The 62884-nt window shown below is 42.7% G+C and overlaps 2 protein-coding genes across 2 annotated transcripts in view; both read right to left on the bottom strand.

Annotated features, from left to right (window-relative positions):
* Positions 1–16325, bottom strand: part of FAM83C (family with sequence similarity 83, member C) — a 24449-nt gene extending 8124 nt beyond the window's left edge. The window contains exons 1-3 of the mRNA XM_010151910.1: positions 15726–16325; positions 8887–9054; positions 4469–4593 (exon numbers count right to left, since the gene is read on the bottom strand). Of these exons, the coding sequence (XP_010150212.1) occupies positions 4469–4593; positions 8887–9054; positions 15726–16280 (848 nt within the window). The 5' untranslated portion in view covers positions 16281–16325. The remainder of the gene's footprint in view (positions 1–4468; positions 4594–8886; positions 9055–15725) is intronic.
* Positions 16326–25052: 8727 nt separating this feature from the next.
* Positions 25053–60601, bottom strand: LOC104502601 (ubiquinol-cytochrome-c reductase complex assembly factor 1; the record flags this gene model as incomplete). Its single annotated transcript, XM_010151911.1, has 6 exons — positions 25053–25187; positions 27765–27878; positions 29332–29409; positions 48008–48116; positions 54312–54369; positions 60529–60601. Coding segments are annotated over 6 exons (567 nt in total), but the record flags the coding sequence as incomplete, so codon positions are not given.
* Between the last annotated feature and the right edge of the window lie 2283 nt (positions 60602–62884).

A 62884-nucleotide genomic window follows, 5' to 3' on the forward strand; every position in this document is an offset into this window, starting at 1 on the left:
GGAGGCAGCAAGCACACAGATGCATATGATTTCCTTGATGTTGGATATTTGAATTTTCAAAGAGATTTTGACATGGTCAGTCAGCAAGGACTCTTAGAAAAATTAAGTGATCATGGAGTACAAAGGAATGTCTTCCCAAGGAGTAAGAGTTGCTTAAAGATGGGATACAAATGCTAGCAATAGTTTTAATTTGTCCACTACAATCCCAGAAGTTTTGTGCTGGGATCACTGCTGTTCAACATATTCACAAAATTCCTGAAAAATGGTAGAAACAGTCCATGTCAGAGCTCTTGGCAAAATTACCGGGGGTGGTCAAAAGAAAACTGGATAATCAGAAGCTGCAAGAGGATCTTACGGTACGGGGTGAATAAGTGACAAAATGCAATGTCAATAAATGTCAGTAGCCGTTGAAAAACCCTTAAAGTGTCTGTATATTGATGAATTTTCAGATATTAACACCTAGGAAAGAGGACAGGGTTTCCATGGACAGTTAAAAAAAATGATCACTTCAATGTATAGCACTAGTCAAAAAGGCAAACAGCAGACTAGGAACTGCCAGAACCATCAGAAAAGACGGAAGTTGCCATTATACTCCAACGCTAAACTGTAGTGGGTGGAGATATCTTGACCACTTCATGCACTTCTTGTCAATGTGTTTCAGACATTATGATTAAAGGTCTGGAATTTTGAGAAGTGAATGAATGAGAAATGACTGAACAGCTGAGGATACTTCAGCTGGAGATGATTCACATGAGGGATTATAATGGAGAAAGATGAAATCATGGATGCAATCAAGAAAGTAAATAAGGAACAGTGATTCACTGTGCCCAGGACAGGGGAATTTGGGAGCATCAAATATGATTATCTATCAGTACGCCAAATGTAAATACAATGGATCACTTCTTCACACAAAACATAAATTAAACTGCATAACCCACTGCCAGAGGGTATCACGGAAGCCAACCATGCTGGGAAAAAGTCTCCTATGGCACATACAACATATAACCCAGGAGGTTCTGAAACCTCTGATCCTTGCACACAAGATTGTTGAACTGTAAAACCTGCTACTGGGAAAGAACACTCTTACGCTCTTTCCTGTATTATCCCAAGACACCCCTGGAGCTTTGGGTTTACTCAGTAACTATTCTCATCCTTTGAATCTAGCTTTCCCATCTGCAGGAAGAGTAATCTAAACAGCTACTATACCAGGTATAGTACCAGGCTGCAGGATACACAGTAGCAGACTTCCTGATTTTCTCCTGTGAAAGTGTTTCTGACCACTGTCAAACAAATTCCACACAGACAGGCTGCTTTTTTAGTCCAGAACATCACGCGCTTAGTGGGACAGCAGAGAATCAGATATAAGACTCTATTCAACTGAGTAGTTATCTTCCAGAACTCAAGAAACTTCAGCTATACAGAGATCCATAGAAAGAGAGCACGTCACAGACCCAAATCCCTCCCCCAGAGAGCAGAGGGAGGAACTGACCCAAAGAACAGAGTCTGCATTTTAAGCAATACCCTGACTCCGAGCCACAGGGAAATAAGATATGCCTCCAGCTATGGAGTTCAACCCAGCTGACACATGCTCGGTTTTAGCTACTCAAAACTGAGTGGTCTCAGTTACCTAATCCCTGCCCCCTGCAGTCAATGGAGCTGTATGTTTCCAGGTAGCGATTTGCTCCATTGTACTTAGGAACGTGTCTTAGGAAGGTCAAAATGCCACCAGACACTGCTTGCTCTCCATATTGTTTATATAGAGAATATAAGCAGTTTCAACCAGGTACTTCCATTTTTCACTGTCAGAGGTTGATAAGGCGAGACCTCCACTCTCAGAGGTAATGAAGTCAGAAGCAGAGGAGCTGCCGCAGCTTGGAGCTACAGCACTACGGAGGACTCTGGTAGATTGAGGGTCCATCATGCACTGGCTAGGAGATGGGAAGGGGAGAGGGAGAGCAGTGTTCAAGACGACCTGGTGAGTGGAGAATAAAGTATTGCCAAGGCACCAAACACACAGACATATCAGAACAATCTGTCCGGGGGGAGTTGCACTGTTTGTGAAGGATAGTATGATGTGCAACAGTGTGAAAGTTCTGTGGTGAAGATCTATAGGTGGGAAACTCAGAGTCTAGTAATAAAAACACAGTACAAGAACAGTACTCCTGACCCTCTGATCCGAACACGGGTGGTGATCAGACATTGCTAACTGAGATTACAGAGGCTGCAAAACTGGGACAGGTAGTAATAGTGGGAGATTTCATTCACTCATATGCATACTAGGCTAATGCTTCACTGGGATGAGCTGTGGAGAAAAACTTTTTGGAAGCAATAAATGATTACTTCCCAGAATTAACTAGTCTAAATTGTTTTACCCACAGGAAAAGGTGCAATTCAGGATGTGGTCTGCAATGACGCATAAGACATGGTTTCAGAGGTAGAAGTGGCAAAGCCCATTTGTAATAACGCTCACAACACAACGTGAACAACACAATGTGAGCAATCTAAATAAACGCAGCACGTGAAAAGGTAACTGTAAAAATGCAGCAATTAGTCAAAAAGAGCTGAAAAGGAGCAGTCCAAAAAACCCAAGATGACTACGGCTTCTAGGTTGTTCAAAAATGATGCTCTGGCAGTGAAGAAATTGGTGGGCCCATTTGAGACTTAGGAGTCAAAAGGGCCATTCAGTGATGACAAGACCATAGCAGAGAACCTCAATTAATTTTTTGCCGCCCTTGCCAATGCTGGTGACACTGAGACATGTTTCACTTCTGTGTACCAGGGCCACTGCAAAGACTGCTGTGCTGAGGACTGGGAGGTTTTCAGTATGAACAGAGAGGGCTCTGGACATAACCTTGAGGCCCCCCATACTACTGGAGCTTACCTCCCCCCCTGGGACATGGTGTGCTGCGAAGAACAAGATTACCGATGGCACAGAGAAGCACAGCCTCTTGGAAAAAGGTCAACAGGGCTGCTGTAAAGGCAAGCCCTGTCTCACAGACTTTCTGGAGTTTGGTGAGGGAGCCAGTAAGCAAGTCGATAAAGGGACCAGTATATTTTGGGGTTTCAAACAGGTTTTGGCAAGGTTCTACACCAAAGCCTTTTAAGAAACTAAGTTTACATGGGCATGGAGGAAAGGCCTTGTTATGGACTGAGAGCTGGTGAAAGCACAGGATACAAAGGGCAGGGCTTAATGGCCATTTTCAGCATGGGTAAGGGTCAGCATTGCACCCCAGAGACTGGTGCTGGGACTGGTTTTCACCCTATGGGTGACCTCCGGCATGGAGGGGTGCAGTGAAATCCCCAGGTTTGCACAGGATCCTCAATTCCTGCAGGTGGTTGAACACCACACTGAAGGTGAGGAAATCCAGAAGGACCTCATGGAACTGAGCAAGTGGACAAATATGTGGTAGATGAACTTCAGTGCAGGAAAATGTGGTGTACCCATACGGAAAATGATCTGTATCAGGCTGGTATGATGCTGAACCTGGAACAGCTCAGGAAGAAGCTTGGAATCATCATCATCAGTTCTCTGAAATCATCAGCTCAGTATGCAATGGCAGCCAAAAAATTCAATATATGTGGGCCACTGTCAGGAAGGGCAATAACAAAGTAGAGAGCACCATTTTGACTCCCGATAACACCTTTGTGCAGACATATCTTGGGGGCTGCATGCAGTTCTGGTCTCTGCATCTCAAGATGAACAGTGAGATTAGAGAGGGTGCAGAGAAAGATAATTAAAATGACTGAGGGATGCAATGGCTGCCGTATGAGGAGAGTTTGAAAAGGAAGCGATCTTCACTTTAGATAAGCAAATGGCAGGGAAGATGGATAAGTTGGAGGCTTGGAAAATTGTGAAATCAATGTCTTAACTGAATGTAGGACAGTTATTTTAGCAATCTGCAGCACTAGAACTAGGGTCACTACATTAAATTAGTAAGAGATTGGTTTAGAACAGACAATGAGTTAGGGCAACTTCACAAACAATAAGTCCAGAACAGGTACTGAAGGGAATAGGTAGGATGTGCGCAACGATTGCACACACTGTGGGAGGACAAGGGAGATGGACCTCAGATAGCAGTTTGGGCTGCTCTCCCTAAACAGCGTCTGCTGGAGACAGAATTGTGGCTAGGTGAAGCATCTTCTGACCTGGCAGAATACTTTTTGCGTTTTTAAGAAATGAAGCGATACTCATAGACAGACGTGTCCAGGAGGAGTCAGTGTCGGCAGACAAGCACTTAATGCTATTTGAAAGCTAAACAGCAAGGTAAGAGCAAGAGGATGGAGTAGAAGAAGGTAAAGCACCAAAATGAAACCTGACATTTATAAGGGAAAATGGAGAAGAAAAACAGTGTATCATTATAATAGAGAAGAAGATAAAAACCATAAAAGCTACATTATTCAGTATTTTGGTAATGAATATTTTCTCAGTGTCACTGTCTTCATCACAGTAGTTCCTGCTTCTTCTTACCTGTATGTACCAGCAAGAACTTGGTCACAATCAATCAGGATAAACTTCTCCAGAACCTGGCCTGCAAACTTCTTGCCTGCTTTGCTGTAGTATGTGTCTCCACTCAGGCATCTTATGCGCATGTTCTGAAACCAAAGGAAGCAGAGTTGGTAAGGGGACATGCATTGAACTAAACTGAAATGTTCCCTTCTGCATCACTGATGGGCTCCCTCAAGCAGGAGCTCTGCCCAGAGGTAGAATGCAGCAAGGCATTAAGTATTTCTTGGCTTCTACATACCAAATATTTTGTCACATGGTCTGCTGCTATAAAATGAAAATACCAGTAAATATTAACAAGCTGCACTTAGGTACAAATACTGGTTTGAAAAAAATCTAAAGAATCCTATGATCCTACAGATAATTTCTGAAGTATGTAAGATCACACAATTTCTGCCAGATTATTGATAATATTCAACTAACCACACTAGCTGATGGCTCTGCATTTAAGCTAAATTTGCTTAATTTAAGCTAAATTTGTCAGTTAAACTGACAACTAACCAGTTTCTCATCAATCAAATGAGCTGTTCTGATTTTATACAGTGACGGGCTTCTTAAAACCAAATATGTCTCAATAAACAAGATTTACAGAAGGGTATGTTGACATTTTAAAAATTGCGTTTTATCAGTATATTTTAAAATCATATTAAAATTTTTAGCTGCTCTACTCAAGTGACACAGACCTGATCTTCACCTGTTTAAAAGACTGCAAAGAACTGCTCTGATACAACTTTGGCCTGTACAACCAATGCCCAGTACAAAATGGGAAATAAGGCTCTCAGTATCCATCAGGAGCCTTTTTTGTAATGTGGGGTATTTTCCCCATAATAAAAGTTATTTGCACCTCAGCTGGGGAAGGCAGAAGAGAAGAACAATCCCTGGGAACCGTTACTGGCCTGGTCTATATGATACAGTGCCAAATGAAACACCTCATATATAAACAATCAGCCCTAAGGCTGCCCTACGCTGGCCTACCTGATCATCCCTTACAGCCCTGCCAGGCCAGCTCCCTGGCCATCCACAGTGGCTCTGGCACACCAGAAGCTGTCACAAACTGTCACCACCTGTGTTTAGCCTCATCATCCCTGCCCAGCACTAGCCCCATGGCAGCAATGGCTGGCAGCAACTGCACATGACGCCAGGGCCATTTTGCCTCTTGGAGGCAGCGAGTGCTGCCAATGGCGGTGGGTGCTCCTGGGGAGTGGCAGCCACCTCCGCCACGCAGCAGATTTCAGTTTAGACAGACAGTGTGTAACAGCCAGTGCTGCAGGCAAGGGACACATAGTTGGGATTTGCCCGCAGATGTTCTCCACAGGGTGCAGACCCACATTCCCTGCCACCCCTCCAGGAGCTGCTCCTGGGCATGGCTGTGCCACCCTCTCCCCCTCCTCCTCCCAGGCAGGTCAAGCATGTGTGGGCTCCCCAGGCCTCTCATAAGCAGCCAGGGACCGGCTCACCCAGTCACTGGTCTCACGTGGGGTTTGTGGTGCGGAAGTTGTGCCTCAGGGGTGAGGAGCAGGAGGCAGTCACCCTGCGGCCGGTGACTCCATTCCTGACGGCTTTCCTCTTCCATCAAAGTCCCTGTGGGCAGGAGGTGGGCTTCCCGGAAACATCTGCTGGGAAGCTCACCGCAGCAGGGTGGGAAAGGCCTGGCTCTCACGTCACACTGAGGAGATGCCCCCACCCGCCCAAGGAGCACCATTGCCTCAGGGCTTCATAACAGCAGCAAATCTCCAGACTGGGGTCCATTGGACCCAACAGTCTGTCTCTTGCAGAGAGAGGGTAATGGCAGCTGGGGAAGAGGAGGAAGGTGGCAATCATTTATGATGCTGCCATACTCTATTCTGCTCAGGGGACTTCCTGAGCCTCTCGTGGTCTGTCTTAGTGGGAACCCCCCCTGGACCTCTTTTCCAAGTAGTTGTCCAGTCTTCTCTTGAGTTCATGGAGACTTTTAGCAGGGACAGGCCTGAAGCTTCATAGTCTTTGCTGTGAAGCCACTGTGGCTCCCACTTGTTTCCTTCTTGTGTCCCACAGCATGTCACCTATGAGAAGGGATAAACTTTTTCCCCATAAGGACAGTTAGATATTGGAACAAGTTACCCAGAGAGGTTGTGCAGTCTCCGTGCTTGGAGATTTCCAAGACTAGACCAGGTAAGGCCCTCAGCAACTAGTCTGACTTCACAGGCAATGCTGCTTTGAGCGGGAGGTTGGACTTGCTGATGACTTCATGAGGTCCCTGCCAACTTGCATTAACCTGGGATACCCAGAAATGCCACCACTAGTGACTGACATAGAACAAGTTACACTGGATGCTTGGGGAGGTGTTCCCCTAATCCTGTTGCCAAGTAACAGATCCTGTTGCTAATCTACAGATTAGCCCTGAGGTTTACTAGAATACTCGTTCTCACTGGGCTTCCTCTCCACCTCCCAGGGAAGTTAAAAACAGTTTAAGTCAGGGATATCCCATAGATTTGTTGCCATAGTATTTCTTCACTCCCTCTATCCTTTCCAAGGCTGGGTGAGTTTCTGATATCTGACTCATTTTTTCCATCCTCTTCTTCCTCAGGGCCCAGAGTGACAAGAATGGTCCAAACAAATGACAATACTGCAGTCTTGCAGGAAAGCCTTGATTTAAGCAGTAGTTTTAGGCTCAGCAGGTGAGTATTTATAAAAATCTAACAGTTAAGTCTCCTGCTGTGACCACTGCCAATGCTCAACGCACCACTGTGGAATTTGCTGATGTTCAGGACCAGGATTTATTTTACACCAGCAGGCTCACACAATATTCTTAGAACTAAGATGCTGGAGGGGCAATTTTCCCAAAGTCCCCATTAAACCCCAAATTGTCACCAATTATTCCAAATGGAGATTTGCCATCACATCCTGTCTCAACTCAGAGCCAGGAATAAAATATGTACACTCATTCCACTTAGAAGTGAGTATCAAGCATGTATGTTAATGTGCTGTTTGAGATGCATCATCTTAAGAGGCACTTCACATGCAGATGAGTCACTGAAAAAACAATGGCCAGGGTCTTGGATAAGAAGCAAATAAAATAAAGTTTGGAAAGATGGAGTTTATCTGGATTCACCAGGTGACTTCAGAGATACAGCTGTTTATGAAAGCAAACATGCTCCACCATAAAGCAGTTTTCCTTAACAGGTGCCATCTCAAGAGGCAGGTCTCATTTGTGAGAAGCAAGAAAGGTCAGAGCATCACCAATATGGGGGAAGAAGGAGGCATTTCTAAATTAATCTTTGTGTAGACAGGTTCAAAATGAGGGGAAATTAAGACATCTGTAACTGCATCTGTTTCAGATGTTGTAAAACATAATTTTTTGCTTTTTCCCTAGCCTGTTTTTAGTTAAGAATGGTTTTGAGGTAACTGGATAACTTCCAAGTGTTTTCCACCAAGATGAAGGCAAAAACCTCCAAAATTGGTGTCTAGAAGAAATTCAGTCCTCCAGGGAATGCTATACACCCAGTGAAGAAGCACAGCCAGGACTTTCAGCCTGCAGGACTAACAAATGACCACAAAAAAACTTCCATTGATAGGTGGTAGCCAAAAAGGCTATGTGGGGAGCAGCAAGATTCTGGGGTGCATTTCTAAGTCTGCAAGTTCCCAAGAGAGCTTGTTGCACTGACACGTTATTTTTTATTGTTTGCCTGCCCTGGGCACCACACATTATTGCTGAAGGGCTCCCCACTGATGGGGAATCAGGCCCTTCACAAATCCCGCATGAACCTTCAACTGAATTGCAAAGCTTAAAAGCAGTTCTTAACATGAGATTTTTAACACATGGGTTTACACTGAGGTAACACAGCAGGGTTAGGAGGAAATGGTAGGTTTTGCACCAGGACATCTGAAGAGATTCACTGTTTCCCATCCATCCCCAGCTATTGCACTACAGTAATAGTTCTGCACAGTTCTGGCCAGAATCTAAACTGAACTCAGGGATCTGAACTATGAGCAATTTAAGTCTTGCAACTCTGTGTCCTACAGCAGCGGCTGAGAGGGGACAAGGAAAGGAGATGATACAGGTACACATGAACCTGAGCTTTCGGGTCTACCTCTGCCTGTCTGTACCAGCCCAGCAACGCATTCAGTAACGCACTGCATTGGCTTCACGCTTCTGGTGTGTAAAACTGAAATGAGGACCATGAAACATCAAGATATGGGGCTAGATGGCCTCCTCTACTCCTCCCCCTGTGCTTCCAGGCAGACCACAATTTCCGAGACCAAACAGCCATGGTCTCTTAGCCTGAGACTGTGGAAGAAGGGATAGGTCCTAGAGCAAGGCAGAGGGAACAGAATGAATGGTATGTCGTTTTTATCAATTCCAAGACCTGTTTATCATATCCCATGTGTGACTGAAAACTTACTGGAAAGCTGTCCAGAGTAAGAGCCATTTTATTGCACATTTCCACGAAATGCTTCAAGTACTCTTCATCCAGGATCAGGTAAACAGGGACGTGCCGTCTGCTTGAGGCCTCCAGCAGGTCACACAGTATTTCCACGTCTGTAAACAGATCCATCACAATTGCTATCACCTAGCCAGGAGAAAAGAGGGAGCAGGGAAACAGACTGTTGAAATCTTATGCCCAAGTGAATTGTGTTTTAAACTATGATTTAAGTATTCAGCCTCCTGAGTTACTAACCATCTATTGCCACATGAGATGGACCTGGACCTTTGTGCTTAACAGCCCTTACCCCGCCATGGCAGATAAAAGCACTTTCAAGAACTATGACAACTATCCCCATCCAGCTACCTCCTGTGTCATCTGTCCTTCACAGACAGAAATAGCTGAAAGGGTAACACATGTGCACAAACTCTGAATATCACTGGTGCAACAAGTATGTATTGCCTTGAGCAAACACGCCAGAAATACAGCATATAAATGAAAGAGCTGAGACTGACCAAAACTGTTATTCAATCTGTATGAGTGACTCCATAAATGACCAGCATGGTAGTATAAAGAAGTATCATTTCTTTCAGGAAGGGCACATTGCCAGGTATACAGAAAATGGCCATGACCAGTACCTACTACAAGTGACTTGACCCAGAACAAAAAAATTCGAAGTGCAGTATGACTTGCAACCAGTACAATGGATCAATGGAAATCAACCATAAACAGATTAACATGTGACTGGAGAAGGTGTTCCACTTTTCCTCACGGAGTGAGACTGCCAGCAGACAACATCAAGGCAGCCATTACTTGGATCAGGAAAGGACTGCTGGGATCCATCTGTGGCCATCACCATTACTGACAGGAATCAGGGGGACATCTTGGAGAAGGAAGGAGCAGGCAGAAGAGCACTTGCTGAACTGGATGATCTCTCAGGCCTGACGCACCAAGTGTTTGGCATTTGGAACTTGTGTGCTAACTCTGAGTTTGGGTATCTGAGGATGCCCAAATAAAGACAACTCCAAAAAATCACTGAGTTTTGGAGTGAAGCTCCAACAGCCTTCTTTACTCGATATTCATGCCCTGCACTACACCTTGCACACAAAATTCATGACAGAGTTTATTCTGCTGCTCATCATGCACCCCAGAAGGAGGTAGGAATCCTGTTTTCAAACACCACCTCTGCCTGTGACAGATCATGGTCATGAATGCAACTCTCCATAGCCCAAATCACCCTATGGAGCAGACCATGGAGGAAGAGCTTTCCTCTGCCACTTCTGCCCAGCTACTGCTCTTCAAATAAAGAGTTAAATGCAGAGGACAGTAGTGAAGTTGACTTTTACGTGTGCAATGGTTCAAGTTTAAATAGAAACAGGCTGAATCACGTTCATGAGTCTGACCTGGAATAACTTCAGAAAAGAGTGGAGGATCTCCAAGTATTGCTGTCCTTGGATGCTGGGACAGGCTGATGTGTCTGCTCCAGACCAGCATGCTGGCCACAGGTTGCCCCCTGCCCAATAGCTCATCTGCTCTGTTTTCATTAATAAGCTGCCTCATGCCAGGCTCATACTCATGGCCTACGTGCTGAGTGGAGGCAGCTGCCACAGGACTCCATTGGCTTCGCCATGCTCTCTTGTCTTTTGCTTGGCAAGCCGGCTCCTCTCAGCCCCGCTCTGCCTGCACACACCATGAAGAGGCCCTCTGCACCACAGCCTTTGCAGAGAAGGGCAGCAATGCCGAAAGGTTGCTTCCTGCTCCCTTGGGGATTTACCTCTTTTGCAGACAGACAAAATTTCTTGGCTCTAATTTGTCCCCAAAGACCAGCTCTGTCATGATGCCTTACACACTAGCATTGATCCTCAACATCTTGCATGATCCCAGTTCCAGCCCATCACAGCAGGGTTTGTGGAAGAATCTTCCTGAAGGCTGGTGTGATCCCAGACATCCACATGGGACACACAGCAGCGGCTACCAAGAGCTAAAAATCCCTCCTACTGTCCAAGCCAAAACCACATCTCCACCCTCTCACCCTGACCCTGGGAGATACAGACTCCTACTGGCCTGTAGTTTCCCGGTTCCTCTTTTTTCCCCTTTTTAAAGATGGGGGTTATGTTTCCCCTTCTCCAGTCAGTGGGAACTTCACCAGACCGCCACGACTTTCCAAATATGATAAACAGGGGTTTTGCAACCCCATCCATCAGTTCTTTCAGGACCCGTGGATGTATTCCATCAGGTCCCATGTACTTGTGCACCTTCAGGTTCCTCAGGCATGCCCGAATCTGATCCTCACTGACCATGGGTGGCTTTCCATTCTCCCAATCCCTGCCCTTGTCTTCCGTGACTCTTCATTAGGTACGCTGAGACCCACACAGAGATGCAGGACTTCACCATGTCTTTCAACGTTGGCCTTCAGCCAAAGGCAATTTAGCCAAATGACTTTGATGGGCCACCAATCCTCTAATGATGAAGTACAAAGGAAAAAAAACTATAGCCCAAACCTTGTGTAAGGCCTCGGGGAAGTCTCTCTCAGCCACACTTGTCCCACGATATTCCAGCTCATCTCAAGCTTAGGTTTGAGGCAGGTTTGGCCCTGGAGACAACCTCAACTTGGCTTCAGAAGTCAGTATGATGGAGTCAAGAGACTGATGCTCCTTTGTCCACAGACACTCAGAGACACTCCTTGCACCTACCGTGCACAGAAGGTCCATAACATCTCATTTTTCTCTGTCAGTGCTCACAGGCTTCATCAGCACTGTTGTTTGCCCAGAACCAGCACTGCCATTCTGCAGAGCTCACTGTGAAAGGGATGGGGCAGAGCAGGCAGAAGCATGGCTGCGCATGGCAGAATGTGGCACAGAGTGATCCACAGCATCCAGTGCCCTGGGCTGGTTGCAGCTGACTGCCAGGCAGACCTGCATCTCCTGGCAGCCTTGTGGCAGGGCTCCAGCATCAGCACAGGAGCAAATGCCCCAGGCAGCAGGACGCCAGTTTGTGCAAGCTGGGTGGAGCCCTTGCGTGATAGTCAAGACTCATGTTTTCCAAAGCAGGTCTTTACTTGGCATCAGGAGGTGGAACAGGCTATGGCTCCATTCACAGCCCCCTCACATGGAATCCCTTCATGGGAGGGATTTGGGTAGAGTTGCTCCTGGTGGTGCTGGCAACCACCCACAGCTGATGTTAGGCAAGAAGGCAGCCCCATGTGTACTTTGGTTTGCAGCAAGGAGCACTGCAGTGGGGAGAGAGAGATGGGAAGATTGTGCCCTGCCAGACACCCACGGTGGAGCTGCTCATTCTAAGCATGGGTGCCACAGGACAACCGTAAGTGCCACTCAGATCACCGTATTCTCTTGGTAAACAAAGCAGGCAGCTCTTGTAATTACATCAGCTCAACCCCAAAGCCAGGACGTTTTCAGGGGCAAAGACCCTGGAAGTCTTCCTGTTGAAGCCCCCTAAGAATGTATTGTCACGAAAGTGAGGTCTAAAGCCTCAAAGATAATTTCCAACAGCTCTAAAGCAGTGGAAGTTAGGGATCTAAGTACCATTTCCAATTCAGACTCCTTACAACTCATGCCTCACATTGCAAAGCCTTGGAGATTTAAGTCAATCTGGCCTTACAGACCTCAGCAATATATGTCCAGTGCCTCCAGCCCCTCAGTTTCAGTGGTGGGAGCTGCAAGGCTGGGTCTGGCTCAGAGCATCCTTGTTCCTCACCACGCAGATCATGGCCTCCATGCCCATGGCACAGCTGTGGTGGGTCAGGACATTGCAAAGACACAGCTGCCCCATAGGGTCTTGAAAATTCACACCTTGGTATTGTAGGGTTAAATCATTACATTTCTAAATGCACTTCTGGAAATTCACAAATCAGCAATTACTACAGTCATCAGTTTGGGAATTACAGCACTTACCAGCACCCCACTGGGGTTGCCATCAGTCTGGTTTCTAACCAGCATAGCTGGTTTTACTGGTATTTGCCAATAGCAGTGTGGCTTTGGTCATTACTGTAGTGTTGCCATCGAAGCAATACATTACTTCTCTAGGGGACCATCAGGGACCCTTCCACCATCAAACGTAAATGCAGACCCACAGCCAGTGTCAGAGTTGTACAAGAGAGGCAGAAGAAGCATGGACAGTTCAAAATAGACTGGAGCTCATCCAACAAAAGTAACATTGTAATAGCATTATCAAATGAAAGCTAAGGTGTGGCTGCATTGCATCTTCTTATGTCTGCAAAGAAAAAAGCTCAGATCTGAAAATACATCTTCAAAGACACCTGGTTAAATACAGCGAAGTAGAAAGACAAACAGCACCAGCAAAAGGTACCAATAAAACAAATGCCCTTTTTTGCTGATTTGTCAGTACAAATATGCTGTTGCAAAGTATGTCAGCTGATGTCAGTTCTGAATGACTGGACAGGAGAAACCAGCAAACAACATTTCAAGACATTTGCCTTCCTGTCTACAGGACCCAGGAGAAGCATTCAGGGATCTCAACATCTTTCCCACACCCACCAGCACTGTAACCCCCCCGCTAAGTTATCTGTAAGCACACAGGAGCTGAAATACTCTGAAGGAGGAACATATGACAAGAGCTTAATGTCCAGTGGAGACAATATTTGAAATGCAGAAACAGCATTTGAAAATCAAAAAAGCAAGTTGTTCTCTGCACAGTTGCTACTGGCACTTTAAGCAAAAGATGTTTTTACCTCTGGTTGCACTTTTGTCATTAAAAGACATACAGGTAACATCCTTTTGGATGGTTTGGTGAGCAAAATGACTCAGTAACTACTTAAAGCAGTTACACAACTCAGTAACCAGGGCTGTGAATGAGCTGGGACTGCTGTCAATCATAGAGTTAATCATGGGAAGCACTGGCCAGAGCTGCTAAACTAGAAGCCAGTAAAACACCAGTAATAAACCAGTAAGATGGTTGAAAACCCATTCTCACATTTGATGCCACAGTCAAAAATACTGTGTGAAAATCCTCAGCTTGAACATAAAGGGCTGAATATTGTCAATGCTTTTTCAAGCCAAGCAAAAAAAGTAGAAAGCTCAAAATGTACTTAAAGTATAGTAAAGCACCTACTGCCTGGGCAACCTCCCTGCCACAATAGAGAAGTTCCTTTGAACTGAGAAAGCAGCAAGATGTTTTTTCATGTGGTTTAAAGGATCATAATATCATCAGAGATCCAGGACACGTGCTAAGTGACAAGGGGACATTTCTTGGTAGTCATTTACTTTGTGCAGTCTGCCATGACCATGTCTTAATCCCCACTGCTGAAAAGGATGCAGTAAGCGTCACAGGACTTTTCAGGCCGTTCAAGATATCATAAATCAGCTGCCTTGCAAGAACAAACAAGCTTTTTGCCACTTACTTCCTGGACAAAACTTCTGGTATTTGCCTACAGAGGTGCAATTGGAGTTCAGGCATTAAGCAATGGCTGCTTATAATTGAGCAATAGCTTACGTGGCAAAAGAGCCTTCTTTTGGACAAAAGAAAAAAAGAACCCCATTTCCCCATATCACACCCTCATGTCAATGAAACATGGTTCTCAGATGAAGTTACGATGTTGCACAGCAATATCAGCTGCCCTGGCCCCAGTTTCATCTGCCGGGGACAAAGTAACTGATCCGCTCTGCAGATGGTGATAGAAGGGAACACTTTCCCTTTAGCTCAGGTTGGCTGGAAACAGCTTGTGATCTTGACACAACTGAAGTTCAGGGTTAACAATTCTTTATCTCCCACTTTCTGCACTAGGCAGTAATGAATTTAAGGGGTGACTGTACAGTTAAAGAAACTACAGGAGTGATAAGAGAAATTCCCTAGAAGCTGACTGGTTAAAAGTGAACTTTGCATTAAAAGTTTACTCAACGTTGCTACGCTATTGAAATACTACAAAAGAAAATTAACTTGGAACAGATGAAAAGAGCCATAAAGACGACAAGGACAATAAAAGCTGAAAACATGTCTGAGATACAGTTGTCCAAGCTGCTGCTTTAGTACACTGTACAGCGGCAGAATAAAAAAAAAAATAAAAAAAACCCCAACCACCCCAAAGCAAAAAAGCAAAGCAACAAACAAAAAAAACCCCAAACCATGAAACAAAAAACAAGGAGTATAATTTAGTGTCCAAATTCATGCCAGGATTATACTTGTTAGGCAAGTATTGTAGTTGTCCAGTTTTTATTACATCAGAAGGTTAGCAAATGTCTACCCAGTGGAAACTGCAGTGGGGCAAAACGGGCTGATCTTACTCATCCTCAAAGAGACACAGACATCAGTAGAAGATATGATAATGTCCTCTAACCCCCTTCAAACCATGGGCAGGGATTTTCTGTCCAAGTTTGCTCAGGTCCTATATTCTGCCACAGCAACTCACCAGTGGCATCCTGTTGTCCTGCTTAACATGTGGTCCAGCAATTGAGAAAAGTCCTGGCTGTGCAAACTCCCTGGCAGCAGGCAGAAGGGCAGGCTGGTGCACACTTGATGGCTGAGGACAGGTAAGCGTTAAGGCTGCATGCCCTGCCACTCACTCGCTCTAGGCTTTGGTACTGTGCCCTGCATACCCGAAAACATAGACATAGGGTGTCTCAAAGGACTGCCTTTATGTATGAAATCCCAGGCAGAATGAAATTACAGGAAGGGAAAGGAGCAGGAACAGTTACAGGTCTGCTAGAGAAAAAGCAATCACATCATGCCAGACATCCAGAGAGCAGCAACAGCTTGGAGCGTGTGGTGTAGAGGTGTGGGACCAGCCACCAGGATCAGGTGCTGTGACAGAAGATCCCACTCAAGGGGTGCAGCTCTATACGTACCGTCCGTGCCCGGCTGATCAGAGACCGGAGCAAATCCTTGATGCTGTTAACTTTGTTTCTTTGGAAAATCACAGTGGCTTGAGTCTGGCCGGACACCGTGAGGAGCGGTGTCCCTGGCCACCCCAGCTCCAACTCTGGAGGGTGCACATCAGACATGAGTGGAAAGTAGGTGCCAGATGTTAGTTCAGAGTTGAGGGAGGACCTGTCCCCAGTGTCTGCATCGCCATAGTCAGCCTCTTTGTCTTTCATTGCACTGGGATCTGGAAAGCTTTGGTTTCTCTGATGGTTCATATATTCCATGTCCAGGGTGGAAAGAAAAGGCAGCTCCTGTTCCTCGGTGATGGCACTCAGGTAGCCGCGTTCCCCTTGCTCAAGAAAGGCGTCTACAGCAAGCCTGGCTGTTTCGCTGTGCTGGAGCACCAGCGGAGTGGGCTCCCTCCACCACGGCTTCTTCAGCTGCTCCAGGCGGCTCTTCAGTGGCCCAGACACCCCTTGCTGGCCTCCATAGCTGCGGTGGAACGGGGGTCTCACCTCTACTGCTAGATAGTTGAACATGACCAGAGACTTCAGTGCTAAGAAGTGCCGCTCCAGCTGGATTAGTCCTCTGCTCAACTCCAGGTCTTTCCTGACCCTCCTGCACTCCTCTCAACAGGTTCCTTCAGGGCTCTGCATGCACTCCACTGCTGCTTGGGAGTTAATCACCAGGTACAGCCTCCCACTCGGGGGAGGAGCTGGCTTTCCTCAGCTCCCCTACTTGGCTTCCTCAGACACACACCTGATCCCTGGTGCTCAGAGTATCCCTTTTACAAGGGGAGGAAGATCAGCTCTTCAAGGTGGTCCTTCTCTTTCCTTGTAACTGATTCATGTACTGCCCTCCCCTTCCCTACTGAGAGGTCCCCACCCTTGGCCAAGCAGGCTCTAACCTGTTTTGTCCCTCATTGTGCTCACAGTGGAAATGCAGATGCTGAAACTTGTTCCTGCTTGAAATTTGTTCCAAATCAAACACACTTGTCAGTGTCAGTTATAATGAAATACAAATATCCCAAGTGGGTAATCAGACTTGGCCAAGAAACTTACTCATCCCTGAACCATAGCTAATACTCCTCCTTAGCACTTCTGGGAGCTCAGGCTCTGCTAGACTGGCATCTGGCAGAGAAGCCAAAACATCGCCTTTTCGATATGACAGGGTCAGAGTGTTTGTATGAAGCACAGCATGAATCTTATCACAGCTCATGGCATTAGACAGCACAAGCTACAAGAGCAATAGCTCATATGGTATTCTACAATCTCCCTGGAAATCCTTCAAGGAAGGGCCATCCAAACTTTGGAGTTTGGTGCTATGTGAATACTGCTGTCCACAAGTTGTGTATTTTGGAATTAATTAGCTCCAGCTTCCCAAACCCATCATGGAGCTATTTTTGGAGAAACAATACAGGCAGACCTTAACATGTGATTTACAACACTGTGTTAGGAACACACCGCAGTACATGGGAACTTGTGCACAGGAGGCACACAGGAGTCCCCAGATTGCAACGCAGACCTCTTCCACCCCATTCAGCTCACCCTGGAGCTACTAAACTCCAGAGAGGCTAACCAGAGAACGAAGAACTGCCTGGAGAGTTGATCTAATCGGCTAGCCTTTTACCTACAAGTCACAAAGTCCCTGCAGATTAAATTCATCCAGGCTAAATTGTCTAAAATGTCTGCTCTCTATTAATCACCAGGCTATAATCAGTGGAGAGAGACAGTCATGCCCAAGTGTGAACCAGCACCTTCAGACACTAAATTCTAAGCCAGGCGGGATGAATAATGTCCCCAGGGGACTACCACTCTCCATGGACTACAGCTCGAGTGGGATAATTAGTTTGGATTAGCTGTCTAGTCTTTAGACTGCTGAAGCAGAAGGAACTTTTATTGGGACTGTGCAAATTGCAGGACCAGAAGTGAAGGTGTGTTTAATCAGAAGATCTCAGCTGCCTGCCAGAGCTGTGCTGCCATGCAGCAAGCAGGTGAGAGGAAGCAGCTGTGGACAATAGGTAAGGAACCAAATTATAATAAAGTGGCTGGCGTGAAAGTGTTAAAGGTGTAAGTAAGTGTTAGAGCAGTTTAAAGAATCACATTAACTTAAAATGTGAGGTGAACAGCCAAGTGCAATGTCAGGAAATTTGGGGACAAAACAAAGGGAAGGGGCTATAAGACGATGGGAGCTGCTTTGCCAAAGCGATAACGTCACTTTGGTGAAAAAAGGCAATGTCAACCTACTTTTTGCCTTCCTAAGGAGTGGAAAAAAGTGTGTGTGTGTTTTTTTTCTTTTTTTAAAGTCATCAAATGCATGATTTCTGCCAGATAAACAACTACTGCTAATTCTGTAAAGTAAAGGGGTTTCCACTGTCTCCAGCTGGTGTTCGGTAAGGATCCACTCTCCCTCCAGTACTTTCTCAGCCCATGGAAGCACACATGATGTGAACATCTCCAGCCGAGCTGGTCGGGTGGACACGTCGGTGGGGAGAAGTAGAGATTTCTCACCCTGCAGCAGACATCTGAAACAGGTCGTGTGCACCAAAGTGCTTCTCTCTCCTCACTGAGCAGGAGAGCTCAGGCTGCCAATGACTGACGTTTACCATGCAGACACCTAAAATGAGATGAGAGGTATACTGTCCCTTCTGTCTGGCAAAGAGGGAAGTGTCTGTAACTGGCACTCCACAGACTGACTGGCCAACACAGGATGTGGGAACCACATCAGCTAACTTTTGCCAGCTAAAAGCAAGGATCTTATCTGGAAGTGTTGTCTGCACAACTTCTGCAATCAACAAAGACAAGGAAAAGATTCCCTCTGGGTAAACACACACCCCAAGTCCCACTTCCAAGTCAAGGTCCCTAGGCTGCTGTACTCCAGCTGATACCTGAGCTCAGTCAGGATCCAAGCATTAAGCAGGACTTCATCCTTGTGTTCCACTACAGTTGTTCTTGGAGCTCACCAAACACAAACACCTTGAGTTGGTTTTCCACAGTATGTACCTGCTTCTTCCCCTTCTGCACAAATAGAGGAGAGCCTGCCAACTTGTTTTGTGTCAGGACAGTTCTCGGAGAACAGACCTCCGGGAACATGGCAAGCCAGATTTGCTCCTCCCACACACCCCCGCCCTTTAGTTCAGACTGAAATCCACATCTTCCACTACAAAACATCACAGTACTCAAACACACCCATCTGTAGGCATTTCTGGATGGTATCTGCATAGCAACGTTCCGCTGTGCAGAATTCACTGGCCAGATGTAAACAGCAAGTGCAGCTAGATGAGAAGAGCCCAAATTTTAGTTACTGCACCGAGATCTGTGTCAGCATTGAACTCGCAGACAGAGGAGTGCTGAGTCAAGTCTCGCAGCTTTATCTTGGAGGTTCCTGACCACGGCCATTACAGAATCTTCTAAACACAGCGGCAGTATGCAAATCCCTTGTTTCATTTTTTCCATTCGTATGTTAAGACTCTTCCAAACAAGGGGTGAGACAGCTTCTTACCCACTCAGCTGAAGGTGGGTGCTGGACACCAGTTGCCAGCTGAAAGCGAAATGATAGCAGGGCAGGTACACAGCCCTACCTTCTCCAGTGGCTCCCTGCACGGCGGGGCCCAGTGTATAGGTTCTCTCCAGTTGCCGCTCTGAGGTCCCTACCACCCACGTGCTACATTGGGAAGCCAACACGTGGCCATGGAGTTGCTCTGGTTGCCCTTTGGGGTCCAGCCCTGGCCAGCTCAGGGTGCTGATTCACAGCCATCGGCAGAGATGGAAAGACCAGTGTGCCTCTGATCCAGGCTGCTGCCCTGTACTGAACATGTGAAAAAGCACTTTTGAGACACCTCTTCCTTCTTCTAAAGGAAATACACAGAAACAGAACTGGGCATTGTAACATCAAGGGGTCTAGTTACCAGCAGGAAGAGGGTATGAGGGGAAGGATGTGGGACAATGAGCAAATCCTCTTAAGATGCCTGGCTTTGGCAGGATGTGGAGCAGCCCAGGAGGCTGGCAGGTGGGATGAGGAATGAAAGAGCCCAGCTCATGCCTTGAGTCAGTGACGTAACCGTTAATGAAGGCTTTGTATGTGCAAGACTACTTGCCTCCTAATTAAGCATGAAGGAGCTCTTGCCTCCTGGGAGAGCTGCAGTAGCATGCAACACCAACAGGATCCAGCCTCAGCAACATGTTGGGTCCTCCTACATGAACATATCTACACACGACACTAAGAACAGGATAATAGGTATTTCTGGTTCCTGCACTTGCACTCAGGAAATTGTTTATACTAGTATGCCCCAGGTCCCTCAAGCAGATCTATTGCCCCTTGCCCTGAAATCCCTGGTTACTCCCAGCACATCACACCTTGAGCGGTCACCGAAATGTGACAGCAGGTGGAATCATGCTCATGTAAGCTCCTGCTCTGCATTCCCAGTCAGAGGAGGACCAAACATCCCTCTGTCCCACAAACGAGCAGACTGAGCTGCTAAGCAGGTTGAATGACTGTAAGCAAAACAAGTACTCCCTCAACATGTTCAGCAACTTCAGGAAGAACGCATGTAGGATGCACAGGACAGCCCTAAACACCTGAAGAAGGGGCAGCAGTAAAAAAAACCAAACAAACAAAAAACTCCCCAGAAGAGCCTGGGAAGGATCATGAGCCTATTAATATGTAACTGCCCCATCACAGTGCTGGAGGCCAGGCAGCCCACAGCACCAGCGGGTTATACTCAGGCAGAGAAGACAGGTGGATTCTTCACAAGCACAGCACAATTGCCTAAGCAGCAGAGCCTACCATTCACTCATGTTGAGCCTCAGCATCTTTCCTATGTTCCTGCCAAATTTCCCAGTCGCCTGTGTAAGCTTCTGCCCTCCCTCGACCTCTCAGACTTGCAGGAGAAGAGAGACAGCAGCAAGGGCCAGGCTATGTGCACGCAACATGCTCAAAAGATGGAGATACTGCTCCCTAAGGTGTGCCACAGAGTGGAACAAGCACCATCACCCAGACTGCTGGATGACATGTCAATCTAGCGCCAGGACACTGAAGGCCCAGTCAAGCCTGGCGCAGCACTGCTCAGCAGAAAGGACAGGGCACAGTCTCTTCTTGTAGAGAAAAGAGCAGAAAAGCCTTGATTAGTTTATTAAACAAGAAGACAAGAGAGATCAGACAAAATGAGGCAAATGTGAAGAGGCAGATGGGGAGGGCAGGAACCTATACACGGGGGTGTCTCGTAAGAAATTAGCTGCCACCAGCATCATCCAAAAACCCCCATGTTCTAGGCTAAGGCCACAAACAAGCACCTGCACTGGGGCGTGAGGTGGAGAACACCACCACAGATGACCGCTGTATTCGTGGCACAACTCTATTAGCAGAAGAGTTAGAAAGACAGTAATTTCCAGGAATTAACATAAACATTTACGACTCCCAACCCTCGCATTTTCATCTTCCTGGAAGAAAGCACACACAGTCCAGTTTTGGAGCTCAAGATGGGCAGTGACTTTTTCAGCATACCTGTAGAGGGGATCAGCAAACTTCTCCAAATGCTTAAGCAGTACTTCCGCACATCTCTGGGATGCAGATGTTGTCTGCTACATGCTCAGGATTAAACTGCTTCCACAGAAGAGCCACAAATCGACTGCACCAGGTGTAGGTTGATTTGAATTTCTGAAGGAAGATGATCTCTGCAGGGTTTCAGAAGTAGGAGTGTGGAAAAACATGAGAGTGGGTCACAGGGCTCCCACTGTTCCTCAAAGTGGTGTCATGCAGTAGCATGTAAGAAGGGAAGACACTGATGTTGACCCTTCTTTTCTGCTCACAGAAACAAGAAAGCCAAGATCTAGCTGAAATGAGTGCTTCCTAGAGGCTCATGTGTCTTGATTTTTAGACACCTGGGAAAGCTGGAAGAGCAAGTCCTTTCGAATAATAAGTGATGTCCAAATACATACGAGATAGGGTATCAGGTTGGATGATGAACTGCTCAACAAAGCTCCTTCCGAAGAAACGTGCATATGTATATTCACAAAAACACAGTGTCCCCAAGCTGATGCTCTGAAACTACTTTCAAAATACCCATCAGCATAAACATAGAACTGTCCATAAGCAAAATATCTTTATCATTCCCTCTGCTAAACCTCAAAAATGGGAAGAGATGGGCTTCAGAATGTTCAGTTGAAAATAAAAAACAAACCCTGTGTCCTGCTGCGCGTGAAACAGTACTGTACATAGGTGTCACTTCTACCTGCTAATCACTGCTGCTGTAATGCTTCCCAGGTGCAGATTTTGCTGCCAGAAATGTATTCTCTCCCAAGGACTATAAATTCTGGTTGTAAAGATGTCATATGTAAGATACTGGCAATGGCATGTTTCTAGCCTGTTTGTGTGCACCTCGCAAGAGTAAGAGGAATCATACTCTACATCTAAATCCTGTCTCCAGGTAACTAACAGCTGGAAAGCAAAACCTTCCCTTGTCCTGTGTAGCTTCCAGTGTATTTTTCCTCGCTAACAGGTTACCCTTTTAATTCATAGACAGTTTCTGCCTTAATATCTGAACAGGCCCCACACACTCTGACCAAAAGACACCTAACTCAGCTCTGCAACAGAAAGGCGGTTGAAGGCATTTTATGGAACAAGCAAAGAGCCATGATTATAGGTCTTTATACTCATATTAATAAAAAGCGCAAAAGCACATGGCAATGACCACAACCTGGCACCATGATTTCTGGAGCCTCCTGCCTATAAACATAAGAAAGGGTTCAATTTTAACACCACGGCTGGCCCATATTCAGAGCACAAAAGGCACTGTCATCTCCAGACCAGTTGTCCCATGACTTCTACTAGCTTGTTGGCTTCACAGAATCCGCACCATAGATGCTACACGTTACCTGACCTGCGCACAGCACTACGGTGGACGGTGGCATACTCCCAGTCCGATGTTCCCATGACATGGGTAACACAAGTCCAGGTTTAAATTACATAGCAGGAAAGGGGTTAAAGTTTAAATGACTGTTTTGTATATGAATTAATGTATGTAACTTTGAGCCAAAATATCTACCATTAATTTTTCCACCTATTTCAGGAGCAGTAAGATACACAAAGTAAAGTTTATTTTGGTACTTGGTATACTTCACTCTCATTAAAAATAAATTAATCAGCAAATTCCTACACAGCTCAGCCTTCTTTTATGTAAATACAACCCAGATGTAATGAATTACAAGGTGTTATTATCTCACACACACTGTATAATACTTCACACATAAGAGGTTTCTCTGCTTAGCTCAGCTTTCAACAAAAGCATCTTAAATAAACTGCAAGCAAGTTGTTTGGTCTGTAATGTTTTCACAGAGAAGGGATACACCTCACACATAGAGGGTTTCTTTACATGACTCATTTTATAACAAGTTAAACTGAGGAAGTTCGCCTTGGAAAAAAAATAACAAAATGCCTTTTTTATACATAGAAGGCTCCCTAAGAGAAGACTTAAAAAAAAGGCAAGCCAGTGTTTAGGAGCCTATATTCTGCATCCCACTGCTCTTTACACAGAGAAGGGATGTCAAATATTCCCCAAAACACACAATATGAAGAAAGCAACTTCAGAAGAAGTAACAGTCACAGTCAGGCACAGTCACTCTTTCACTAAAGATTCAAAAATTAAGGATTAATTTCACAAATTAAGGGTTATCACCTTTGAATTTTGCTTACTAGTCTTACTAGGAGTAAGTCCTGATGTTATAGGGCTTATTCTTATCAAAATCACGTCACAGAAAACACATACTCATCAATTTTATCCAGACTGACATTTATTATTGATTAGGATCTTAGACAGGAGAGAAATGAAAACTGGTTTTGTCCCTGAACTGGAAATAGCCTGGTGAACCATCCACCTACACAGTACACCTCAGCCTCTGCTGATTTAATCAATGGAGCTCTTGCTCCTGTAATTACTATGTTGGCACAATTTACCTGCGGAGTCATATAAAGTTTTCACTGGGCTTGACAGCCCTTGTTAAAAGAAGCCCTGGACCACTGCTTTGGGACTGGAGGATAGTAGAGTCCTGTCCCAGTAAGAGCCATGGACAGAAAACAGGATGTTCTTTTCACAAAGAAACTCTTAGACCACAACACTAAAATTTCAGCAAGGCAGACTGAAAATACCAAGTACTCAGAGGCAGCTTTAAAGTGACAGCCCAGCCACGTTTCGGACTTCATTCTCATTAAGATGGCTAGAGACATCGAGAATTACTGGGGACTGTGTGTTATCCTTTGCATCCTCCTATCCTCGTGCAAGAGCTGAGTTCCTAAAAAGGATTTTCACAGAAAACCCTTCAGAATCTGTTAAAGCAATTCTTAACTCCACTGAAACAAAAATGAACCATTCCTTCTTGTTAACAGGCTTTTAAAATACGTTAACCTCTAATATGCAAAGTTCAGATTTGCATTCACAACCATTCAGTGAGGAACACTGTTGTGTCTCTATGTAGCAGCTCTCAATGAGGCAAAGGGCTCATTCATGGACCGGGGGTCCATGAATGCAAGGGACTCGCATGAGTCCCTTGCAAGGGGTGTTGTCCTTCAGGAACAGCCTGCTCCAGCACGGGCTGCCCACGGGGTCACAGCCTCGTTCAGGCATCCCCTTGCTCCGGTGCGGGGCCCTCCCTGGGCTGCAGATGGGTCTCTGCCCCACCGTGACCCTCCATGGCTGCAGGGCACAGCCGGCCTCACCATGGGCTGCACCACAGGCTGCCAGGGAACCTCTGCTCCAGTTCCTGGAGCACCTCCTGCCCCTCCTTCTCTATATCCTGGGTGTCTGCAGAGTTGTTGCTCGCTCCCACATATTCTCACTCCTCTCTCAAGCTGAATTTGCTGTTGCCCAGGTTTTTTTTCTTTCTCCTTCTTAACTGTTATCCCAGAGGTGCTACCACTGTCGCCAATGAGCTCAGCCTTGGCCAGCAGTGGGTTCGTCTTGCAACCGGCTGGCATTGGCTCTGTTGGACACAGGGGAATATTCCACCACCTTCTGACAGTGCTACCCCTGTAGCCCCCTGCTACCAAAACCTTACCATGCAAGCCCAATACAGACCATTCGGTGCCATAAAAAGGACAGAGGTTCTCAAACCAACTAGCCTTTATTTGCAGGTGAACATTCAGTAGAGTATGGCTGTCCAATTTGCTACTGAGTCACCACAGACAGGACATCTAATTAAGTATTTTCCTTTCAACAGCAGATTTTCCTTCCTGACCCCACAGCCCCAGTCCAGTTCAAGTTCAGGCCTGCTTGCCAAGCTGACCTGACAAATTGATAGAAACATCAGGTGGTGGTGCTCTCAGAGTCCTTCGTCATTGTACACAGGGGAAAGGGGCTTGAGGATGCTGCGGGCATTGCTCTCCACAAGCGGCCGCCAGCTCACCTCCCCCGTCAGCAGCAGGTCATCCCCGCTCAGCGCATCCAGGTGCTGCACCTGCAAGGACAGGATGTTAGTGCAAGGCGTCCCATCACCCTTCAAGTTCCTCACAAGCTATGCAAACACACAGTTGCTTTCCAGAAAGAAAGCAGAACAGAGATATTTCAGCATACTTTGCTGTTTGTGTGAGGCAGACCTAAAAAGATCATTTTTGACTGCTTAAGTGTCGTGGAAAGGCTAGGAGATAAGTATCTGCAGATCCACTGGTGGTAATTGCATAGTCTTCTACTAACTCCTTAGCTAATGCTTCCTCCAAAAGTTTGGCAACAGGACAAAGAGGAGCCATGAAAAGCTAACATGAGTCACGTTATCTTCCGGCAGTTAATTCAGAGGGCATACTGCTAACACCATCATCTACATGGAGTGCTCTCACAAAGGTGGTTTCACACAGACCAAGGTTTTTCACTACAGAAAAAACAGCACCTGAGATTTATAACACAAAAGCACATGAGCTGGAGGAGATGAACATGGAATGAACACTCATTCTCACAATACAAGAAATACTTGGGATCAAATGAAATGTTAAGGTGCAATATAAGCAAAGTAAAAAAAGTTGTCACATAACACAGGGTTAACTTGCAGCCACAGGCCACTGTAGACAGATTGGGGAGGGGGGTAGTGTGGAGCAGAGAGGACAATCCCACCACCTCTGACTCAGGAAGTCTGTGAATGCCGATTCCTAGGAGAGCTGAGCAGGGAAATAGTACACATGCTTAGCCTCTTACTATATTCTTCTCTGGCATCCACTAATAGCCACTGTTAGAAGACAGGATCAGCAAGAAATTGTGGGAAAGACCTCATACACAATGCATACTGGAAACCAAAGATAATTTGACAAGCTGTTTCTCAACAGAGGAAAAAGCACACCGAGAGCCACAGAGGGTCAGACTGAAGAGCCACCTAAGCATAATCCTGTTTCTGACAGTCATCAACAGCAGATTCCCCAGGAAGAGTTAAGCCCAAGGCATGCATACAATGTTATTCTCTCAAAATTCGTTAGTTCAGGCATTTTGAGCCTGAAGTGGTTGTGGATTTAACAGCCTTGGACAGACTTGTCTTCCAGAAACCTTGCCAGTGGCTTTGGAATCCATGTGCAATTGTAGCATCCCCAAAAACATGTGGCAATGTTATGTCCCCAGGTTCTTGTACAGTGAACAGCCCTTGCTTGCTCACCTTTCACATGCCTTCAAGATTTCACAGTGCTGTCTCATATTCTCTCTCAGCTGTTTTTCAGGCAAAGGATCCTCCTCATTGTTACCAAAGGAGCTGTTCTATGTCATCCTTACCACTATTTTCTGAGCCTTCAGTTTGGTGTTTATCTTTCTTGATGGTCAGAACCCACACCATACACATTATTCAAGATCACAATGGTACCATGGATTTAAAAAGTGGCATGACAACATGATTTTATTCTCTATTCCTTCCTTAGTAGTTATAAGCATTTGTTCTACTTTTTTAAAACACTACAGAGTGCTGCGCTGACGCTGATAATACAATTATAATCCAAAGGACTCATTCCTGTGTTTCTCCAGTGCACCACTTCAGAATTGTCTATGGGAATGAACTGTGCTGATTCTTCCCCAGTGTGCCACATTTATCTGTGTGATCAGTTTCCTCTTCAACTGCTGATAGCTTCTGTCCTATCTCTTGCTTGACTATACAGAAGTGCAAATTCCCCACTTGGTAGCGAACTGTTCCACATTACATTGGTTTTACATGCGTTTGCTCCCTGCCAATCTCCACTTTTAAGTTTTCCTACAGCCTCACTGATGTCAAAGCATCAACCTTAAGCATTAAATTAAATTTGTCCGTCCTGAGAAGCCCTCTAGCATTCCAAAAGTGTCCTCAGTCCCTTACTAAGTTCAGCCCTCTACTTCCCATATCATTTTCTCATACACACACTGAAATATTGTCTCTCTGGTCCTGAATATAGTATTGGAATCATTACAGAGAATGCTGTTGTGTAGTTCTGGTCTTCAGTTCCAACTGCCTACACTGTTCCTCTCTCATCCCTTTTCTGTCTTTGCTACCCATCTGGACTATATGCTACCAACATGTCCTAGAAACCTGGGTCCCAAACCTCCTAGAGGTTAAGAGAGCAAACACTACGTAATAGTTTCCTCCAGGTAATAACTGAAAGAAACAGAAATAATTGTGGAAAGCAAAACCTTTTCTTTTTTTCCCCACAAAGGCCAACCGCAAACTTCAAGCTCCATGTGCTATTTCTTTATGAAGCGGATCTCAACTCCGCAACATCAATTATGGCTCTACACAAGTTGCAGCCCATTTCTGACCCATTTTGTCAAGCTCCTCCATAGCAGAGGTCCAGAAAAAGATCAGCAGGATATCTTTCAATATTCCTGCAGACATTTCTCTGCAGCCATTTATCAAACTGCAATAATTATCAGCCATTTTTTGTATTTTTACCTTTTTTCTCCTTAAAAATAATCAGTCAATATAAAAATCAGTTATATTTATGGGAAGAACTGAGCTACACAGTATTCAAGCAATAAAAATAAATATTTAGTATTCTAAACAAAAGAACAAGAAGTTGCACTATGAGCTGCAGTGTACCTGTTTGCGCACATATTCTACAAGTAATTCCAGATGCCGAGGGTCCTCACAGTTCCTGTTAAAAAGGTTTCTCCAAAGTGCTGCTGCCAGAACATGATCATCAGACAAGATTCCCTAAAGGAAGCACAGAGGGGGATGAAAAACTGCACATGAAGAGGGTCTGAACCCAAGACAACAACATTACTCTACTTGGCAACTGACAACATTAGCTGTCTCAAAGCCCACGGTTGCTATGGACTGTACATAAGAAAAGGCATCAGCATCACTCTTTGCCAGAATAGAAAAACAACCTGGCCTTAAACTAATTTAAAGAGCAGCCTGTAACAAATATTCTGGCAAGTTAATTTGGAAAAAAAAAAAAAAAACCTGGATCAGGGTATTCCTAATTTAGGAGCTGACAATTGCATTTCTATGTTATGAAATCTTTATCATAAAAATCTTTGCCTTACGGAGAAGACAGCACCACCTCACAGCATTGTGTAAAGTCCACGACACTTGGAAAAAAAACCCTGAAGGATATTTAAAACAATGTTGCAGAACTATAGTTAGGACTTTGTTACTTTGCTTTGTTTTTCTACGTTTTGTTCTAAATGAGACAGAACTACTCATCATCAAGATCTATCTAGACTTTTCCAGCTAAATCTATTATTAAATTTGGCTTATACCAGAATCACATCCATAAGTGCTTCTTGTCTAAGTTCCCTTCCACTTTTATTACCTTTTTAGACAATGTAGCGTTATCACTTTAGTCTCATAATTCCTGTCTTCTGCTCACACATTTGCCAGGAACAAGACTTTAAAATACTCAGTTAAACATAAAAAAAGGCAATATTTGTCTTTAATTTAACAAGACATTTTGTTTCCAAAAAGAGTGTCAACAAAAAGAGAACAGAAATAAACAAAGGCAGGCAGAGACATCCTGACTACACTCAAAACTATATTAAAGACTTGCATGCATAACACTGTCCACAACTCACAAAATAAAGTTTGCATTTACAGGTTATTAATAATGCAAATCACCGTGCAAAAAATAGTATCTCCATGTGAATAATGAGCATCTAAAGAGAAACACCCACTAGAACAAAAAAAAAAAAACCTACAAAAAGAGATGACATAATTGTACTGTCTCCTTGACAGTCCTGCAGACCCTTGTGCACAGTGGTGCTTTTGCCCCCCCTCCCCCCCCTTACTATTAGATACTTCCTATATAAACACCCGCTCACACAGACTCTGAATACTCTCTTTGCTTTCAAAGCATAGCTGAATACAATGGGATTCATAGGGAGGAAAGGATTTATTGATGGTCGAGCAGTGATGGTGAAGCAGTACCAAAGAACATCCCTCCTCCCATGTCCCATGGTTTAAATCAACATGCTGTGTGCTTTCTTTTTTCTTAAAGCACTTTAATTTAAGGCATAAGATGATCACGATAACTAAGTCTACTTCCATAATGCAACATTTCTCCGAAGACATGTACGGTAAATGTTTTACCCATCTGGAGTACTCTGTGTTTGTGAATTAAGTGGTCTATTTGTTCTTGCACATTCTCTGAAAACATCCTTCTTACCTCATCATATCCAAACAGAGCTGCATAGAAATTTTCTGCCATACTTCTCAAGTCTTCCTTTAGAACAACAGAATTAATCTGAAAAATAAACCAGAAAACCATCTGTAAAGGCTCTAAAGAGGTGGTGATAAGAAAATATTATCAGCTTCATGCTGAGGAGGCAAAGATAAAACAGCACCTTTGCCCACATAGGTTAGGATTTGGCTGGAAGAACGATGTTAGTGCAGTCAAACATTTTAGAACAACATGCAGGACAGCTCCATTAAGTCTGTACACAAACAGAAGTCAGTGTTACTCAGACCCTATGAATGGCAGAAAAGCCCTCAGTCAACAGCGTTGACATATAGCAGCTACTCGAGTGGAGAAAAAAAATGCAGCTGGGGAAAGAGCAAAGGCAAGGCTGTCCTTTCAGTGGCAGCATAGGCTACAATCATGAAGACTCCTCTGTATTTTCACTATTAAGCAGGTTTTCCAGACCTTCTTTGATTCACACAGGTCTTTTAGAAACTCAGCGATTTTTCAGCTTTTGTTCTAAAGCATGGACTCCAGAGCTGGACATGTTATTACAGTAAAAGTACTGTAATGATAAAGATAGATGCACCATTCCTACCGCTACTCCTTCTTTACTTGTTAATATTGACTTTCTCATTCAGGAAGCACATGAATTCTGTTTCTACTGCCTCTCACTAGAACCTCAGACATACTGTTTTTTCACTATGACTACATTTCTTTCAGAGTTTGTGATGATCCAGCTACCTCCTCCTATGCTGTATGTGTGATTCAGTCCAACTTCCACACTGACTTAGTTATGTTTAACAGTAGCTTAAATATTTGCTGGTTTGGCCTAAGCCACCACTGGCTTGCAGATGACCCCATGTAAGCTTAAGACGGAACCAAAAGAGATCAACTACTAGGACCAGAGCGATGGCTGAAATACCTTGCATGCATCTCCCTCACACAAACCGCCTATTCCTTTTGCATGTACTTTTTAGTTCCATCATCAAAACGATTTAATACATACTGCCTGACCTGAGGGCTAAGCTACACTTCAACTGGTAAAGCTGCTTCTTTGAATTGACTCTCATGAGAGCTCTAAGAGATAATGAGCATTTCTTTCCTACAGACCTTGCATACAATGTAAGCATAAACGACAAGGATCGTTATCTTCATACCTGCACACTAGCGCAACACTTAGCTCTGAGACTGCATCTTGGAGACGGGTTTTACAAAAACAGAAACTGCAAACAGGAAAAGAGGGTAGGACATCAGTTCTAGTACGGAGTAAGCATTGCTGTCTGAGGTACAGCTTATCACAAGGCTGAAGAAAAGCTGTGAAAACTCACACATCTAAAATCTTAATAGTTATGACAGTGTGAACCGCATGTCCTAAACACTTTCTCAGTATCCTTAAGAGCACCTTGGTAATTAGGCAACAGCTTTTCTATCAACACATCAATTAGTTTTTGCCACGCAAGCAAACCTCCAGCTCAAATGTTCTTCCATTAAACCGCTATCTTTTTTCATCTGTTGATTTTTATAGAAATGCATGTAGTGCAAACACAAGGAAAATTCCTTTGATGTCAGTTACTCATATTTTTCCATTAATATAAACTATTAAAATTCATGCAGATATTTTATAGGCTATCAAGATTTGGAAACTGGTTATTACTGAATGTTTAAAAAAAGAACTAAACATAAGAAATCAGAGGGTTAAATGATGACTGCAACTTCTGTAATGACTTAATTAAATTTTTATTGAGTACATAAACTATGATGTCATTTCTACCCAACCATGATCAAACTTTCTATGCATGTCAGAGATCGTGGTTTTTCTCAATAGAACATACTTCTAAATAAGCTGCACTTCTACAGCTCTAATAAGGGGGAGCAGGTCTCATGTAACACACTCAATAAATTATCCTTCCATTTTAAACAAACAAATTCCATGAGTTATTATATATTTGCCACGCACTTTTTATGACATAATAAAAATGTTACCTCAAGGATTACTTAACACATACTACAAATGTTACAGCAGGCAACTGCAAGGGGCAAAGAAAACAAATAGTCCCATTACAGAGACAAGTCCTGGACTATACATCTCTAGGGAAGCAGCTTTCTATACTAAAAACAAAGAGCAGCAGCTTTAAGTTAGCAAGGAATAGATTGATGAAGGAGATAACCAAGTTAAACAAACATGGCAATAAATACATCTTAAAAGGCAAACAGTTTAAAATATGAAATATGACTTTGGGGATGGAGCAGTATCTAGGCAATAAAATTACATTTAAAAGAATATTGCAGTTTCTGAAGAATACAACCGGCATTGGTTAAGTATAAACGTTGTAGGAAAAAAACTCTTGTTTGTAAAACAAGACAAATTATTAAATCCAAACCAGTGTTTGTTGAAAACGCTTCCTCTTTCTAAGCTTGTACATTTTCTTACTACTGGCAAGTTTTGTCATCTGGTTGGTCATGATTCTGCTGACTCTTCCACAGTTTGTTATTAAGAACAAAAATGGCTAGACAATTCCAAGTGAGTAATTGCTAATAACAAGAAACAAATCAGTAACATCTGGAGCTCTTCTAGGGATTTAGTCCCTTTGCCTTCTTTGGAACAATCCATTGCAGAACTGTTACCAGAAAAAAAATCTATATACTGAACTGACACACAGAACTAAATCTTAGTTCAAAACAAGGAATACATTTTTGGTACATCTCTCACATTTACAAGACTTTTGAAAAAAAGGAAACATACAGCTAATGTATGTTCCTACTACATGTCACAATTTTTCATTGAAAGACTCCATAATCCCACATGCTGCCTGCAAGACAACTACAGCATACGACCACTGCATTTTCATTATGATATTGCAGTAAGAAACCTCATCTTCAGCCTCAATGAGTTCAATATGCATCATTCAACAGCCAACTGGTGAGGCTTACTGCTAGAGCAGACAATTTACAGTATCAAGTCTTGGTTAAGGTTTTGTATTCTAAGAGAATTTCTAGGAAAGCAAGAAAGAGCACAGTGCTTTATTGCATACGCTGGACATGTATAAAATATCTTATGTATGAGCACAGTTTTTAAAGTAAACGCTGCTACAGGATTAGTCCATATTAATGTCTTTTGTTGAACTGAGAGCGTCCTTTTGTGATGAATCTCCTCATCCCCACCTCCCACACTTTGGTTTAGGCTGCAGAGATGTCTCAGTGTGCACAAACTGGCAACCGTGCTCTAATGCGCCCTATGTGCTAAGAGGCATTCCACTCATGGGACCAGTCTAGAACCAGGCCAAGGTAAAGATCATCCCCGGGGAGCAGGGACACTGGATCATCAACTGTTCCACTCAACACGTGTTCCTAATGCTGGTACAGACACAGCTGCGATGTCCACGGGCTACACTATTTAAAAGCACTCTAACAGGAGTTTCTTTCTGTTACGGCTTTTGCCAGCATGTGTTACAGCCTTAAGCTACTTTAACACATTAATCCATCCATAGACTATAAAGCCAGAAGGGACACTTCTAACTGCACCTTGTACATGCACTAGTCATTGAATTTCATGCAGCAATTCCCCTCTTTAGGCTATAAGTTACGGTTGAACGAGTTTTTTTTATGAAAAGATTTCAGCCAGAAGAAATGATTAGATCATAGAACCTGAACCTCTACATATCACAGACCATTACATTTCACTGAGTTCCCTCTGTACTAAGTTGTGTTTGGCTAAAGTCTATCACCCTCAGAGTTGAACATGTGTATCTCATTTCATATTTGAATTTTCTGGCTTAAGTTTCCACCCTCTCATTCTCATTATACCATTCCTGAAAACCTGCTAGAATAACAAGTCTCTTCTGTACAATGTATTTGCTCCTGTATCTGTACACAGTAGATGTGTAAGCACAGTCATCTTTTCAAACTAAGATTAGGCTCTTTAAGGTAATATTTACACTAGGCGCACTGATACACTACATCATCAGCACACTCCTGGAGTGGTCAAAGTTGTAATAGCAAAGTAGTGTTTTATGCTGATACAGTAAAAATTAATCCATCTCTTGTGCAAAACATGTTATGCAGGTATGAGTACACTTTCGTTATGACTGAATCCACTCTGGGGACTTCCGTTAGCCACACTGCCATAAACATCAATTGACTCTTACTGACAGTTTTGATTACTGGAGTGTTCAGTATTGGCAGAAGTTCCTGAAGGAGACAGACAACAAATCTTTCATGATAAAAAAAATCGTAATCCCTCAAACATTTAAGCTTTTTCCTGCACCTTCTCTCAAATTGTAATTGGAAAGAATGACTTATAATATATAGTTTACATTAGTTATAAATAATATATAACCACATATAATTATATATGGGCTTTTAAAAGTGTTTGCTGCCCTTTTAATAAATGCACATGACATTAAATGGGAAAACCTGCATACAGCCCTTTTCTTTCCTCCAATAACATAACTATTACTTCTAGGGCAGTAATTTTGAAAATGACTGAGACTGTAGCTAGGATCAAAAAGATTACATTAATAACACAGATTAAAGATATCTCTGTAGCAAGGGGCCAAAATGCCGATTTCCTTTAGGCAATCTCATACAGTTGTACAATGACAGAGATATTGCAGAAATAATTTTTCCAATCTTAATTTTCTGAGTTTTTTATTAACCACTGTTAGTCTGCAAACAAGCTTACTGGCTTGTAGTTATGGCTGCGAGTCCCCGTATCCTTTAAAATATTAACTTTTCTGATAAATTTTCTAATTACAAGTAATTTTGTAATGCACCTCAATAAATAATTAACTTCAGAGAACAGTCCTTAAAGCCTTCTTCAATGCTCAGTGACAACCTGCTTCAATACTGTACTGACCTAGACAAAAGCTAAATGTTAGATTGTATCAGAACCAGTTCCTGCCAAAATCTTCAATCCATAAAGACAACATTAATGGAAAAAGACTTTTGTGTGCTCTGCCACCTTCATAACAATTGCATGACTATTAATAACGCTCCTTAGAGCATGTTTATTTCAAGCAGACATAGAAAAGCAAGTTGTACAACATCAGCTACATATTTCAGAAAAAACAGATGGTCAGCCCTAGCTGTCTAGTATCAAGGCAACGAGGTATGTTTCTACCCTGCGTTATATTAATTTGGAAACTCTGCCATGGTAAGAGTTAAAGACGCAGAGTAGGTCACAGTACAATCCTAGCCGTATTAAATATATGGGGGCTTACTCCGAATTCCTTCTTCTCTGTAGTACACGGCTGGCAGACCTCATTGACAATCTCCCAAGAGAATGATCAGGGAAAAGAGGTCAAATCCCCGTGCCCTCTATCTAGTTATGCTGATTCTCTCTAAGGCCAAGCAGTTGTAGAGGGTCTTTCCTGTAACGTCTCTTTTAAAAAACTACTTGCTAGAAGACTAAAACTGATCATGAACATGCTCCTGAACACACCAGAATCAAGAATTCCATCTGATAAACTGAAAGGAAGTTAGATAACCAAGTTTAAAAGAGGCACTTGGAGAAGACAGGTAGATACAGGTAGACATTTACCATGAGCACCTACAGAGATCCTGCAAACCTCAATCTTTTTACTGAGACAAACCGCAATAACTATCAGAATCACACATAAGGAACACCGTACTGGATCAGACCGAGGGTCCAGCTAGCATGGTGTGTGGCCTTCCACAGCAGCCAGATACTCTGAGAAAAACAAAAAGACTACAAGCTGAAATAAGCTTCCTCCAAGTATTCTCCTAACCAACTTCAGCTCAGGACAATTCTCAACCCTTGATACGTGTTTATACTGTAACCTTCAGGAGGTCTCTACGTCAAGCAACTTGTTCAGTAAACTTTCTGCATTCACAACATGCTGCAAGGCGAAGTACCCTGGTCTACTACCCACAATGAGAACCACCACCTCCTGTTTGTTTCTTCTGAAACTGGCTCATGCTAGTTTCATCTGGTGGCCCAATTTTTTCACTGGATGAGAGAGTGAATACGCATTACTCCATCACCTTCTCACGGCACTCAGGATTCTTAAAGTCCATCATATTCCATGTGATATGATCTGCCCATAGAAAAAGATTAAAGATAACAATAAAAGTCAAGAGCAACAAAATCCCTAAGATCATAAAGTGCTGAACTAAATGAAATGTATTAGATAACATTTACTAGGGCTGCAGAGACATGAAAGGTGGCATCCATTTTAAGAAGTATTTCAGGGGAACGAGATAAGTACAAATAAATAGAAAACACAATAATGAATGAAAATTACAATCACAGATAATTACAACCAGCAACACTCAGTGCTGATACAGGTACGAGTAGTAGCTGTTTAAAAAAAAATTATATAACAAAATGCACATATTTAGCAGCTACAATGACAAAAAAGTATCTTCGCAATTTTGTGGAGAAATCTCAAAAAGAAATTCAATGGTGATGAATCGGGTTTGCATAGTAAGGTTTTGGTAGCAGGGAGGCTACAGGGGTGGTACTGTGAGAAGCTGCTGGAAGCCTCCCACAAGTCTGATGGAGCCAATGCCAGCTGGCTCCAAGATGGACCTGCCGCTGGCCAAGGCTGAGCTCATCATCAACAGTGGTATCACTCAGGGATAATATAGTTAAGAAGGACAAAAACCCCCTGATGGCGGCAGCTGAAGAGGAGTGTGCATATGTGAGTGCAACAGCTCTGCAGACACCAAGGTCAGCGAGGAGGGGCAGGAGGGGCTCCAGGCACTGGAGCAGAGGTTCCCTGGCAGCCCGTGGTGCAGCCTGTGGTGAAGCCGGCTGTGCCCTGCAGCCATGGAGGGTCATGGAGAGCAGAGACCTGCCTGCAGCCCGGGGAGGATCCCACACCAGAGCAGGGGGATCCCCGAAGGGAGCTGTGAGACAGCGTGTGATGGATTGACCCCAACCCCCATTCCCGGCATCCCTGCGATGCTGGGGAGAAGGAGGTAGAGAAAACTGGGAGTAAAGTGAAGCCTGAGAGTGACAATTACTAGAGTCCATACAATTAGTAAGCAATTAACAAGCCTAATCCTTGATTCTAATACCTAGTACTGCTACAACCTTTATTCAGTGACTGAGGCCAGGACAAATGCAAATACTCTTTCTAGCTCACGTTTAAACGTAGTGCCTAGCAGACTAGCTTATTTGTGTTTGTTCCATCAGACTTCCCACTATTTCCTAGCACAGCCCTGTTCATATGTGACCTGTCTGACATTCTCCCATCAGTTCCACATTTGGGTAAAATTCTAAGTTGAAGTCACATTGCTTTCACCTTCTACCAATATTCTGCACCTTCTGGTTTCAATCATAAGCTGAGAAAAACCCAATTTCCCCAAGCACTCCTCCTCCCCAGGGCTTCAAACACACACATGCCACAGAATAGTTAACAGTTAAATATTTTCTTGCCAATATTTTAAGAGTGCAGAAGGTTCCAAATTGCTGGTAAAATAAACAATGCCAGACTGTGAAAACTCCTGCCTGCCATATAGTCTGATGTTAACAAGAGTTTCTTTATTACTGTAACCTTTCAGAAGTGAACAAAAATTATTTCTCTACCCTAGTTCTGCCCTCAAGTTAAAGGCAAAGGAGGAAAGCAAACCATGAAAAAGTTGCATGGTAAGATACTGTGAGTTTTCCATCTTACTTCTGTATTTCATTCAGACTTGTTGCTGTTGGGAATAAATGAACTTCCAGATGATCCTAAAAGCGTGGGCAAGGATTTTAAGAAGCCAAAAGTTTCCTTACACACTGTTTCCTGAATAACAGAGATTAAACCTACATATGGGCCATCTTCCCTCTTGCAATTACATAATAAAACAGGAAATACAAGAGGTCAAATTCAGGATGGTCTCAATGAGACACATTATTTTCAAGCCCCTCAGTACCTAGCTCTGTCCTCTGGGGCTTTAGCCATGGACTTGCATCAATTACAGGGTCCCTGCCATTTCCTCACTTTTTAAAAATGAAGTCTTCAAATACTATCCACAAATAGAAGGAATTGCTAAGGAATAGTTGCTCATTTCACATATATCATGATTGTACTGACCCCATCTTCCATCCATGACATCCCCCACTAGCTGGATCTCCCTTTTTTACATGCAGTCATTCTTGTGGCCACAAGGTCATTTGACTAACTTGAAAAAACACGATCTACATTTGGTTAGCAACAAATGGAGATCTCTAAGGTTAGATACACTGGCATTTGGGTCAAATCTTTTAGCTTTCTGCATTATTTCCTGCCCTTTGGATATGGAAACAACAACATTCAAATTCTTACAGAAGTGTAATGATAATTAACTAATTAATAACAACAGTATACCAATACAGCAAGTGCTGTGCATGACCAGAAAGAGAAGAGGAAGGCAAACATGCAACTGGGATTTAGGATGGGAAAGCAAGCGTTCAGAAAAAGAAATGAAGGAATTGAAGAAGAAAGATCTAGAATTGAAAGATGCAAAGTCATGAAGACACTCCAACATGCAAGGATGGGTTTGAAGCAAGCAGACAAGTGGACAGACCCTGAGCTTCCATTGTGGACCCTGCAGCAGGAAGGTGCTGGGTGAGCATGTTGAATAAAGGCAGCAAGTGACCACTGGATCAGGGAAACAGCATGCCAGAGATGGAGAATAGGCACAACTGGCATCGACGGTTGTAAAAGGATTAGCTGAACATGAAGGAACACAAGGGAAGGGAGAGAGATGATGGTGCCAGACTGACATAGAGAAGAGGGTCCTGCAAGGACACAAAGAGAATTAACATGAGGGGTAAAAAAAGGTAGAGAGATAAACTATAATCTCTACAAGGTAAGAACTAGGAAGGGAGAAGTATGTGGCATACTGACAGAGGGGAAAAGTGTGAACAGGCGCATACCCTGAAAAGGGAATCAGATACAAGTTCCACCGAATTCAAGGCATTAGGGTAACACAAACATGACCTTGTGAGGAGGGGAAAAAAACATTCAGAATGGGTGCAATGAATTATAACCTTAAGTTACTGTTTATATACTGTAAGTAAATGCCAAATTAGTCATACCTGAAAACAGCAAACCAGCCAGTGTACCACAGAGCAAAGCAACCACTGGGGAAGTAAACTTTCACTGCACCTGACACAATGAAAGCATCAACCAAGGAAGGCAACCCAGAGAACAGGGCAATGCTCTTCTAACAGGACAGCAGGACTGAGACAGAACAACCACAGTTGTACAGATATAAGCCTGACAGAGATAATATTAGCCTGAATGCATTGGCTATCACAGAGAAAACAGCTTCTCTTGCATGCTGTGCCTCTTTCTCTCCTGGAAACAATCACTGTAGTCTGTAAAGCTGCATTCACATTTTGCTCTTGGAAACAAAGCAATAAAACGAAGTAACCAATCCAAACACCAAACAGACTTTCTTTGTGCCCTGTGAAGAGAGGTTGAGAATTTATGCAAAATACAGCACTTAACCACTCCTTAGATCAGCCTGACTTAGCAAGCAGAAGTGTTCAGTGGAAGGCGGATGTGAAAACCAGCAGAAAACCAAATAACCTCTCCTTGTCAGCGGCAGTTACCAAACACCATGTGGTACCTGCAGCTAAGCCTCCTGATGCAGGAGGAAGGGAACAACCAGAGACTAGAGAAGGTGGCAGTGGCAACTCGTGAGCTGGGAGAGGCAACAGCAGCTGCGTACTGTTTAAATCAAAGCCACAACACATGGGTGCTGTAAAGACTGCCAGAGACACAACAAGAAGCTGTGAGAGGGGAAGGGAATGAGCAGCCTCTCAAACCCCTGCAGCAACCTTGCACCATATCAGAACTTAAACTGATGCTTATGTTATTGTCTTTCAAGATAGGCAGGCAGCAAAAACATAAGGAAAAGTTAAGTTACTCATTCCTGAAAAGGACGCAGAAGAGAGCAGTGACATTCTACCAGCAGCAAAAACAGAAGCAACAAGCAATATGATTAAAACGTACTGGGAACAACACAGACCCTCTCCATGGTTTGATTACTCTGACTGAGAAGAGACATTGGTCTTGGTAATTTCTGTACTGACAAAGGAGCTTAATTCCAGCTGGATAAGGTTGCAAAACCTCTATCCATCACATCTGAGAAGTCATGGTGGCCTGGTGAAGTTCCCGCTGACTGGAAAAGGGGAAACATAACCCTCATCTTTAAAAAGGGAAAAAAGGAGGATCCAGGGAACTACAGGCCAGTCAGTCTCTACCCTGGTACCCCGCAAGATCATGGTGCAGATTCTCCTGGAAACTACACTGCACCACATGAAAAATGAGGAGGTGATTGGTGACAGCCACCATTGCTTCACCAAGGGCAGATCATGCCTGACGAACATGGTGGCTTCTGGGATGGGTTCACAACCTCAGCAGATAAAGGGAGGGAACCGATGTCATCTACCTGGACTTGTGCAAAGCATTTCACATGATCCTGCACGACATCCTTGTCTCTAAACTGGAGAGACATGGATTTGATGGATGGACCACTCGTTGGGCAAGGAACCGGCTGGATGGTCACACTCAGAGAGTGGTGGTCAACAGCTCAGTGTCTGAGTGGAGACCAGTGACGAGCAGCATTCCTCAGGGGTCGATGTTGGGACTGGTGCTGTTCAACCTGTTTGTCAGTGACATGGACAATGGGATTGAGTGCATCCTCAGCAAGCCTGCCAATGACACCAAGCTGTGTGGTGCAGTCAACATACTGGAAGGAAGAGATGCCATCCAGAGGGACCTGGACAGGCTGGAGAGGTGGGCCTGTGCCAACCAGGTCGAGTGACATGATTCTCCCCCTCTACTCTGCCCTCGTGAGAACCCACCTGCAGTTCTGCATCCAGCTCTGGGGTCCCCAATGTCAGAACGATATCGACTGGTTGGAGCGAGTCCCGAGGAGGCCACAGAGATGATCAGAGGGCTTGGAGCGCCTCTGCTACAATGAAAGGCTGATAAAATTGGGCTTGTTCAACCTGGGTCGAGTGACATGATTCTCCCCCTCTACTCTGCCCTCGTGAGAACCCACCTGCAGTTCTGCATCCAGCTCTGGGGTCCCCAATGTCAGAACGATATCGACTGGTTGGAGCGAGTCCCGAGGAGGCCACAGAGATGATCAGAGGGCTTGGAGCGCCTCTGCTACAATGAAAGGCTGATAAAATTGGGCTTGTTCAACCTGGACAAGAGAAGGGTCCAGGGAAACCTTATTGCACCTTCCAGTACCTGAAGAGGATCTACAAGGAAGCTGGGAGGGGACTTTTTACAAGGGCCTGTAGTGACAGGACAAGGGGTAACGGGTTTAAATTAAACAAGGGTAGATGTAGATTGGACATCAAGAAGACGTTCTTCACGGAGAGGGTGGTGAATCATTGTGACAAGTTGCCCAGAGAAGCTGTGGATGCCCCATCCTTGGCCGTCTTCAAGGCCAGGCTGGATGAGGCTTGGAGCAACCTGGTCTAGCGGAAGCTGTCCATGCCCTTGGCAGGGGAGTTGGACTGGGTGATCTTTACGGTCCCTTCCAACCTAAACCATTCTGTGATTCTCTAATTAAAAGTGCATTAACGTTTCCTCTGCAGCAGCTTAGTTGTTAAAAAAGAATTACAATCACAACATGAGACCCCTTGTTCCCAAGAGTCTCAAAAGGCTTAGCCAAGCAGACTAGATGATCACAGTTGAGGAATTCTGGGGCAAACTAAAAGGACAGGAAGGCGATAATGTAAATGTCCAAGATATGCAGCATACCAATATGTTACTTAACCCAACACTGAATGCAGGCAAATCACAACCTGGATCGTGAGTGAATCACAAAGCACCGGCAGGAGCCAGGCAGCAGTGACAATAGCTGCTACCCCTTCTGCTGAGCCTGGAGACCGTGGCAGGTTCTGTAAGGATCGTTTCCCTGTTTCCATCTTCATCTCTACACTGTCAAAACAGAAGTTACGCAGCTGTGGTGAGCAGTATTTTCATTGTTCAACATTTGAATTGTGGCAACTACACTGTGTTCTGAAGAGTTTGAGGAACACAGGGCAGCACTTAACACCTACAAGCACTGCATGCTAAAATCAATTTTGACATTTGAATCCCACTGGTGCAGAACATGGGGAATAATAAGAAAGGTATTTCTAGAAAAGGTGCTGTAAGGCAGCTTCCAGTGTATTTCTTGCAGGCACCAGAGGGAGGCACAAAATAGACCAATAGAAACTATCTTAAAGTATCATGATACAACACATCTGGGAAATTTAAATTGATTTTTTTAATGCCAGATTCTCCAGAAAACTGAGGCAGGCCAGTTGAAAAGAACCCAAGCTGCTATTATACATGGATTTTAACACAAGGTATCCTTGGCATACCCCAAACATACCTGTATTTCAGATAGCCAGGCATGCTAGTTCCACGGACACTGGTTATAGAACAACTACATTAAAACATGAGAAAGAGATCCCTATTTGAAAACTCCATGAGTTGGTAAAGTTAAATTTGCATCACCACGCACACTGTTTCTTCCAGCCTTCATCATGGTCAAGATATTTTCAAAGGTAACATTCCATACCTGTGCATTCTCCTGCATATTTAAGTTACTATGACTCCCAGAATCAAATGTACTGAATTTAGTCTGGAAGCAGTACACGATGCTTTTATTCACTCATGAAATGACAAAATACTGTAAACCTGCTGTGAGCTTTCAAGCTCTTTGAGAAAGGATCAGGAATTGATGAACTATTTCTTCTTTGATGCTCTTAAAATACTATATTCAGTTAAAACATATCATACAATGCCTGGTATACTATTAAACAAAGAAAGCACAAAAAACATAACAATTTTTTATCTCACTACTTTGCTCATCACTGGTCTCCACTCAGACATTGAGCTTTTTAAATGGAACACTAGAAACTGCTAATATTATGTTTTCTAAATAGTAATTTAAAAACTCATAACATTCTTCCTCTTCAAATGTCCTACTAAAGTTAAACATCTCAAAATATACATAGACCATTTGAAAATAAAACTCTTCCTCCTTAGTTTTGTATCTTTTTAAAAACCTTTTTTCAACTACTAAACTCCATCCTCTAGCTCATATCCTAATCCATTTCCTCAAATAAAATCACTACCTTCCCTATTTTACTTCAGTACACTTCCTCCATCCCCACTCCCCTCTCCACTGCACTGCCGGAATACTGCACACACTTTCTTTCTGCCCCTGCTCTCCCATGTAGTTTCTGTTCTCTGCATCCCGAATTGACTCCATGACTTCCCATCAGATTTTAGAGACAGGCCTGAAAAGGACTCCCTGAATATTCAAGTACAGTAGCTTCCCACTGTAAGTGAATCAACTGCAACAGTTTAATTCATACAAAGATAAAATTCTATTTTAAAATTCTATCAATTTTATATCCTGTCTTCTAAATTTTACACCCTGTCTTCTAAAGCCATTCTAGAATCTTACTTGTCTCACTCTGACCATGATTTCTGAGTCTTTACTTAGAAGTGGCCAACTTTTTGTCCTCCACAGTATGAACAACTTAAACTGAATTCTGAATTGTATCACGTTCAGGAAGGTTTTTACTCTAAGGTAAAATGGCATTTTTAATCATCATTGTGAAAAGAGTATCAAGACACAAAATAGTGTTCAAGTTCGCAGAGCTAAATTCTGCTCTCAGTTACACTGATGTGAAGCATGTTACTGATTCTGATGGTGTTACTTCAGATGTACACTCATGTAACTGAGAGCAAATTATGGGTCACTGTATATAAACAGCTCTACCTAGAAGTATAACAAAGACTGTATTGTGCTCTGTACAGCAGAGCCAATAAATGAATTCAAAAGACACCTAGACGTGTTCCTGGAAAAAAAGGGGGCAGGGGTCTAAGTGGTCTGGTGGGAAAACAGGAAAGTGAGATTAAGATAAATTAAAACAGGTTTGGCATGCTGGGCTGTATAGCCCCTCCTACTCTTATCTCTTTTGCAGTTTTTAGAACATGCATCATTACAAAATGAATTGTTATTTTGCACTGTAAAAAACTGATTCATTTCAGAAGCAGAATGCCACCACAGCACACAAGATGAATGCTGTTAAAATGAGTCTACGATGACTTACAGATAATTGAATTCAACCTGATGGATCTTTCTAAGACAGCCTGCACTTCGCACCCAGAAGCATTCATACAGTGTTCTTGGAAGAGGTGCGGGGCATGTCTTTTTTTTTTTATCCTCATATCTTTTGTCCAACTATTAGCTGAAATCCCATTCCAGGGAACTCCAGCATCTCCCAAATCCTTCTGAGCAACTCTGCAGTTTCATTTCAGGGTATTAAAATACACTTAAACTTATAACAACTACTTTTATATATACACAGTTACTGGAACAGAATACTCAGGTCAGTAAGGTTAATATTCAGGTTGCTTTAGAACTCTGTTAGGAAGACAAATAGCAGCAATTGCTAGTACCGACTGAATTCCCCTTACAAACTGGTTAGGCAGCTGCCAGTTTGCATAGTATAAATCCATTCACTGCAAGCCACGAGGTGGAGATCGCTAGCAAAGCAGGATCAAAAGGAAGTCTTTTACCCAGCCTAATGTTACTATTAACACTTTGAGCCATTGCATCAAGCCAATTTTTCTGTTTGTGTTTTAAAGTTTGATAGAAATGTCGCTAGTGGAAAAATTAAGTAAAGAGCACTGGCTAGCCACAGAACTGGACACACCTGGCTGCAAACCCACTAAAAGAAACTGACTTCATTAGTACTAGGGACAGCAGAGTAAAATTTATATCTGAAATATGCCTGCACCAGTAGAATTTGCTGAGGCCACAGGCTCTCTGTGTGTTTTTACAGCTGTGTCAAGTTTTGGTTTCTGACTCTTACCGACATTCAGGAGTGCTGAAGGAGCTCAGGCTAACAGGTCCCAAAACTTCGTAGCTGAGATTTAGATTTCAGCAATTTTAACAACCATGTTTTGAAATAATACAAACTCCATTTGGAGTTGGAACTGATGTAAATTAGTAGTTAAAATGCCTCACATTCTATCACTTTCGGCTCCAATGAACTTGTATATTTAAGAGCAGATGGCATATTTTAATAAACCACTAATATCAATTCAGGAACACAGTATCCATTTTCTGCATCAAGTGTTGGAATTGTTGGTAGATATGGAAATGAGAAAAAGAACTGCAGCTTTGTCTGTCAACAAGTTAAACTAATTGCATCCAAGTAGCAACTCCATACAGGTGCTCTGTCACTTACACAACAATACAGGAGTGTACCAATTGGAGTTAAGTACTGACCTTTGATACCCCACATGAGAGAAAAAGCAGGGAATGGAATTTCCTAACCTCCTAGGAGCTACGCAGGTGATAACTTGGTGCCTTTAAAAGTATTCAGTACATTTTCTTTTCATTTAACTTACTTCTGAGAAAGGCTCAGATACTGGAATCTAAAAGCATCAACAGAGGATAATTAGCGTCATCTTGTTTTTACCTAATATCCTTATCACTATATATTTAACTATCTTCTTTGGGAGGTAGAATATATACTGATGGCAGGTCTAAATTACTTGAAAAGAGCGAGCTCTTACACATATTCCTCAATCAGCTCACAAACCCTTTCTCATTATCTCAGCTTCATTTTAAAAGGAGCATTAGGAATAAATACATCAAGATTAGTAAGTAGAACCTACCACCTAGGGTAACTGCCCTTCACTTATTTATCACTTAAAATTCCTTGCAATTGCTAAACTTGAGATATAAAAAAAGAGTTCGGTCCAGGTACATCTATGTGAAGGAGAGGAAAGTAAGTGAAGAGTGAACAAGCATAGAAGAAACAGGAACCACCCATGCAGGGGCATGGGTGAAGTTGTATATTCAGCTAGCATAGCTAGCACCGAGGAAGGAAAACAAAGCAATTATAAGGAGCAAGGAAACAGCTAATCCTTTCAAACATCAATGCATAAATTATTTTCATTTAACATACAATACTACCAGAAGAGACTAAAAAGTTCATTCATCTTGACAAAATAATGACTGAAAGATTAGGAATAATTAAGAGATGTAAGAAAAGAAAAAAAAAAATCACTAAAAGATTATGAAAGCCCTATGACTTCACAGACAGTGTGGGGAAGACAACAATCCTGTTTTCCAACTTTACACTCTAAAGCATAGAGGTCACTATGCTTTCTTACACACCCTTAGTGCCTGGTCTAGGCCCTGGTCCGTTACCTCACAAGTTCACATTCTCTCACAAGGAGTCTCATTAAAATCAATGGGCCTCTGCACAGCTAAACCAGATTAAATATACACACAGATGTAACTTTTTGAGATTAAGCCTTTAAATGTGTACATACATACATTTAAGCATCAGCTATTGCCACATAAAAGCTATGTTAACACTAGGTTACAGTCAAAAGTATATTACAGGAATCATATTACTGCAAACTAAGCATGCTCATTATTACACTGCATGATCTTTATTACAAAGATTGCAAAATTGAAATTCAAGGACAAACTGAAAAGATGTTTCACCTGCCAAGGCAGAGAATGAATGGCATTCACACAGCTTAAGATCTCCTTACAGTTGCACCATAGAGCAACCATACATATGCATGTATTAACATGGGAGGCTCCAGACTGGATGAAAACATAAGGACACTGGTGGTTTTGTTTACACTTTGGGTAATTTTGGGGAGCAATGGAACAGTTTAGTTTGCAGAAATGGAAACCCTGTGCTTCCCTTTACAAAGAACTGACTGTAAGCATTATCTTTTTTTCCCCTTTAAAGTTTACTGGGGAAAAAAAAAAAATCTCTGTACAGGTCTAACTTACATCATGCTTCATTTTTGAGTTCTGCATGCTTGTAAGAGTGGCAAACAGCTAGCTTTGCTTTCTCTTTGCTGCTGCTTCAAGTCCTGCAAGGAAAACTACAAGATGGCATTTGAGGTTAGCTCATATAATGCAAAATTAGGGTCATGAGGAATAGAAAAATATTCTTCTGTTCCAAAGAACCATTCTCTGTGCACAGATGGAATCAAAAGATCCCTGAAGAGAATGGGGGGTGGGGGGGTGGGACAGACACACCGACACACGCTTTGGGGTTTTTGTTTTGTTTTTCAAGAACAGCAACCTTAAATTTACACCTGAAATGAAGATCTTGGCTGTCTCCAGTTCCTACAGAAAGTACAATCAACCACTGATATGACAGGGAAGGCATTGGATAAGGACAAAAATGCATAAGCTATTTCATCCAATCTTTTTCTCTGGTACTATCACGTAATTTGTTTAGGCTCACTCTTACTGCCTTATGGCATCTGACCAGTGGAGTGGAGATCCCCTAGTGAATTTATGTAAGCCCATTAATATAACAAGAAATTCTGAGAGGCCTGAATTTAGATTTAATCCAAAAGAAGATTAAGAGGATGACTTGTCTTTAAAAGCAAGCTGTATCATAGTAAAACTATGAAATTCCCAACAACTAGGAGAAAAAAAGCCATTGTTGGTGGAATAACAGAAGTTACATGAAAATCAACACTTTCTATAACCACATACATAATAAAAGATCAGAGAGAAACTTCTTGAATTACTAATATGACTGCCTACCAAATCCTAACTCACTGGTTAATTCCTTGTTTGTCACCAAGAGGAATAACCAGGGGTGAAGCTACTAGGGTATTTGGCTGACAACTAAGATGACAATATTGCCATTATTGCTGTATGAAAACTACAATTTCTCTAACAGTTTAATTTATTTTAATCACAGACAAATCTCTATTTAATTATTTGACAATTATTTTCTTTTTCAACAACACAGGAGATCTTTCCCAGCCCTACTCTCCCAGTAGAACTGCCCTGAGCATAGGCATCCTCAACTGTATATGGTTACATCACCACTGTGATACTGGGGTTAGGCAAACTATCTCCTACTTTCACTGCTTCTGCACTGTCTTCTCTGAAGGCTATTGCCAACACAAGGCTGGAGAAATGTACTTAGACTTTAAGGCCAGAAATAATCATTACAACTAACTAGCATAACCTTCCTCAGTACAGGCCAAAAAGATTCAACTCTGCTCTTGCTTTAAATTTGTAAATGAACAATCCTTGGAGCTACTCTCCCCTTACAACAATTATTTGTAATTGGTACTAGGTACCCTAAGAATCCAAAATGAAAAATAAACTAATGAGTAGCTGTATCACATACAGGAACTTAACATCAAAACCTTGTCCCTTAACTCTTCTTTTACTCACCATCTTAGATGGATAGAGTTTACTCCTAGATAAGAGTATACTGACCAGAGACTCAAAGCTCCGCTGGAATTACTTAAGTTGCGGTTATACATCTGGCACCAGTCATGTTTCTCCCTTCCTCAGCTGCTTATTCCTATTCACAAATGCCCACTCTGTTATAGTAGCATCCGTTTCTGCAATCACATGGCAAACCACACGGAAAATTAACTCCTTTCAGGCAAATCAGTATCTTCATGCAGTCTATGGTGCAGTTTCAGCAACAAGGTCAGTGACTCAATACAACAGGCAGTACAGCTGCAGGAATGAATGGTAAGGGCTACATATACCAGTTTAAGCTAGTAAGAAAAGAAACAAGCAGCTACAGGGTAATTCTTAGGCATTCTTATAAGATATGCAAAGTTAGTAAAGCATTGAAAGATGCGAAACATCCAGATTATCAGCACCAAAGATGACTTACCCCCATCACCTTACCACGCTGTTCAACGTCCTCCCACATGCAGTGAACTATATAGCGACACATGTATTTTCCTGTGCGACCCTCCTGCTTCATTCGTACCAGACACATCCTGCATGAACATAAACACCAAATTCATAGCTTCTAGCTTTTCTTCAAAGGTAAAGAGCAAATTAAATATACTTCAGCTCACTTAAAAGTCTCCTTACAGTAGGTGTTTTTGTGATCGGGGAAAAAACACACATACAAAGTTTTTGGATTTTTTTAAAATAAATTATCACAAAATATTCTCTTCTGTACTCAAGACCTGTATCTGCTGGATTTTGGGCAATCCAACTATGTAAGAGTGACAGTGGACTCTCTTCTGGCTGACAATACTGTAATCTAGTTAAACAGTACTGCAACCTACATTCCTCAGCCTTAAGAGTAGGAACAAATGTCTTGTCTAACCCTAGGCTACAAGCCAGCTGTAATTCAGCTTGGTATACTGAAGTGTTGTAAGAGTCCAAACTAGCTGAGCTGTGAAAGCTTAAGCAAGTTACAGACTTCACCCAAATTCACATTAGCAATGTCCTAAATTATTTCAACTACAGGGTCTTTGGATACATGTCCAACCACTTGGCAAAACCCCTACATGCAGTACATGCTAAAACTCACAAGTATGCAAGTGTGCCATAGGATCTTAATGAGAATACCAGGTTGAGTGTTTCACTTTTTTTTTTTTTTTTTTAAGCATTAAAGCCATTTGTACTTCATTGCTGCTGTTCTGTCTAAAAAATAAATCATCAGAACAAAAATTTTGGTTTGCCTCTTATATGTAATTTGTAAACAGCATGAAATCCCTCACTAAGCTAAGAGACCAGTCCCACCTTCCCTGTCTCACTGATCCCTGCTACTGTGTTAGGAGCTGGAAGTGCCTGTCCAGGATTGACTGAGTTACTGTAGATGAGGTGATGCTCAAACACTGGAGCTGAAAGAAGTCACTGCTTTGCACAGAGTCAGGCTACAGGTGGGAAACTGCTCACACGAAATTATTCTCCCAGCTAATGTAAAAGCAACAGAGTAGAACTGCTGGAGGCCACTTTGAAGCAGTTGCATACTAACAATAATCAACGTGCCACAAAAGTTAAGTAAAAATGATTATTTTTTAAAATCTGTTCATTTCTTCAGTGGACATAAGATCTGTGCCTCCCTACAGGCACTGAAAGTATTTGGTGATCTACAAATGCGAGCTCAACAAGGAGAATCATAAACACTTGAACCTTGACTATTGAGATGACCTATAAAAGGATGGGTGCCACTTTCTATGATGGATTCTCTCTTTTCTAGTGATTAGTAAAGGAAAGATATTTTCTAACCTGCGAAGGTAGCAAAACTTATTGCCAGCGATGAGTTACAGAGACAAAACAAACTAAAGGTAACAAAAACTGCATTAGTCCTGTTTTTTTTTTTTACTGATTAGGATCATACATTTAAACCCCTTTCAAGGGCCTTTCAACTGAGACACCAAAATTTAAAGAAGAAAAGCACATGGACCAGAATCTGATTTCTAGACAGACAGCTTCTGAAAAATAACACTGGCCATACAAGAGACAGCTCAGGCTCCAAGACAAGCCAGGTGGAGCGAGGTCAGGGGCTGCAGAGAGGGACCAAGGCATGCCAAGTAGACCAAGACCAAGGACTGAGAGAACCTGGGCAGAGGGTGGGTAGAGAAGGGGAAGGGCAGCAGTCAGCAAAGGGAATGTAGGGAAGACAGCAATGTCTGTCTCGGCAAAGAGAGCTGTGTAAGGATTCCGGAGGTTTATGCTGTAGCAGTGACAACACTGTATCTGTTCAACAGCACCACTGACCCAGCAAACAGATGTCATTGACAGCATCAAGAAGTGAATTCTCATCTTGCTCACAGAAAGATGACAAAGCTTTCTGCTAAAACAGTGGTCCAGAACTCAGAGAACAGCTGTCCAGTTACCACCCACAGAACAAATGCACAAAGAGTTTAAAACTTTTGTGTCTTATTTCCACCTGCTTCAAAACCTTTGCTACTCTTGTGCATTTATTAATTTACTTTCACATACAGCTCAATTATGTAAGTGTTACTATATCCCAAAATTCTACCCACCCTTAACAAGTCAAAAAGACTCAGATTAAAAGACTAATTTTGGGCTAAGAAAAGCATTTTTATACTCCTCTTGCTGAATAGGCAAGCTCAGGGAGAAAAAAACAAAGTAAGAGTGGCTTGGCAAGAAAACCTCCACCCGAGCATAAATACTGGTTCCTATCCAGGCTGTCTTCAGTGGTGGTGAAGCAGGAGAGACCAGTGCACAGACCAACAGCTAACAACTGGTCACTGATGAGCAGGACTGAAGTGGTGTACAGAGTAAAACATGCTACCCACGGAGCCTAAAAGGCGCCCTGTGTTTGCGTAGTGCTGTCACAGAGCTGTTTTTGCAGCATCCCCAAGTAAGATCATGGAATTCTGCAGTTTATTTGAAAATTTGGTAGTTTGTTACCACACTTGCCATCTGAGGTTTAAAAGACACAGACTTTTTAAAGACTATAAACCTTCTAACTCGATCAAAACAGAGTGAAACATTTTATTGTCTCGCTACAGAACCTGTCCTGTAGTTCAGTCAAATACTGACTCATCTTCATGAAACCGTGAAAGCAAAATTATTCCAAACTGTCTTTAGAAAGCTCTCTATCTGACACTGACTGGATAATTTATGCTGTATTTAAATTATGCAGAGATTACGTTAGAAGAAAATTATACGAAGGAAGGCGTGAAAAGGAACAGGAGCACCTGTAACTTGACCCATCTTGAATGGGATGTAGCAGTTTCTTACAACAGCCTCAGCTACAACAGCTTCTGTCAGTATTCCCATAGTGCCAACAGAGCAACTATTTGGGGGGCTATGTTGTACTTGTTCAGAGGAATTATTCTGCCTTAACAACACAAGCATCAACAGCAATTTTGGACAGTTTTTTTCTGTTTAACCCGTTCACGAATGGCCAGCAGCTTGGGGGACAGGAGAAGGAAGCTCCTGAATCTACTCTCTCATCAGCTGTGTGTTGTGACACACACTTGTAGGACTAATGGTAACAAGCAGAATTCTGAATTCTTCCTAATTAGGTTTGCGTGTTAGCCTGTGCCCCAGCCTAGCAAGTTCACCAACTACTGTATTCACAGCCATGCGCAGGTCTTGCTGGGGAACAAGACAATAAACCAGAGCCTGGCTGTGCCGTCTTCCTCTTCCCTGGTGCCTTTGCTTAGGCCATGCAGCCCATTCCCTCACATTAAGGCAGGATTAATGCCCAAGACATTCCAGATAAACTTGTTCTTTCAAAGTTAAGACTCCTCTGACATAATCTGAACAACTTTCTCCCTGCCCTTTCTACCATGAAACACAGATTTTATTCCCCTCTTCTGAGGCAGCACATTTCAAAATGATATGGTATCCTCAGTCTTCTCTGTGTAAATCTGAGAAATCTTTTCCAGCAGGAACTATTTTCTACATATTTGGTGGTTCTTGTTCTCTGCTGAACTCTCTCAGACTGATCAACACTCAAGTGCAGATTTCCTTAGGAAAAACAAAACTCAGATGAATTTTTGCAATAGATCTTGAAGTCTTTCAGAACACAAATTGTAGCACCACTCCATTTTGATCCTAAGTACTTTAGAGATATGTCACCACACTTGGTGTGATGAAAATATGAAGGGACCTCTAGGCATCTACATGACACATGTCGCACCAAGACACTTCTTTGTACAGTCACCAAATTCATCCCTTTGGCAGTTTTCAAACAGCTCTGGATGCTGCCAATACTCCATTCAGACCGCCACTGCATAGCAAAAGGCAAACCCAGCAGGGGATGAAAACAGCTTGAGATTTCCAAAAGGTCTGGACTTCTAAATACAGAGTCCTATTAACATCAAAAGTGTGAAGTAACAGAAATGACCTATAAAAACATGACATTCATGAAAGAACACTGATAGGTTGATTTTCTAAAGTATAATTTTAGCACTGCACTGGAAAGCACTGGAATGTAACTGGAGGAATGTTATCTTGAAAGAAGTTAGCAAAAGCAGAGGCTAAACGTGAGAGCCTGAATTTCCCTCCTTTCCGACTAGAGATAAGTAGCAAAACTCTATTCACAGACAAGAAGAAATAAGAGCCAGAGATTCAGACAACCCACCAGAACCTGTAACACAAGAACATAAGCTCTGACAAGCACCTTAAGTCTATAAAAGGTGGGAGGCAAAAAGCACAGTAAGACAGTTGACTTGAACATGACAGGCAATGACAACAGCAAGAAAGGAGATGGGGTTTACCAAAACAGGAAAAACGCTCGAGAAGACGCTCTAAATCAGTTGAAATTAAACTCTGAAAAAGAGGGAAGTAGTATGTACATCAGAAAGCAATGTAGACTGCATTGCAAGGGGGAACAGGAATGCTTTAACTGATGGTGATCAGAACCTACATGGTCAGGTCGCTGGCCACCAGATCAGGAAGGTTTCTGGCCTCTGAGGCAAAAGAGCCAGCAGGAAAGGCTGAGGGACTGACCCTTCAGACAGAGGTAGGATGTCCTTGACCTTGCCAGAGCCAGAAGAATCAATAGTGTTCTGTTCATACTTTACTGAGGTCAAACTGATTAAAGAAAGCGAATCACAGAGAACACAGCAATAAACCAGACTGTGAAAGCAAAATTATGAAATGGCAAGATCCTGGTCACTGAGCTAAGACAAGCAAAGCCTGCAGCACTCCCCAGTGACCCATGTAGTGAGCAGCTCTATCACTGGATTCTCTGTATTCTGGAATATCAAACTGGATCTCTCATTTGTGGTCCAGAATGACAGCAATGCTGAGGTCAAACTGCCAGGATCATGGAGGAGCCAGCCACACAAACCTTGGAAAAATGAACCTTTAGTGCTAACCTCCACACTCATTTCATTGCTGTCATACAAAGCAGAGGGATTTGGTTTCTTCCTGCTTGAGTAGGATATCGCTGTCAACCTGTCCACCATATCTTAAACAGAAGAGTACTTCAATTTCCCTCATTAAATGTCTCCTTAATATCACCAGCTCAAAGTGTGGCAACTCTTGGCCTCCTTAAATGTAGCTTTGATCTTAGAATTTTTCTGTCTATCCCATAATAGTTTCATCTGTATCGTAGTTCCTTTTTTTATTTTTATACCTGTCATGAAAGAAGATCAAGTATCTTGAATTTGATTACAGGGTACACTTCTCTCAATGCAAAAATCAGGAAGGTGTAGAAAAAAGTGCTCTTTGCAAATTCATGTTACCCCTCTTTATTTTTCCCCCCAATACTTACAAACAGCTTGGTTTTGAATATTTATTACAGTATTTTTCCAAATACCAATACAAAATATTAGCTTATCAATTAATGTTTTAATCCTTTTATCCACAGGGAACAGTAAGACACAAATAGACTGCAAATCTCAAGCTTCTTCCCTACTTGATTCCACTGATTTCATTGACTGATTACAATTTCAATAGTTCTGCTAGTTTATTCATTCTTTAGTGAAACAAGCTGCCCCATCTTTCAATATACTGAGGAGACAGGAAATTAAAAGGAGGGAAGGGGAAAAAAGGAGGCAAGGAAATAAGGGGCCTATGCTTAAGTGCAGCTATTTCAGTACAAACTTCCTTTCAGCCTTCGGATAGCTGAATCTACGGACTTCAGTTTCCTGAAAGATCTGGCATTTAACAAAAATTACTGTACTCCCTTGTGCACCCCTCTGACCTTTACAAGTATGTAATGCTGGATGAAAATCTGGGTTTTTTTTTTTGGCTACTATTTTCACAAATGAAAAAAGGAAAAAAACTTAATGTTTAAGGTGTCAAATATTTTTACATGTAGCCAAGCTGGCATTCATCAACCCACATGTATGTTTCAGAGGTGCAAGAATAAATGCCAAAGTCATAATTTGTTAAATGTTTCTGATCAGTAGCAATTTCAATCATCACAAATTTTCCCAAGTTAAACCACTTCTACATAAATTTTAACTTTTCCTAAAACACCCAAGTAAGATTTTTCAGTATAGGCTGAGCAAGGCTTTCAGAAAAGTCTTGGCAAAGACTGTTCCACTACTGAGGAATTTAGAGATGTGAAAGACGTTAGCTCCTCTATGGGACTTTTTGTTCTTTAGTAGAAAACTAAAATTCAGTGATTAGTAAATTGAATATAACCACTATTATCAATAACATGGGGCCTACTTTTCCTCACATTAAGGAACATATCACTATTTCCTGAAAATAGTTATATTACTATTCTACTTTTCACTTACCAGACATGCAGCTGGGCTACTAGAAACCATGAATTCAAAGTATCAGGCATTTGGCACCCTTGATGGGAGGGGAAAAACAAACAAACAACAAAACACAAAACAAAAACTAAATATTAATATGAGTTTTGTCATGTTTTGCACCTAACAGAAATTCACTACCCCACAGCGCAAATACAGTTTATTAATTTAATTTCTGGCCCTAAACAGTACATACATATCAGAAGCAAACATCATTTACTGTCACACTTGTGCTTAAACTCTAGAACATGCAGCTATAGGCTGCTGTAGATGCTGAAAGATTTCATGTGTTTAGACCTCACACAGATAACATTTACTGGGGAGAGGGGCAGTGTTCCAAAATGGAGAATTTGACAAATATGTGGCTTCTAGCTCAGGAGTCCCAAAGCAGTAGAGAATAATGGGGACATATCAACAGACACTTTCTGCTGTTCTTACACTCTTCCTTTAACATGCTGTTGCCTCCTGTGAGGGACAGAATACTGTGCTCTGACTCCACTGCTCTGATTTACTACACAGCTGTACAACCCACAGCACTCTCAGCATACCTTGCCTCCAGCCCTTCTACGTTAGGATTAAATACACCAACCAACCATACAAACAATTTCTGGTTTCAGACTTAGCTCTACTCTGACAGCCACTGAGTTTCTCAGAGATGGTTTGTCCATATGCATGTTCACTATGGATCTGTATGGGCGATTTAGGATGCGAGGCTGGAGATTTAGGCTATGTGGCACAGAAACCACATTCTTCTTCCTCATGCTTGAAAAGCATGGGCCTATGGGTTATGTGTACATTAAGTCCTTAAGTTCCCGTAAATCTTAAGCCTTCCTCATAGGTAGTCACCTCTACATCTGCTTCCTGGGGAAGTTTTTAAAAGGACTATCTAATGAGAAGGATGACAGAGTCACCTTGGCCCACCCAGCACTTGGTTTTCTGGACTCTTCAGGCCTAGCTGTAAGAAGGCCAGAGTGTTCAGAAATGGACTCTCCAGTCAGATGTGCCCCAAGGAAGTCAGCTTAGGAAGTCAATCTTTTGTGTGTTGAAGATATTCCTTCCTGACTCCTATTCCTTCTGGCTCCCAAGTATTACCAAGGAGATTCAACTGGATCATAGAGCCATACTTTTCACAGCCTCCTTTTTATATGCCAGCTATGGTCAGGCAACCACCACAAGAAGCAAGCAAATCATCACTATGACTCCCTCCTCAGAGAGATGACTCCATCAGTGCCTAGGAGGTGCCAAGCTTCAGCACCAGTGCCCACACATCACCTTTGCCACCTCCAAGACAGTCTAAAGACACTAACAGTCTATGTCTGGAGGTTAAACACATTTCCCTCACCCTATTCCCCTTTTGGCTCTCTCATTCCTATTAGAAATAGTTCATGTGCCTAAAAATGACAACTTAAGACCTAAAGGCATGCCAAGGCACCTCTAACCAGGGCAAGAGTACACAGTGCTTGCATTAATACAAACCGTTTCATTAAATGAAGGTTCCACAGGCAAGATTCAGTGTAAAACACTTAGTTCAAACAGAGGTTTCTGAAGTAGAAGTTACCATGTATCAGTCTCCCACCACAGAGATCACTCTCCAGTGGAAAGCAAAGCTCACACCTCTACTAATGGAAAAACAGAAAGTTTTTAAAGACCTAGTTAGTACTCAGGAGGGAAGAATTTTTTCTCTAATTTTCCAAGCGTTGCAGTTCTATTTTTACAATTCATTTTCTAACTTCTATATTAGAACTGTGTACATTGTAAATTTAAAGGAGAGATGGCTCCTTTAAAGCAACAAACTTGCCCTCAGATATCAGCTTTTTAAAAAGAATACAATTCTAAAATTTGGGGGGTTGGAACACCTTATTCTGGGAAACTAACTGGGAAGAAAGACCCATCCTATATTTAAACAGAAAATTATTGCCTTCAGAATACATTTAGACACAGAAAAAATGTCTGATGTTAAAACCACCCAGGAAATTACTGTGATTATTATCAGCCGGGGAATAAATCTATTCTGCCCACAAAACACATCCTGTTCACAAGGCTGCATGCAATAAGAGACGTGAATGCTCGGGATTACGAGGACATACCTCTTCCTCTAATCATACTCTGCACTTAAAATTCATCAGGTAAGGGATGCAAAACTTGAATGTGGACTTTCTTTCCTGATAGATCATCTTTGCCACTACCACAATTTTAGGAAGAACACAATGTGATAATGGCCCCATATCCTGTAAAAAAAACAAGTTCCCCTGAGCATGACAGCTAACAGCAAGTGCTTATAAGGTACCTGATGAGCTGAGGGACACAAAAGAATCCAGAGTCCTGTAGGTAAACCCCACTAGAGGTTACACCAAGGCTGTTTTGACACAGCCAGCTCTTTACTACTGCAGCTGCACGACAGCAGACCAATTAACAGTATTAACAGTTGAAGACGAATTCAAGTTACCCTACATTCCATGTTCATCAGACACATTTCAGGTCAGGATCACCCACCTGATCCTAAAAGTTCCTTTGACCTTTTAAGTACAAGGAAACAGCTGAAGTCCTAAACCAGCTTCACTTTCCACATAAGCAGCACAGTAGAGACTTTTGGGATGGAGCCTATAAAGCAGAGATCCCAAAGTATTGTGCACGGATGATCACAAATCAAAGAGATAACAAAATGGCAGGTATAATAAAAGTAACTGTGGTAAAATACTAGAGAGTCTCAATTAAAACACCTCCTTTATATACTACAGTGGCTTTGTGACTTGCATATCCACAGTCCATATTTTGGGAACTGCTGTTCTAAGGCATAATACAGAGAAATGCAGTTCATAGGGCTCACACTTTGTGTAACAAAGTCTCAGAAATTTCACTAGGTATCAGCAGAAATGCACTGAGATAACAAAATAGCCTGTAAGACATGAATACTATCATTGTCCTAGTCCTCCACACCATATTATCCAGTCTTTACACTCTGTCACCGCTGTCAGAGAACTGCCTGACAAAACCCACATGCCAATCCAAGTTCCATAAGGTCACACTGCAGTCGCTATTCATGCCACAACACAACCATGTCACAAAAGCACATCCAGAAACACTGGAGAAGGCTCTATGAAGAACCGGTTCTGATCACACAGGGTTAATGAGCCCACAAATGGTTTTACACACGCCTGGATGTGTGGTTTCCAAGGCCAGCTCAGCAGGTTAACAGCTCTCACAAACAGCAGAGAAAAAGCTAATAAGGTCTCCAGAGACCAGAGCTGACTCTATGCAGTTTGCGTGGATATCTCAACACCATGCAACGAGAGCCAGAAGTGCTGGGGGCAGCAAAGCATAAATACACCATCAGGTCTGCATACAGCAGGCAGACCTGAGCTGGGTCCCATGCAGCACCATTCCTACTTTTAGGGCTCCTAAGCAGTGCAATGCATCATGTGCCCACATCAGCATAGTCTCAGGGACACCTGTGTTTGCTGCATCACCAGGGGAAAAAGTTCAGTGAGTTGCTTGCTGCTCCTACTCATGCCCCCAGGCTGCTCTTTTGAGAGTGAGCTGCAGTCCTGGCTTAAGCGAAGCTCATCTTTATTTGAAAAAGGTGCAGTTCAGAACAGAAAACACCAGCTCCTGACTGACCTAGTTTGATGAAGACATTGTGAATTGAACTGAAAGTTGGATATTTTGTTTCATGCCATGTTCCCCTCTCCTAAATGAATACTCCCCACCACCTACTTTATGCCACAGCTGCTGCCCATCAGAACATTTCATGTGCCACCTTGTTGTCCCAAATCTGGGCTCTTCACCCCACATGCAATACGCTGATCTGCACAAAGTTGAAATATGTTTATTGCATGTCTGCACAGAGATGGGTGGTAACTCCACCAAGCTAGCACACCTTCTGAGAAATAAGTCAGGTCTTCATGTTATTATCTGGTATGTAAGAAACCACCACAGTCAATGAAGAATCAGTCATTTGTTACTCCTATCTTTACATATGAAAGCAGAAATTTGCCATTCTCTTATCTCAATACTCCTACTGTCTTTCTTCGAGAGCAGTTTGGTGCTATGGAGGTCTGATGACCTGGGGACAAGCTTCCATCCTTGGGGCAAACCCAACTGTCTCCCAGTCATCAACTATACAAGCTCACCTAATTGTGAAACTTAGAAGTCTTGTGAGTGTTACCTCTTTTCACAGGCAGAAGACAGAGAAATAAGCTGTTTCCCATTGGCCTCTACTTTGACTCAGCTGCCCATGGAACCACAGCCTGAAGCTTCTTAGTCGGCCAAATCAATTTAAAAGGTTCCTGCCCACCCCAAACAGTCTGTGTCTTAGGGGAACTGCTTTTTAAACATGGATCACATGCCTGTTAAAATTTAGAGCTAATCCCCAAAACAGCTGCAAGTAGATAAAGTAACAGAAACGTCTATCTTTTTTTTCTCTATGAAAACCATTATTCTTTTGTAACCACAACCATAGACCCCAACACCACAGGTATTCTTGTAACACCAATGGGAGCATCACACACACTGTCAAACTCAGCAAAACAACCTTGTTTCTTATGTAAAAACAGTCCCAAGTCAATGCAAACATAAGTTTCCCTGGGTGTAAATTCAGAGATGGACCAGCTACAACTTGTACTACAGAGCAAAAAGACAAAAGGAGCAACGAGGACATTCTGGTGACACTTGAAGGAAAGGCTGCCTGCTGTTTGTGATATGTTTAAAGTGAGGGGGAGCTCTGGGAATTTTGTCTTTTAAACAGTAAGAGAGTATCAAGAATACAACTGAAGTAATTTTACTCAGTACTGAGCCTGAAAATCTGTGCCAGTATCTTTCTCATGTTTGGAGATTCATTTAAATTTTAATCTAGGGTAATATTTATACATCTTTGTACAAACAGACTGCTAAGCAGAGATAGTGAAGCACCAGTTAAAAATAGCAAAACCTCTATTTGAGAGGCAAATACGACAAACAGAAGAGAACTTATCTGAGAAAGCTTGAGAGGGCACACAGCTGGGGAGAGGTGTGTGCACAGGAAAAATGAGGTTCTAATTTTTTGATCACTAATGATGAATCCTACTGCTCACAGAGTTCTCTCTCTCCTGCAACCACTGAAACCACATCACAGTTTTGGAAAGCCTTCTGAAAACCACTGGAAAATCTTGCAGCAGCAACAGCAAACCACCTTCAATAAGCTCTGCACTAGATGAACACACAAAGATGTCCCTTCAGCTGATCTCTCAAGAGGTGGCAGCACCAGCCCCAACCTGTGCTGGTGCATTGTAAAGCCGTAAGAAAGCATTTGGTAGCTCAGGAATTCAGGTGACAGGCCAGATCCAAGCAATGGCTTTACTACAAGCTAAATCACACGGACAGGAAATAACTCACATAAGCATAAAATATTATTGAAGCTTACGTAAGTCTCAAAAACACATCTTCCCCTTTCACCAGCTAGATTTGATACTAATAAAAGCAGCAACTGATTTTTTCACTAACAGCTAAAAAACCGTGCAGCATGGAAAAGCCATCCCAATTCATGCTAATATTATTCCTATATACTTTAAGGAGGAACTTGTGTCTCTTCCAGTCATACTCTCTACCAAGTCAAGAGATGTGTCCTGGTTTAATGCTGTCATGTCCAGTAAAACATAGAAAGTGTCTAAGTTCTAACCAAATCTGCCTCAGCCATGAGGAAGAGAGACAGGTAGGGCCCTGTGATCTAACTGACCCCAGATGATAAAATAAGTTGTCCATCAGTGGATGGGAATGGTTCTCATACCTGCATCCCAGTTATACTGGACCTTCTCACAACTGGTCATGGGACAGGGTAGGACATAGAGACCACCTGACCACAGTAAAAAGGGAAGAGATATCTGGATTCTTAGATTATCCCACCCCTGGTAATAAAAAAGGCAATATCCCTCAAAGCCCAGGATATTCTGGGGTTTGCCTATTCCAGCCTTGTTCTTGTTCACCATTGCAGCAGGCACAATGTAATGATCCCAGACACTGGAGTCTGCCCCTGAACCCTTACCACTTCAGAGCTTAAGGGAACGCTGTAGCACAGTCAGCTTCCAGTTGACCATGCACTGTTAGGGTCCAGCAAGTCTTTCTGCCATCATATTTTTTGGTATAAACGTATCTAATGAATTTTCATCAGCTCCCTCACCAAGGCAGTATTCACACCAGTCCAAATACCATCAAATCCACTACTTACTCTTAAAAAACTCCTCGTAGTCAGTTTTCTCCACACAGCACGTGTACATGCGCAAAGCTGCTACCTTAATTTTCTAAAGAAAATGAAAAGACAATACTTAAAAGTATTCATCATGAGAGCTAGTGAACACTACGTTTTTGTTAAATATGTACACTGTAATTTTCTGAAAAGACTTCCTTTGAGAATCACAATTACTTGAGATTTTCAGGAGCACATTAAACTATTATATCTCCCAGGATAATGGTATAATCAATCAATCTTGCCTTCAGGCAAAAAAATTATTAAATACACTTCTAAATCTAGTTTAATATAATACTGTCATTACAGAAAAATAAATTAAATGGCTTTCCTTACAGAGGAAAATCCTTGGATCTTTACAGGATCTCCAAACTGGAATTGGAATTCACAATTCCTAGTTTCCTCAAATAACTTTAATTGATGTATACCACTCAAAGTTAAGTTTTAAATATTAAAGAAGTGATATACCAGACATGTCCTAAACATTCCTTTTTTCCTGTAAAACCAAAAATTGACCAAATAAGCTTCACAAGTGAAAAAGGAATCCTAAATGATTAATGACATGAGGTTACACTCAGGTGCTTTGGCACTTCTAATTTTGCCACTGCACCACAAACGCCTTCAGTGCATCATCTGTAACAAAGATATATGTGCTGAAGCTTCGACAAGCACAGTAACTGATAGCAAAGATCTTAGAGAGCTGTCAGCCATTCCTGTTTACTAACACCAAGGAGAGAAAAATAAAAAAAAGAATTGAAGACTCCAGAGCCCACTCCCCTACCTAAGCTAGGAAGCAGCAGTGAGCTTGGGTTGGTTTAGGTGTTTTTATTTTGATTTTTAGCGACACATACTTGGGATCATCTTAGTGCTCACTATATTACAGAGATGAGCACTATGCCTGTCAAATGGCACTTCAAATTACTAAAGTAATCATTTGTGTCTTCTCCAACCAAAAGAAAAATAAGGAAGATGTAACTCATCTCCTGCTGCGGAAACACAGGAGCAATAGATTTCAATAATCTCAGGCTTCTGTCAAAAAACAAGTATACATCTAAACTTCCTGTGGTAAAATAATTTACACTGCTTACTGGAGTTCTGAAGCTTTCCTTTATAAAGGAAACACTGCCTGGCCTGGGAGCAGAGATGTCCCCAGTGAAAGCCATTGCCCAGCACCAGGGGCATTACTAGCCATTGAAAACATATTGTAAAGAATAGTCCCTGCTCTCCAGCCCTTAAATAAGGCAGGTAACACCGGAGAAACTGGTGAAACTTAATAATGGAAGTTTTAGGGTGTAGAAGAGGTGTGGGGGAAGGGAGAATAAAACAGAAAAAACGAGAGAAATATAAAGAAACTTCCCTAAGATCCCATAGAGAGCACTGGCAAGGCCAAAAATTAACTCGGGTCTCTTGGGCCCTAAGCACAAAATAACTCTCTCCAAACTCAAGTTCCCCAGCCAAAAGCAGGCATTAAAGGGTAGCAATTGAGGAAAACACTGAATCAACACATGGCGCTCACAAGAATCTTATTACAACAATATGTACACAAGCACATGGGAAAGAAACTGCTCTTCTCTTGAGGTTTATTATCACCTGATTAAAAGCAACTGATTTAACCAAAATGCCTAACCCCTTTAAGCGTCAGTTATCTTTTTGTATTTTCTTCCTGAGGAGTGAGATGCAATCAGCAAGAGTTTCAGATCAATCTTGGAGGAGGGTTCACTTCACCCTGCAGATATTCAAACCACCTTATAGGTTTTAATTCCTGCACAGTTGTGCTCAGCCCTTCCTTCAACCTGCCTTCTCCTCTCATTCCTTTATACTGTGTCCAAGTTCAGAGCAAAGCTATTATGAATTTCATCTCTGCCTTTTTCCTTCTGCATAAGGAACTGAAGGTGTCTCTTACAGAACTGCTTTCATTCAGTCAATGTTAACAACTGCTTTATGAAAGGACTATTTAAAAAAAATGCAAAAGAGGACCACCTATCTGTGACTCTAGTCAGCTACTGCTGAACAGCGACTCAAACAGCAGTCATAAGATGTCTTACTATTGTCTGTTTGGGAGACCCTCCGGTGACAGAAATACAGAACACTGAAAAATGTTCAGAGAAGGGCAATAAAAATCAGAACATGAAAGAGCCTCAATAACAGAAACAAGTCAGACTGAGTCTCCTCAGTCCAGAGAAAGACTAAGATATTATGGAATATATGAGTCTATGAAATCATCAGTAGAAGGGAGAACATGAACACACCCTCCAAAGAAAGGATCATCACCATTTTTTGAAAAGTACAAAATTAAAAGGCATCAACAGAAAACAACTGGGTTGGGGAAATCCTAAGC

This window comes from Eurypyga helias, unplaced genomic scaffold (assembly GCF_000690775.1).
Source record: "Eurypyga helias isolate BGI_N326 unplaced genomic scaffold, ASM69077v1 scaffold21915, whole genome shotgun sequence".
NCBI lineage: Eukaryota > Metazoa > Chordata > Aves > Eurypygiformes > Eurypygidae > Eurypyga > Eurypyga helias.